At 39.8% G+C, this 72,089-nt stretch overlaps 1 protein-coding gene across 1 annotated transcript; it reads left to right on the top strand.

The window, feature by feature from the left end:
* The first annotated feature begins 36,630 nt into the window (after positions 1-36,630).
* Positions 36,631-71,246, top strand: LOC145685796 (uncharacterized). Its single transcript, XM_081758340.1, has 2 exons — positions 36,631-37,414; positions 63,386-71,246. The coding sequence occupies exons 1-2, from the start codon at positions 37,234-37,236 to the stop codon at positions 67,099-67,101; spliced, it is 3,897 nt and encodes a 1,298-aa protein (XP_081614466.1). The 5' UTR covers positions 36,631-37,233; the 3' UTR covers positions 67,102-71,246.
* The last annotated feature ends 843 nt before the right edge of the window (positions 71,247-72,089 follow it).

Genomic DNA, 72,089 nt, shown 5'->3' with positions numbered 1-72,089 from the left:
CTTGATAAATAGACACCAAAGCATGTCCATATTAGATAGATCCTATGAGCCTTATCCATTTCGAAATAATCAAATTTAAACAATACAGTTTAATTTTTACATAAGTCATCACAATACAAACTATTACTGTAGAAATGTACGAATATTTCTGCAAACCAAAATATGATTTGTGAAAAACTACCCGAAATCTATGTCACATGTTCACTTTTATATACTTACATATATATATATATATATATATATATATATATATATATATATATATATAACAGAATCCAAGATGGCCACTATGATGAACTATACAGTAATAGATGCGATTTTATCTTCATTACCCCTAACCAAGATAAGACGTCACTCCTTATAATCCTTCCAAACATATCAGGTACATTTGCCTCATGTTGTATATTGTGAATGCATTCAAAATTTGAGGTCGCTTGGGGCACCATTTAATATACAATTGAGATAATATTTCTCATGGATTACTTTGGCCTGACATGGAACCATTTTAGAAGGGGTGAGACTAAAAGAAAACAGAAATATAAATATAAGGACCAGTGGCGGCTCTAGCGGCTAAGCCGGGGAGGCACGGGCCTACCCCAAAAACTGAAAAATGTATAAAAGATAAAAAAATACAAGAAAGAGTAAATACATTTTTCACTATTTATACTAATGGTAGATAATTATTTAACAAATAGCATCAACCACTAAAGTATAGACCCTAAGTAATTTTCTATCAGCTTTTTTTTTTTTAAATCACATTTTGTGTAGCAAATTGCGATACGATTTGTACTGCAATTTGTAAAATTTGTATCGCATTTTCTGTATTATAACGAGCAATTATAGATTCATAAAAGGAGCCCAATAAATACAAAAGTACTTCACAAGTCCATTCATTATGAATGGAATTTTGAATTACTTTCGTATTTTTTGGATTTCTTTTGTGAATCTATTATTATTATTATTATTATTATTATTATTATTATTATTATTATTATTATTATTATTATTATTATTATAATTATTATTATTATTATTATTATTATTATTATTATTATTATTATTATTATTATCTATAGGTAGACAGCCATGAAAATAATGAATTTTCGTAAATCCAAAACAGTTGATCGGTTCATTACAAGCTTAATAAACATGGTAAGTAAAGCATCAAAAACTTCACAATGAATTGGAAAAAACGAATTTGAAACCTTGATATTTTAAACAGTCCTTGCAAATTACAGCAAAATACATGCATTAATATTTGCTGACAAATAAATTCCTTGACAAAAATACAGCAGGAAAACAATATTGACTACGAAAAAAATGTATCATCCTCGTCACTTTATAAAAAAGCTGAACTAGTAGGCCTACTCGCTCGTGGACCATATGGAGCTGTTTCTAGCCTACGTGGTTTCTTGTTTTAAATAAATATCAAATGAACAATGAAAAGGAAACAGAGAGAGACGACTGCTTTTTTCTATATTTTCAGTGTCGAAGAATCTCGTCACTGTTCCAGTGATCTGCTGTACGCACTTAGGTGTTTAACTAACCATATCCAAGCCTATTCATGCTACACAATATATCGGCTAGGTCCAATATAGTTTGAACTTGTTTTATCTGCTACGAATGCGCCTTTTCTTCAAACTGACACACAATCATAGTCATACGTCTTGCAAATAATATCACAAAAATAAACAAACTGCTGAACAAGACTGCACTTATTTAATATAAAAAACACATTTATACGTGACGTTTCGATCTTCTAGCCAAGATCCTCATCAGACGTACACTCTAGAAAATCGAAACGTCACGTGTAAATGTGTTTTTATATTAAATAAGTGCAGTCTTGTTCAGCAGTGTGTTTATTTTTCTTTTCTTCAAGGGACGTTTTGTTTATTAAACACTCAGAAACACGGATAGGATGACCCAAAACCTGAAAGGATCTGGAATATGACTCAATGGAGCCTTTCTATCTCAGCTATGCCCCTACTGGCTCTGCTGCCGATATGTGATTTCCCGTACCTCCCTCGAAAAAGGAGTGACAAGTTGCAGCAGCCGAGATCTATCAATAGTTGGATGCGGTAGCGTTGCCACAATGAATTATTTCACGGACTTCGTTGTGCTCCGTCTTGTTAGCTATACTAAATAGCCTACGATCTTCACTCGTCAAGACCAAACGACTGAATGACAAATTGACAACACAGCTGAGGTCATTTACTTCTTTTCCGTAAGCAAAGGGAGGGTTTCCTCCGTTAGAGGGCGGCTTCGCTGTGGTCTGTCTTATTAGCCACTCTAAGTAGCCTAGCCTATGATCTTCACTCGTTAAGATCAAACGACTGAATGACAAATTGGCAACACAGCTGAGGTCATTCACTTCTTTTCCCTAAGCAAAGGGAGGGTTTCCTCCATTAGAGGGCGGCTTCGCTGTGGTCTGTCTTATTAGCCACTCTAAGTAGCCTATGATCTTCACTCGTCGAGATCAAACGACTGAATGACAAATTGGCAACACAACGGAGGTCATTCACTTCTTTTCCGTAAGCAAAGGGAGGGTTTCCTCCGTTAGAGGGCGGCTTCGCTGTGGTCTGTCTTATTAGCCATTCTAAGTAGCCTATGATCTTCACTCGTCGAGATCAAACGACTGAATGACAAATTGGCAACACAACGGAGGTCATTCACTTCTTTTCCGTAAGCAAAGGGAGGGTTTCCTCCGTTAGAGGGCGGCTTCGCTGTGGTCTGTCTTATTAGCCATTCTAAGTAGCCTATGATCTTCACTCGTTAAGATCAAGCGACTGAATGACAAATTGGCAACACAGCTGAGGTCATTCACTTCTTTTCCCTAAGCAAAGGGAGGGTTTCCTCCATTAGAGGGCGGCTTCGCTGTGGTCTGTCTTATTAGCCACTCTAAGTAGCCTATGATCTTCACTCGTTAAGATCAAGCGACTGAATGACAAATTGGCAACACAGCTGAGGTCATTCACTTCTTTTCCCTAAGCAAAGGGAGGGTTTCCTCCGTTAGAGGGCGGCTTCGCTGTGGTCTGTCTTATTAGCCACTCTAAGTAGCCTATGATCTTCACTCGTCGAGATCAAACGACTGAATGACAAGTTGGCAACACAACGGAGGTCATTCACTTCTTTTCCCTAAGCAAAGGGAGGGTTTCCTCCATTAGAGGGCGGCTTCGCTGTGGTCTGTCTTATTAGCCACTCTAAGTAGCCTATGATCTTCACTCGTTAAGATCAAGCGACTGAATGACAAATTGGCAAAACAGCTGAGGTCATTCACTTCTTTTCCCTAAGCAAAGGGAGGGTTTCCTCCATTAGAGGGCGGCTTCGCTGTGGTCTGTCTTATTAGCCACTCTAAGTAGCCTATGATCTTCACTCGTTAAGATCAAGCGACTGAATGACAAATTGGCAACACAGCTGAGGTCATTCACTTCTTTTCCCTAAGCAAAGGGAGGGTTTCCTCCGTTAGAGGGCGGCTTCGCTGTGGTCTGTCTTATTAGCCACTCTAAGTAGCCTATGATCTTCACTCGTCGAGATCAAACGACTGAATGACAAATTGGCAACACAACGGAGGTCATTCACTTCTTTTCCGTAAGCAAAGGGAGGGTTTCCTCCGTTAGAGGGCGGATTCGCTGTGGTCTGTCTTATTAGCCACTCTAAGTAGCCTATGATCTTCACTCGTTAAGATCAAACGACTGAATGACAAATTGGCAACACAGCTGAGGTCATTCACTTCTTTTCCGTAAGCAAAGGGAGGATTTCCTCCGTTAGAGGGCGGCTTCGCTGTGGTCTGTCTTATTAGCCATTCTAAGTAGCCTATGATCTTCACTCGTCGAGATCAAACGACTGAATGACAAATTGGCAACACAACGGAGGTCATTCACTTCTTTTCCCTAAGCAAAGGGAGGGTTTCCTCCATTAGAGGGCGGCTTCGCTGTGGTCTGTCTTATTAGCCACTCTAAGTAGCCTATGATCTTCACTCGTCGAGATCAAACGACTGAATGACAAATTGGCAACACAACGGAGGTCATTCACTTCTTTTCCCTAAGCAAAGGGAGGGTTTCCTCCATTAGAGGGCGGCTTCGCTGTGGTCTGTCTTATTAGCCACTCTAAGTAGCCTATGATCTTCACTCGTCGAGATCAAACGACTGAATGACAAATTGGCAACACAACGGAGGTCATTCACTTCTTTTCCGTAAGCAAAGGGAGGGTTTCTTCCGTTAGAGGGCGGCTTCGCTGTGGTCTGTCTTATTAGCCATTCTAAGTAGCCTATGATCTTCACTCGTCGAGATCAAACGACTGAATGACAAATTGGCAACACAACGGAGGTCATTCACTTCTTTTCCGTAAGCAAAGGGAGGGTTTCCTCCGTTAGAGGGCGGCTTCGCTGTGGTCTGTCTTATTAGCCATTCTAAGTAGCCTATGATCTTCACTCGTCGAGATCAAACGACTGAATGACAAATTGGCAACACAACGGAGGTCATTCACTTCTTTTCCCTAAGCAAAGGGAGGGTTTCCTCCATTAGAGGGCGGCTTCGCTGTGGTCTGTCTTATTAGCCATTCTAAGTAGCCTATGATCTTCACTCGTCGAGATCAAACGACTGAATGACAAATTGGCAACACAACGGAGGTCATTCACTTCTTTTCCCTAAGCAAAGGGAGGGTTTCCTCCATTAGAGGGCGGCTTCGCTGTGGTCTGTCTTATTAGCCACTCTAAGTAGCCTATGATCTTCACTCGTCGAGATCAAACGACTGAATGACAAATTGGCAACACAACGGAGGTCATTCACTTCTTTTCCGTAAGCAAAGGGAGGGTTTCCTCCGTTAGAGGGCGGCTTCGCTGTGGTCTGTCTTATTAGCCATTCTAAGTAGCCTATGATCTTCACTCGTCGAGATCAAACGACTGAATGACAAATTGGCAACACAACGGAGGTCATTCACTTCTTTTCCGTAAGCAAAGGGAGGGTTTCCTCCGTTAGAGGGCGGCTTCGCTGTGGTCTGTCTTATTAGCAATTCTAAGTAGCCTATGATCTTCACTCGTCGAGATCAAACGACTGAATGACAAATTGGCAACACAACGGAGGTCATTCACTTCTTTTCCGTAAGCAAAGGGAGGGTTTCCTCCGTTAGAGGGCGGCTTCGCTGTGGTCTGTCTTATTAGCCACTCTAAGTAGCCTACGATCTTCACTCGTCAAGACCAAACGACTGAATGACAAATTGACAACACAGCTGAGGTCATTCACTTCTTTTCCTTAAGCAAAGGGAGGGTTTCCTCCATTAGAGGGCGGCTTCGCTGTGGTCTGTCTTATTAGCCACTCTAAGTAGCCTATGATCTTCACTCGTCGAGATCAAACGACTGAATGACAAATTGGCAACACAACGGAGGTCATTCACTTCTTTTCCGTAAGCAAAGGGAGGGCTTCCTCCGTTAGAGGGCGGCTTCGCTGTGGTCTGTCTTATTAGCCATTCTAAGTAGCCTATGATCTTCACTCGTCGAGACCAAACGACTGAATGACAAATTGGCAACACAACGGAGGTCATTCACTTCTTTTCCCTAAGCAAAGGGAGGGTTTCCTCCATTAGAGGGCGGCTTCGCTGTGGTCTGTCTTATTAGCCACTCTAAGTAGCCTACGATCTTCACTCGTCAAGATCAAACGACTGAATGACAAATTGGCAACACAGCTGAGGTCATTCACTTCTTTTCCCTAAGCAAAGGGAGGGTTTCCTCCATTAGAGGGCGGCTTCGCTGTGGTCTGTCTTATTAGCCACTCTAAGTAGCCTATGATCTTCACTCGTTAAGATCAAGCGACTGAATGACAAATTGGCAACACAGCTGAGGTCATTCACTTCTTTTCCCTAAGCAAAGGGAGGGTTTCCTCCGTTAGAGGGCGGCTTCGCTGTGGTCTGTCTTATTAGCCACTCTAAGTAGCCTATGATCTTCACTCGTCGAGATCAAACGACTGAATGACAAGTTGGCAACACAACGGAGGTCATTCACTTCTTTTCCCTAAGCAAAGGGAGGGTTTCCTCCATTAGAGGGCGGCTTCGCTGTGGTCTGTCTTATTAGCCACTCTAAGTAGCCTATGATCTTCACTCGTTAAGATCAAGCGACTGAATGACAAATTGGCAACACAGCTGAGGTCATTCACTTCTTTTCCCTAAGCAAAGGGAGGGTTTCCTCCATTAGAGGGCGGCTTCGCTGTGGTCTGTCTTATTAGCCACTCTAAGTAGCCTATGATCTTCACTCGTTAAGATCAAACGACTGAATGACAAATTGGCAACACAGCTGAGGTCATTCACTTCTTTTCCGTAAGCAAAGGGAGGGTTTCCTCCGTTAGAGGGCGGCTTCGCTGTGGTCTGTCTTATTAGCCACTCTAAGTAGCCTATGATCTTCACTCGTTAAGATCAAACGACTAAATGACAAATTGGCAACACAGCTGAGGTCATTCACTTCTTTTCCGTAAGCAAAGGGAGGGTTTCTTCCGTTAGAGGGCGGCTTCGCTGTGGTCTGTCTTATTAGCCATTCTAAGTAGCCTATGATCTTCACTCGTCGAGATCAAACGACTGAATGACAAATTGGCTACACAACGGAGGTGATTCACTTCTTTTCCCTAAGCAAAGGGAGGGTTTCCTCCATTAGAGGGCGGCTTCGCTGTGGTCTGTCTTATTAGCCATTCTAAGTAGCCTATGATCTTCACTCGTCGAGATCAAACGACTGAATGACAAATTGGCAACACAACGGAGGTCATTCACTTCTTTTCCCTAAGCAAAGGGAGGGTTTCCTCCATTAGAGGGCGGCTTCGCTGTGGTCTGTCTTATTAGCCACTCTAAGTAGCCTATGATCTTCACTCGTCGAGATCAAACGACTGAATGACAAATTGGCAACACAACGGAGGTCATTCACTTCTTTTCCGTAAGCAAAGGGAGGGTTTCCTCCGTTAGAGGGCGGCTTCGCTGTGGTCTGTCTTATTAGCCATTCTAAGTAGCCTATGATCTTCACTCGTCGAGATCAAACGACTGAATGACAAATTGGCAACACAACGGAGGTCATTCACTTCTTTTCCGTAAGCAAAGGGAGGGTTTCCTCCGTTAGAGGGCGGCTTCGCTGTGGTCTGTCTTTTTAGCCATTCTAAGTAGCCTATGATCTTCACTTGTCGAGATCAAACGACTGAATGACAAATTGGCAACACAACGGAGGTCATTCACTTCTTTTCCCTAAGCAAAGGGAGGGTTTCCTCCATTAGAGGGCGGCTTCGCTGTGGTCTGTCTTATTAGCCATTCTAAGTAGCCTATGATCTTCACTCGTCGAGATCAAACGACTGAATGACAAATTGGCAACACAACGGAGGTCATTCACTTCTTTTCCCTAAGCAAAGGGAGGGTTTCCTCCATTAGAGGGCGGCTTCGCTGTGGTCTGTCTTATTAGCCACTCTAAGTAGCCTATGATCTTCACTCGTCGAGATCAAACGACTGAATGACAAATCGGCAACACAACGGAGGTCATTCACTTCTTTTCCGTAAGCAAAGGGAGGGTTTCCTCCGTTAGAGGGCGGCTTCGCTGTGGTCTGTCTTATTAGCCATTCTAAGTAGCCTATGATCTTCACTCGTCGAGATCAAACGACTGAATGAAAAATTGGCAACACAACGGAGGTCATTCACTTCTTTTCCGTAAGCAAAGGGAGGGTTTCCTCCGTTAGAGGGCTGCTTCGCTGTGGTCTGTCTTATTAGCCATTCTAAGTAGCCTATGATCTTCACTCGTCGAGATCAAACGACTGAATGACAAATTGGCAACACAACGGAGGTCATTCACTTCTTTTCCGTAAGCAAAGGGAGGGTTTCCTCCGTTAGAGGGCGGCTTCGCTGTGGTCTGTCTTATTAGCCACTCTAAGTAGCCTACGATCTTCACTCGTCAAGACCAAACGACTGAATGACAAATTGACAACACAGCTGAGGTCATTCACTTCTTTTCCCTAAGCAAAGGGAGGGTTTCCTCCATTAGAGGGCGGCTTCGCTGTGGTCTGTCTTATTAGCCACTCTAAGTAGCCTATGATCTTCACTCGTCGAGATCAAACGACTGAATGACAAATTGGCAACACAACGGAGGTCATTCACTTCTTTTCCGTAAGCAAAGGGAGGGTTTCCTCCGTTAGAGGGCGGCTTCGCTGTGGTCTGTCTTATTAGCCATTCTAAGTAGCCTATGATCTTCACTCGTCGAGATCAAACGACTGAATGACAAATTGGCAACACAACGGAGGTCATTCACTTCTTTTCCCTAAGCAAAGGGAGGGTTTCCTCCATTAGAGGGCGGCTTCGCTGTGGTCTGTCTTATTAGCCACTCTAAGTAGCCTACGATCTTCACTCGTCGAGATCAAACGACTGAATGACAAATTGGCAACACAACGGAGGTCATTCACTTCTTTTCCCTAAGCAAAGGGAGGGTTTCCTCCGTTAGAGGGCGGCTTCGCTGTGGTCTGTCTTATTAGCCACTCTAAGTAGCCTACGATCTTCACTCGTCAAGATCAAACGACTGAATGACAAATTGGCAACACAGCTGAGGTCATTCACTTCTTTTCCGTAAGCAAAGGGAGGGTTTCCTCCGTTAGAGGGCGGCTTCGCTGTGGTCTGTCTTATTAGCCACTCTAAGTAGCCTACGATCTTCACTCGTCAAGACCAAACGACTGAATGACAAATTGACAACACAGCTGAGGTCATTCACTTCTTTTCCCTAAGCAAAGGGAGGGTTTCCTCCGTTAGAGGGCGGATTCGCTGTGCTCTGTCTTATTAGCCACTCTAAGTAGCCTATGATCTTCACTCGTTAAGATCAAACGACTGAATGACAAATTGGCAACACAGCTGAGGTCATTCACTTCTTTTCCCTAAGCAAAGGGAGGGTTTCCTCCGTTAGAGGGCGGATTCGCTGTGCTCTGTCTTATTAGCCACTCTAAGTAGCCTATGATCTTCACTCGTCGAGATCAAACGACTGAATGACAAATTGGCAACACAGCTGAGGTCATTCACTTCTTTTCCGTAAGCAAAGGGAGGGTTTCCTCCGTTAGAGGGCGGATTCGCTGTGCTCTGTCTTATTAGCCACTCTAAGAAGCCTATGATCTTCACTCGTCAAGACCAAACGACTGAATGACAAATTGACAACACAGCTGAGGTCATTCACTTCTTTTCCCTAAGCAAAGGGAGGGTTTCCTCCGTTAGAGGGCGGATTCGCTGTGCTCTGTCTTATTAGCCACTCTAAGTAGCCTATGATCTTCACTCGTCGAGATCAAACGACTGAATGACAAATTGGCAACACAGCTGAGGTCATTCACTTCTTTTCCGTAAGCAAAGGGAGGGTTTCCTCCGTTAGAGGGCGGCTTCGCTGTGCTCTGTCTTATTAGCCACTCTAAGTAGCCTATGATCTTCACTCGTTAAGATCAAACGACTGAATGACAAATTGGCAACACAACGGAGGTCATTCACTTCTTTTCCGTAAGCAAAGGGAGGGTTTCCTCCGTTAGAGGGCGGCTTCGCTGTGGTCTGTCTTATTAGCCACTCTAAGTAGCCTATGATCTTCACTCGTCGAGATCAAACGACTGAATGACAAATTGGCAACACAACGGAGGTCATTCACTTCTTTTCCGTAAGCAAAGGGAGGGCTTCCTCCGTTAGAGGGCGGCTTCGCTGTGGTCTGTCTTATTAGCCATTCTAAGTAGCCTATGATCTTCACTCGTCGAGATCAAACGACTGAATGACAAATTGGCAACACAACGGAGGTCATTCACTTCTTTTCCCTAAGCAAAGGGAGGGTTTCCTCCGTTAGAGGGCGGCTTCGCTGTGGTCTGTCTTATTAGCCACTCTAAGTAGCCTACGATCTTCACTCGTCAAGATCAAACGACTGAATGACAAATTGGCAACACAGCTGAGGTCATTCACTTCTTTTCCCTAAGCAAAGGGAGGGTTTCCTCCATTAGAGGGCGGCTTCGCTGTGGTCTGTCTTATTAGCCACTCTAAGTAGCCTATGATCTTCACTCGTTAAGATCAAGCGACTGAATGACAAATTGGCAACACAGCTGAGGTCATTCACTTCTTTTCCCTAAGCAAAGGGAGGGTTTCCTCCGTTAGAGGGCGGCTTCGCTGTGGTCTGTCTTATTAGCCACTCTAAGTAGCCTATGATCTTCACTCGTCGAGATCAAACGACTGAATGACAAGTTGGCAACACAACGGAGGTCATTCACTTCTTTTCCCTAAGCAAAGGGAGGGTTTCCTCCATTAGAGGGCGGCTTCGCTGTGGTCTGTCTTATTAGCCACTCTAAGTAGCCTATGATCTTCACTCGTTAAGATCAAGCGACTGAATGACAAATTGGCAACACAGCTGAGGTCATTCACTTCTTTTCCCTAAGCAAAGGGAGGGTTTCCTCCATTAGAGGGCGGCTTCGCTGTGGTCTGTCTTATTAGCCACTCTAAGTAGCCTATGATCTTCACTCGTTAAGATCAAGCGACTGAATGACAAATTGGCAACACAGCTGAGGTCATTCACTTCTTTTCCCTAAGCAAAGGGAGGGTTTCCTCCGTTAGAGGGCGGCTTCGCTGTGGTGTGTCTTATTAGCCACTCTAAGTAGCCTATGATCTTCACTCGTCGAGATCAAACGACTGAATGACAAATTGGCAACACAACGGAGGTCATTCACTTCTTTTCCGTAAGCAAAGGGAGGGTTTCCTCCGTTAGAGGGCGGCTTCGCTGTGGTCTGTCTTATTAGCCACTCTAAGTAGCCTATGATCTTCACTCGTTAAGATCAAACGACTGAATGACAAATTGGCAACACAGCTGAGGTCATTCACTTCTTTTCCGTAAGCAAAGGGAGGGTTTCCTCCGTTAGAGGGCGGCTTCGCTGTGGTCTGTCTTATTAGCCATTCTAAGTAGCCTATGATCTTCACTCGTCGAGATCAAGCGACTGAATGACAAATTGGCTACACAACGGAGGTCATTCACTTCTTTTCCCTAAGCAAAGGGAGGGTTTCCTCCATTAGAGGGCGGCTTCGCTGTGGTCTGTCTTATTAGCCACTCTAAGTAGCCTATGATCTTCACTCGTCGAGATCAAACGACTGAATGACAAATTGGCAACACAACGGAGGTCATTCACTTCTTTTCCCTAAGCAAAGGGAGGGTTTCCTCCATTAGAGGGCGGCTTCGCTGTGGTCTGTCTTATTAGCCACTCTAAGTAGCCTATGATCTTCACTCGTCGAGATCAAACGACTGAATGACAAATTGGCAACACAACGGAGGTCATTCACTTCTTTTCCGTAAGCAAAGGGAGGGTTTCCTCCGTTAGAGGGCGGCTTCGCTGTGGTCTGTCTTATTAGCCATTCTAAGTAGCCTATGATCTTCACTCGTCGAGATCAAACGACTGAATGACAAATTGGCAACACAACGGAGGTCATTCACTTCTTTTCCGTAAGCAAAGGGAGGGTTTCCTCCGTTAGAGGGCGGCTTCGCTGTGGTGTGTCTTATTAGCCACTCTAAGTAGCCTATGATCTTCACTCGTCGAGATCAAACGACTGAATGACAAATTGGCAACACAACGGAGGTCATTCACTTCTTTTCCGTAAGCAAAGGGAGGGTTTCCTCCGTTAGAGGGCGGCTTCGCTGTGGTCTGTCTTATTAGCCATTCTAAGTAGCCTATGATCTTCACTCGTCGAGATCAAACGACTGAATGACAAATTGGCAACACAACGGAGGTCATTCACTTCTTTTCCCTAAGCAAAGGGAGGGTTTCCTCCATTAGAGGGCGGCTTCGCTGTGGTCTGTCTTATTAGCCATTCTAAGTAGCCTATGATCTTCACTCGTCGAGATCAAACGACTGAATGACAAATTGGCAACACAACGGAGGTCATTCACTTCTTTTCCCTAAGCAAAGGGAGGGTTTCCTCCATTAGAGGGCGGCTTCGCTGTGGTCTGTCTTATTAGCCACTCTAAGTAGCCTATGATCTTCACTCGTCGAGATCAAACGACTGAATGACAAATTGGCAACACAACGGAGGTCATTCACTTCTTTTCCGTAAGCAAAGGGAGGGTTTCCTCCGTTAGAGGGCGGCTTCGCTGTGGTCTGTCTTATTAGCCATTCTAAGTAGCCTATGATCTTCACTCGTCGAGATCAAACGACTGAATGACAAATTGGCAACACAACGGAGGTCATTCACTTCTTTTCCGTAAGCAAAGGGAGGGTTTCCTCCGTTAGAGGGCGGCTTCGCTGTGGTCTGTCTTATTAGCCATTCTAAGTAGCCTATGATCTTCACTCGTCGAGATCAAACGACTGAATGACAAATTGGCAACACAACGGAGGTCATTCACTTCTTTTCCGTAAGCAAAGGGAGGGTTTCCTCCGTTAGAGGGCGGCTTCGCTGTGGTCTGTCTTATTAGCCACTCTAAGTAGCCTACGATCTTCACTCGTCAAGACCAAACGACTGAATGACAAATTGACAACACAGCTGAGGTCATTCACTTCTTTTCCTTAAGCAAAGGGAGGGTTTCCTCCATTAGAGGGCGGCTTCGCTGTGGTCTGTCTTATTAGCCACTCTAAGTAGCCTATGATCTTCACTCGTCGAGATCAAACGACTGAATGACAAATTGGCAACACAACGGAGGTCATTCACTTCTTTTCCGTAAGCAAAGGGAGGGCTTCCTCCGTTAGAGGGTGGCTTCGCTGTGGTCTGTCTTATTAGCCATTCTAAGTAGCCTATGATCTTCACTCGTCGAGATCAAACGACTGAATGACAAATTGGCAACACAACGGAGGTCATTCACTTCTTTTCCCTAAGCAAAGGGAGGGTTTCCTCCATTAGAGGGCGGCTTCGCTGTGGTCTGTCTTATTAGCCACTCTAAGTAGCCTACGATCTTCACTCGTCAAGATCAAACGACTGAATGACAAATTGGCAACACAACGGAGGTCATTCACTTCTTTTCCCTAAGCAAAGGGAGGGTTTCCTCCATTAGAGGGCGGCTTCGCTGTGGTCTGTCTTATTAGCCACTCTAAGTAGCCTATGATCTTCACTCGTTAAGATCAAGCGACTGAATGACAAATTGGCAACACAGCTGAGGTCATTCACTTCTTTTCCCTAAGCAAAGGGAGGGTTTCCTCCGTTAGAGGGCGGCTTCGCTGTGGTCTGTCTTATTAGCCACTCTAAGTAGCCTATGATCTTCACTCGTCGAGATCAAACGACTGAATGACAAGTTGGCAACACAACGGAGGTCATTCACTTCTTTTCCCTAAGCAAAGGGAGGGTTTCCTCCATTAGAGGGCGGCTTCGCTGTGGTCTGTCTTATTAGCCACTCTAAGTAGCCTATGATCTTCACTCGTTAAGATCAAGCGACTGAATGACAAATTGGCAACACAGCTGAGGTCATTCACTTCTTTTCCCTAAGCAAAGGGAGGGTTTCCTCCATTAGAGGGCGGCTTCGCTGTGGTCTGTCTTATTAGCCACTCTAAGTAGCCTATGATCTTCACTCGTTAAGATCAAACGACTGAATGACAAATTGGCAACACAGCTGAGGTCATTCACTTCTTTTCCCTAAGCAAAGGGAGGGTTTCCTCCGTTAGAGGGCGGCTTCGCTGTGGTCTGTCTTATTAGCCACTCTAAGTAGCCTATGATCTTCACTCGTCGAGATCAAACGACTGAATGACAAATTGGCAACACAACGGAGGTCATTCACTTCTTTTCCGTAAGCAAAGGGAGGGTTTCCTCCGTTAGAGGGCGGCTTCGCTGTGGTCTGTCTTATTAGCCACTCTAAGTAGCCTACGATCTTCACTCGTCAAGACCAAACGACTGAATGACAAATTGACAACACAGCTGAGGTCATTCACTTCTTTTCCCTAAGCAAAGGGAGGGTTTCCTCCGTTAGAGGGCGGATTCGCTGTGCTCTGTCTTATTAGCCACTCTAAGTAGCCTATGATCTTCACTCGTTAAGATCAAACGACTGAATGACAAATTGGCAACACAGCTGAGGTCATTCACTTCTTTTCCCTAAGCAAAGGGAGGGTTTCCTCCGTTAGAGGGCGGATTCGCTGTGCTCTGTCTTATTAGCCACTCTAAGTAGCCTATGATCTTCACTCGTCGAGATCAAACGACTGAATGACAAATTGGCAACACAGCTGAGGTCATTCACTTCTTTTCCGTAAGCAAAGGGAGGGTTTCCTCCGTTAGAGGGCGGATTCGCTGTGCTCTGTCTTATTAGCCACTCTAAGTAGCCTATGATCTTCACTCGTCAAGACCAAACGACTGAATGACAAATTGACAACACAGCTGAGGTCATTCACTTCTTTTCCCTAAGCAAAGGGAGGGTTTCCTCCGTTAGAGGGCGGATTCGCTGTGCTCTGTCTTATTAGCCACTCTAAGTAGCCTATGATCTTCACTCGTCGAGATCAAACGACTGAATGACAAATTGGCAACACAGCTGAGGTCATTCACTTCTTTTCCGTAAGCAAAGGGAGGGTTTCCTCCGTTAGAGGGCGGCTTCGCTGTGCTCTGTCTTATTAGCCACTCTAAGTAGCCTATGATCTTCACTCGTTAAGATCAAACGACTGAATGACAAATTGGCAACACAACGGAGGTCATTCACTTCGTTTCCCTAAGCAAAGGGAGGGTTTCCTCCATTAGAGGGCGGCTTCGCTGTGGTCTGTCTTATTAGCCACTCTAAGTAGCCTATGATCTTCACTCGTCGAGATCAAACGACTGAATGACAAATTGGCAACACAACGGAGGTCATTCACTTCTTTTCCGTAAGCAAAGGGAGGGCTTCCTCCGTTAGAGGGCGGCTTCGCTGTGGTCTGTCTTATTAGCCATTCTAAGTAGCCTATGATCTTCACTCGTCGAGATCAAACGACTGAATGACAAATTGGCAACACAACGGAGGTCATTCACTTCTTTTCCCTAAGCAAAGGGAGGGTTTCCTCCGTTAGAGGGCGGCTTCGCTGTGGTCTGTCTTATTAGCCACTCTAAGTAGCCTACGATCTTCACTCGTCAAGATCAAACGACTGAATGACAAATTGGCAACACAGCTGAGGTCATTCACTTCTTTTCCCTAAGCAAAGGGAGGGTTTCCTCCATTAGAGGGCGGCTTCGCTGTGGTCTGTCTTATTAGCCACTCTAAGTAGCCTATGATCTTCACTCGTTAAGATCAAGCGACTGAATGACAAATTGGCAACACAGCTGAGGTCATTCACTTCTTTTCCCTAAGCAAAGGGAGGGTTTCCTCCGTTAGAGGGCGGCTTCGCTGTGGTCTGTCTTATTAGCCACTCTAAGTAGCCTATGATCTTCACTCGTCGAGATCAAACGACTGAATGACAAGTTGGCAACACAACGGAGGTCATTCACTTCTTTTCCCTAAGCAAAGGGAGGGTTTCCTCCATTAGAGGGCGGCTTCGCTGTGGTCTGTCTTATTAGCCACTCTAAGTAGCCTATGATCTTCACTCGTTAAGATCAAGCGACTGAATGACAAATTGCAACACAGCTGAGGTCATTCACTTCTTTTCCCTAAGCAAAGGGAGGGTTTCCTCCATTAGAGGGCGGCTTCGCTGTGGTCTGTCTTATTAGCCACTCTAAGTAGCCTATGATCTTCACTCGTTAAGATCAAGCGACTGAATGACAAATTGGCAACACAGCTGAGGTCATTCACTTCTTTTCCCTAGGCAAAGGGAGGGTTTCCTCCGTTAGAGGGCGGCTTCGCTGTGGTCTGTCTTATTAGCCACTCTAAGTAGCCTATGATCTTCACTCGTCGAGATCAAACGACTGAATGACAAATTGGCAACACAACGGAGGTCATTCACTTCTTTTCCGTAAGCAAAGGGAGGGTTTCCTCCGTTAGAGGGCGGCTTCGCTGTGGTCTGTCTTATTAGCCACTCTAAGTAGCCTATGATCTTCACTCGTTAAGATCAAACGACTGAATGACAAATTGGCAACACAGCTGAGGTCATTCACTTCTTTTCCGTAAGCAAAGGGAGGGTTTCCTCCGTTAGAGGGCGGCTTCGCTGTGGTCTGTCTTATTAGCCATTCTAAGTAGCCTATGATCTTCACTCGTCGAGATCAAGCGACTGAATGACAAATTGGCTACACAACGGAGGTCATTCACTTCTTTTCCCTAAGCAAAGGGAGGGTTTCCTCCATTAGAGGGCGGCTTCGCTGTGGTCTGTCTTATTAGCCACTCTAAGTAGCCTATGATCTTCACTCGTCGAGATCAAACGACTGAATGACAAATTGGCAACACAACGGAGGTCATTCACTTCTTTTCCCTAAGCAAAGGGAGGGTTTCCTCCATTAGAGGGCGGCTTCGCTGTGGTCTGTCTTATTAGCCACTCTAAGTAGCCTATGATCTTCACTCGTCGAGATCAAACGACTGAATGACAAATTGGCAACACAACGGAGGTCATTCACTTCTTTTCCGTAAGCAAAGGGAGGGTTTCCTCCGTTAGAGGGCGGCTTCGCTGTGGTCTGTCTTATTAGCCATTCTAAGTAGCCTATGATCTTCACTCGTCGAGATCAAACGACTGAATGACAAATTGGCAACACAACGGAGGTCATTCACTTCTTTTCCGTAAGCAAAGGGAGGGTTTCCTCCGTTAGAGGGCGGCTTCGCTGTGGTCTGTCTTATTAGCCATTCTAAGTAGCCTATGATCTTCACTCGTCGAGATCAAACGACTGAATGACAAATTGGCAACACAACGGAGGTCATTCACTTCTTTTCCCTAAGCAAAGGGAGGGTTTCCTCCATTAGAGGGCGGCTTCGCTGTGGTCTGTCTTATTAGCCATTCTAAGTAGCCTATGATCTTCACTCGTCGAGATCAAACGACTGAATGACAAATTGGCAACACAACGGAGGTCATTCACTTCTTTTCCCTAAGCAAAGGGAGGGTTTCTTCCATTAGAGGGCGGCTTCGCTGTGGTCTGTCTTATTAGCCACTCTAACTAGCCTATGATCTTCACTCGTCGAGATCAAACGACTGAATGACAAATCGGCAACACAACGGAGGTCATTCACTTCTTTTCCGTAAGCAAAGGGAGGGTTTCCTCCGTTAGAGGGCGGCTTCGCTGTGGTCTGTCTTATTAGCCATTCTAAGTAGCCTATGATCTTCACTCGTCGAGATCAAACGACTGAATGACAAATTGGCAACACAACGGAGGTCATTCACTTCTTTTCCGTAAGCAAAGGGAGGGTTTCCTCCGTTAGAGGGCGGCTTCGCTGTGGTCTGTCTTATTAGCCATTCTAAGTAGCCTATGATCTTCACTCGTCGAGATCAAACGACTGAATGACAAATTGGCAACACAACGGAGGTCATTCACTTCTTTTCCCTAAGCAAAGGGAGGGTTTCCTCCATTAGAGGGCGGCTTCGCTGTGGTCTGTCTTATTAGCCATTCTAAGTAGCCTATGATCTTCACTCGTCGAGATCAAACGACTGAATGACAAATTGGCAACACAACGGAGGTCATTCACTTCTTTTCCCTAAGCAAAGGGAGGGTTTCCTCCATTAGAGGGCGGCTTCGCTGTGGTCTGTCTTATTAGCCACTCTAAGTAGCCTATGATCTTCACTCGTCGAGATCAAACGACTGAATGACAAATTGGCAACACAACGGAGGTCATTCACTTCTTTTCCGTAAGCAAAGGGAGGGTTTCCTCCGTTAGAGGGCGGCTTCGCTGTGGTCTGTCTTATTAGCCATTCTAAGTAGCCTATGATCTTCACTCGTCGAGATCAAACGACTGAATGACAAATTGGCAACACAACGGAGGTCATTCACTTCTTTTCCGTAAGCAAAGGGAGGGTTTCCTCCGTTAGAGGGCGGCTTCGCTGTGGTCTGTCTTATTAGCCATTCTAAGTAGCCTATGATCTTCACTGGTCGAGATCAAACGACTGAATGACAAATTGGCAACACAACGGAGGTCATTCACTTCTTTTCCGTAAGCAAAGGGAGGGTTTCCTCCGTTAGAGGGCGGCTTCGCTGTGGTCTGTCTTATTAGCCACTCTAAGTAGCCTACGATCTTCACTCGTCAAGACCAAACGACTGAATGACAAATTGACAACACAGCTGAGGTCATTCACTTCTTTTCCTTAAGCAAAGGGAGGGTTTCCTCCATTAGAGGGCGGCTTCGCTGTGCTCTGTCTTATTAGCCACTCTAAGTAGCCTATGATCTTCACTCGTCGAGATCAAACGACTGAATGACAAATTGGCAACACAACGGAGGTCATTCACTTCTTTTCCGTAAGCAAAGGGAGGGCTTCCTCCGTTAGAGGGCGGCTTCGCTGTGGTCTGTCTTATTAGCCATTCTAAGTAGCCTATGATCTTCACTCGTCGAGACCAAACGACTGAATGACAAATTGGCAACACAACGGAGGTCATTCACTTCTTTTCCGTAAGCAAAGGGAGGGTTTCCTCCATTAGAGGGCGGCTTCGCTGTGGTCTGTCTTATTAGCCACTCTAAGTAGCCTACGATCTTCACTCGTCAAGATCAAACGACTGAATGACAAATTGGCAACACAGCTGAGGTCATTCACTTCTTTTCCCTAAGCAAAGGGAGGGTTTCCTCCATTAGAGGGCGGCTTCGCTGTGGTCTGTCTTATTAGCCACTCTAAGTAGCCTATGATCTTCACTCGTTAAGATCAAGCGACTGAATGACAAATTGGCAACACAGCTGAGGTCATTCACTTCTTTTCCCTAAGCAAAGGGAGGGTTTCCTCCGTTAGAGGGCGGCTTCGCTGTGGTCTGTCTTATTAGCCACTCTAAGTAGCCTATGATCTTCACTCGTCGAGATCAAACGACTGAATGACAAGTTGGCAACACAACGGAGGTCATTCACTTCTTTTCCCTAAGCAAAGGGAGGGTTTCCTCCATTAGAGGGCGGCTTCGCTGTGGTCTGTCTTATTAGCCACTCTAAGTAGCCTACGATCTTCACTCGTCAAGATCAAACGACTGAATGACAAATTGGCAACACAGCTGAGGTCATTCACTTCTTTTCCCTAAGCAAAGGGAGGGTTTCCTCCATTAGAGGGCGGCTTCGCTGTGGTCTGTCTTATTAGCCACTCTAAGTAGCCTATGATCTTCACTCGTTAAGATCAAGCGACTGAATGACCAATTGGCAACACAGCTGAGGTCATTCACTTCTTTTCCCTAAGCAAAGGAAGGGTTTCCTCCGTTAGAGGGCGGCTTCGCTGTGGTCTGTCTCATTAGCCACTCTAAGTAGCCTATGATCTTCACTCGTCGAGATCAAACGACTGAATGACAAGTTGGCAACACAACGGAGGTCATTCACTTCTTTTCCCTAAGCAAAGGGAGGGTTTCCTCCATTAGAGGGCGGCTTCGCTGTGGTCTGTCTTATTAGCCACTCTAAGTAGCCTATGATCTTCACTCGTTAAGATCAAGCGACTGAATGACAAATTGGCAACAGAGCTGAGGTCATTCACTTCTTTTCCCTGAGCAAAGGGAGGGTTTCCTCCATTAGAGGGCGGCTTCGCTGTGGTCTGTCTTATTAGCCACTCTAAGTAGCCTATGATCTTCACTCGTTAAGATCAAACGACTGAATGACAAATTGGCAACACAGCTGAGGTCATTCACTTCTTTTCCCTAAGCAAAGGGAGGGTTTCCTCCGTTAGAGGGCGGCTTCGCTGTGGTCTGTCTTATTAGCCACTCTAAGTAGCCTATGATCTTCACTCGTCGAGATCAAACGACTGAATGACAAATTGGCAACACAACGGAGGTCATTCACTTCTTTTCCGTAAGCAAAGGGAGGGTTTCCTCCGTTAGAGGGCGGCTTCGCTGTGGTCTGTCTTATTAGCCACTCTAAGTAGCCTATGATCTTCACTCGTTAAGATCAAACGACTGAATGACAAATTGGCAACACAGCTGAGGTCATTCACTTCTTTTCCGTAAGCAAAGGGAGGGTTTCCTCCGTTAGAGGGCGGCTTCGCTGTGGTCTGTCTTATTAGCCATTCTAAGTAGCCTATGATCTTCACTCGTCGAGATCAAACGACTGAATGACAAATTGGCTACACAACGGAGGTGATTCACTTCTTTTCCCTAAGCAAAGGGAGGGTTTCCTCCATTAGAGGGCGGCTTCGCTGTGGTCTGTCTTATTAGCCACTCTAAGTAGCCTATGATCTTCACTCGTCGAGATCAAACGACTGAATGACAAATTGGCAACACAACGGAGGTCATTCACTTCTTTTCCCTAAGCAAAGGGAGGGTTTCCTCCATTAGAGGCCGGCTTCGCTGTGGTCTGTCTTATTAGCCACTCTAAGTAGCCTATGATCTTCACTCGTCGAGATCAAACGACTGAATGACAAATTGGCAACACAACGGAGGTCATTCACTTCTTTTCCGTAAGCAAAGGGAGGGTTTCCTCCGTTAGAGGGCGGCTTCGCTGTGGTCTGTCTTATTAGCCATTCTAAGTAGCCTATGATCTTCACTCGTCGAGATCAAACGACTGAATGACAAATTGGCAACACAACGGAGGTCATTCACTTCTTTTCCGTAAGCAAAGGGAGGGTTTCCTCCGTTAGAGGGCGGCTTCGCTGTGGTCTGTCTTTTTAGCCATTCTAAGTAGCCTATGATCTTCACTTGTCGACATCAAACGACTGAATGACAAATTGGCAACACAACGGAGGTCATTCACTTCTTTTCCCTAAGCAAAGGGAGGGTTTCCTCCATTAGAGGGCGGCTTCGCTGTGGTCTGTCTTATTAGCCATTCTAAGTAGCCTATGATCTTCACTCGTCGAGATCAAACGACTGAATGACAAATTGGCAACACAACGGAGGTCATTCACTTCTTTTCCCTAAGCAAAGGGAGGGTTTCCTCCATTAGAGGGCGGCTTCGCTGTGGTCTGTCTTATTAGCCACTCTAAGTAGCCTATGATCTTCACTCGTCGAGATCAAACGACTGAATGACAAATCGGCAACACAACGGAGGTCATTCACTTCTTTTCCGTAAGCAAAGGGAGGGTTTCCTCCGTTAGAGGGCGGCTTCGCTGTGGTCTGTCTTATTAGCCACTCTAAGTAGCCTATGATCTTCACTCGTCGAGATCAAACGACTGAATGAAAAATTGGCAACACAACGGAGGTCATTCACTTCTTTTCCGTAAGCAAAGGGAGGGTTTCCTCCGTTAGAGGGCTGCTTCGCTGTGGTCTGTCTTATTAGCCATTCTAAGTAGCCTATGATCTTCACTCGTCGAGATCAAACGACTGAATGACAAATTGGCAACACAACGGAGGTCATTCACTTCTTTTCCGTAAGCAAAGGGAGGGTTTCCTCCGTTAGAGGGCGGCTTCGCTGTGGTCTGTCTTATTAGCCACTCTAAGTAGCCTACGATCTTCACTCGTCAAGACCAAACGACTGAATGACAAATTGACAACACAGCTGAGGTCATTCACTTCTTTTCCCTAAGCAAAGGGAGGGTTTCCTCCATTAGAGGGCGGCTTCGCTGTGGTCTGTCTTATTAGCCACTCTAAGTAGCCTATGATCTTCACTCGTCGAGATCAAGCGACTGAATGACAAATTGGCAACACAACGGAGGTCATTCACTTCTTTTCCGTAAGCAAAGGGAGGGTTTCCTCCGTTAGAGGGCGGCTTCGCTGTGGTCTGTCTTATTAGCCATTCTAAGTAGCCTATGATCTTCACTCGTCGAGATCAAACGACTGAATGACAAATTGGCAACACAACGGAGGTCATTCACTTCTTTTCCCTAAGCAAAAGGAGGGTTTCCTCCATTAGAGGGCGGCTTCGCTGTGGTCTGTCTTATTAGCCACTCTAAGTAGCCTACGATCTTCACTCGTCGAGATCAAACGACTGAATGACAAATTGGCAACACAACGGAGGTCATTCACTTCTTTTCCCTAAGCAAAGGGAGGGTTTCCTCCATTAGAGGGCGGCTTCGCTGTGGTCTGTCTTATTAGCCACTCTAAGTAGCCTACGATCTTCACTCGTCAAGATCAAACGACTGAATGACAAATTGGCAACACAGCTGAGGTCATTCACTTCTTTTCCGTAAGCAAATGGAGGGTTTCCTCCGTTAGAGGGCGGCTTCGCTGTGGTCTGTCTTATTAGCCACTCTAAGTAGCCTACGATCTTCACTCGTCAAGACCAAACGACTGAATGACAAATTGACAACACAGCTGAGGTCATTCACTTCTTTTCCCTAAGCAAAGGGAGGGTTTCCTCCGTTAGAGGGCGGATTCGCTGTGCTCTGTCTTATTAGCCACTCTAAGTAGCCTATGATCTTCACTCGTTAAGATCAAACGACTGAATGACAAATTGGCAACACAACGGAGGTCATTCACTTCTTTTCCCTAAGCAAAGGGAGGGTTTCCTCCGTTAGAGGGCGGATTCGCTGTGCTCTGTCTTATTAGCCACTCTAAGTAGCCTATGATCTTCACTCGTCGAGATCAAACGACTGAATGACAAATTGGCAACACAGCTGAGGTCATTCACTTCTTTTCCGTAAGCAAAGGGAGGGTTTCCTCCGTTAGAGGGCGGATTCTCTGTGCTCTGTCTTATTAGCCACTCTAAGTAGCCTATGATCTTCACTCGTCAAGACCAAACGACTGAATGACAAATTGACAACACAGCTGAGGTCATTCACTTCTTTTCCCTAAGCAAAGGGAGGGTTTCCTCCCTTAGAATGCGGATTCGCTGTGCTCTGTCTTATTAGCCACTCTAAGTAGCCTATGATCTTCACTCGTCGAGATCAAACGACTGAATGACAAATTGGCAACACAGCTGAGGTCATTCACTTCTTTTCCGTAAGCAAAGGGAGGGTTTCCTCCGTTAGAGGGCGGCTTCGCTGTGCTCTGTCTTATTAGCCACTCTAAGTAGCCTATGATCTTCACTCGTTAAGATCAAACGACTGAATGACAAATTGGCAACACAACGGAGGTCATTCACTTCTTTTCCCTAAGCAAAGGGAGGGTTTCCTCCATTAGAGGGCGGCTTCGCTGTGGTCTGTCTTATTAGCCACTCTAAGTAGCCTATGATCTTCACTCGTCGAGATCAAACGACTGAATGACAAATTGGCAACACAACGGAGGTCATTCACTTCTTTTCCGTAAGCAAAGGGAGGGCTTCCTCCGTTAGAGGGCGGCTTCGCTGTGGTCTGTCTTATTAGCCATTCTAAGTAGCCTATGATCTTCACTCGTCGAGATCAAACGACTGAATGACAAATTGGCAACACAACGGAGGTCATTCACTTCTTTTCCCTAAGCAAAGGGAGGGTTTCCTCCGTTAGAGGGCGGCTTCGCTGTGGTCTGTCTTATTAGCCACTCTAAGTAGCCTACGATCTTCACTCGTCAAGATCAAACGACTGAATGACAAATTGGCAACACAGCTGAGGTCATTCACTTCTTTTCCCTAAGCAAAGGGAGGGTTTCCTCCATTAGAGGGCGGCTTCGCTGTGGTCTGTCTTATTAGCCACTCTAAGTAGCCTATGATCTTCACTCGTTAAGATCAAGCGACTGAATGACAAATTGGCAACACAGCTGAGGTCATTCACTTCTTTTCCCTAAGCAAAGGGAGGGTTTCCTCCGTTAGAGGGCGGCTTCGCTGTGGTCTGTCTTATTAGCCACTCTAAGTAGCCTACGATCTTCACTCGTCGAGATCAAACGACTGAATGACAAGTTGGCAACACAACGGAGGTCATTCACTTCTTTTCCCTAAGCAAAGGGAGGGTTTCCTCCATTAGAGGGCGGCTTCGCTGTGGTCTGTCTTATTAGCCACTCTAAGTAGCCTATGATCTTCACTCGTTAAGATCAAGCGACTGAATGACAAATTGGCAACACAGCTGAGGTCATTCACTTCTTTTCCCTAAGCAAAGGGAGGGTTTCCTCCATTAGAGGGCGGCTTCGCTGTGGTCTGTCTTATTAGCCACTCTAAGTAGCCTATGATCTTCACTCGTTAAGATCAAGCGACTGAATGACAAATTGGCAACACAGCTGAGGTCATTCACTTCTTTTCCCTAAGCAAAGGGAGGGTTTCCTCCGTTAGAGGGCGGCTTCGCTGTGGTCTGTCTTATTAGCCACTCTAAGTAGCCTATGATCTTCACTCGTCGAGATCAAACGACTGAATGACAAATTGGCAACACAACGGAGGTCATTCACTTCTTTTCCGTAAGCAAAGGGAGGGTTTCCTCCGTTAGAGGGCGGCTTCGCTGTGGTCTGTCTTATTAGCCACTCTAAGTAGCCTATGATCTTCACTCGTCAAGACCAAACGACTGAATGACAAATTGGCAACACAGCTGAGGTCATTCACTTCTTTTCCGTAAGCAAAGGGAGGGTTTCCTCCGTTAGAGGGCGGCTTCGCTGTGGTCTGTCTTATTAGCCATTCTAAGTAGCCTATGATCTTCACTCGTCGAGATCAAACGACTGAATGACAAATTGGCTACACAACGGAGGTCATTCACTTCTTTTCCCTAAGCAAAGGGAGGGTTTCCTCCATTAGAGGGCGGCTTCGCTGTGGTCTGTCTTATTAGCCACTCTAAGTAGCCTATGATCTTCACTCGTCGAGATCAAACGACTGAATGACAAATTGGCAACACAACGGAGGTCATTCACTTCTTTTCCCTAAGCAAAGGGAGGGTTTCCTCCATTAGAGGGCGGCTTCGCTGTGGTCTGTCTTATTAGCCACTCTAAGTAGCCTATGATCTTCACTCGTCGAGATCAAACGACTGAATGACAAATTGGCAACACAACGGAGGTCATTCACTTCTTTTCCGTAAGCAAAGGGAGGGTTTCCTCCGTTAGAGGGCGGCTTCGCTGTGGTCTGTCTTATTAGCCATTCTAAGTAGCCTATGATCTTCACTCGTCGAGATCAAACGACTGAATGACAAATTGGCAACACAACGGAGGTCATTCACTTCTTTTCCGTAAGCAAAGGGAGGGTTTCCTCCGTTAGAGGGCGGCTTCGCTGTGGTCTGTCTTATTAGCCATTCTAAGTAGCCTATGATCTTCACTCGTCGAGATCAAACGACTGAATGACAAATTGGCAACACAACGGAGGTCATTCACTTCTTTTCCCTAAGCAAAGGGAGGGTTTCCTCCATTAGAGGGCGGCTTCGCTGTGGTCTGTCTTATTAGCCATTCTAAGTAGCCTATGATCTTCACTCGTCGAGATCAAACGACTGAATGACAAATTGGCAACACAACGGAGGTCATTCACTTCTTTTCCCTAAGCAAAGGGAGGGTTTCTTCCATTAGAGGGCGGCTTCGCTGTGGTCTGTCTTATTAGCCACTCTAAGTAGCCTATGATCTTCACTCGTCGAGATCAAACGACTGAATGACAAATCGGCAACACAACGGAGGTCATTCACTTCTTTTCCGTAAGCAAAGGGAGGGTTTCCTCCGTTAGAGGGCGGCTTCGCTGTGGTCTGTCTTATTAGCCATTCTAAGTAGCCTATGATCTTCACTCGTCGAGATCAAACGACTGAATGACAAATTGGCAACACAACGGAGGTCATTCACTTCTTTTCCGTAAGCAAAGGGAGGGTTTCCTCCGTTAGAGGGCGGCTTCGCTGTGGTCTGTCTTATTAGCCATTCTAAGTAGCCTATGATCTTCACTCGTCGAGATCAAACGACTGAATGACAAATTGGCAACACAACGGAGGTCATTCACTTCTTTTCCGTAAGCAAAGGGAGGGTTTCCTCCGTTAGAGGGCGGCTTCGCTGTGGTCTGTCTTATTAGCCACTCTAAGTAGCCTACGATCTTCACTCGTCAAGACCAAACGACTGAATGACAAATTGACAACACAGCTGAGGTCATTCACTTCTTTTCCCTAAGCAAAGGGAGGGTTTCCTCCATTAGAGGGCGGCTTCGCTGTGGTCTGTCTTATTAGCCACTCTAAGTAGCCTATGATCTTCACTCGTCGAGATCAAACGACTGAATGACAAATTGGCAACACAACGGAGGTCATTCACTTCCTTTCCGTAAGCAAAGGGAGGGTTTCCTCCGTTAGAGGGCGGCTTCGCTGTGGTCTGTCTTATTAGCCACTCTAAGTAGCCTATGATCTTCACTCGTCGAGATCAAACGACTGAATGACAAATTGGCAACACAACGGAGGTCATTCACTTCTTTTCCCTAAGCAAAGGGAGGGTTCCCTCCATTAGAGGGCGGCTTCGCTGTGGTCTGTCTTATTAGCCACTCTAAGTAGCCTACGATCTTCACTCGTCAAGATCAAACGACTGAATGACAAATTGGCAACACAGCTGAGGTCATTCACTTCTTTTCCGTAAGCAAAGGGAGGGTTTCCTCCGTTAGAGGGCGGCTTCGCTGTGCTCTGTCTTATTAGCCACTCTAAGTAGCCTACGATCTTCACTCGTCAAGACCAAACGACTGAATGACAAATTGACAACACAGCTGAGGTCATTCACTTCTTTTCCCTAAGCAAAGGGAGGGTTTCCTCCGTTAGAGGGCGGATTCGCTGTGCTCTGTCTTATTAGCCACTCTAAGTAGCCTATGATCTTCACTCGTTAAGATCAAACGACTGAATGACAAATTGGCAACACAGCTGAGGTCATTCACTTCTTTTCCCTAAGCAAAGGGAGGGTTTCCTCCGTTAGAGGGCGGATTCGCTGTGTTCTGTCTTATTAGCCACTCTAAGTAGCCTATGATCTTCACTCGTCGAGATCAAACGACTGAATGACAAATTGGCAACACAGCTGAGGTCATTCACTTCTTTTCCGTAAGCAAAGGGAGGGTTTCCTCCGTTAGAGGGCGGATTCGCTGTGCTCTGTCTTATTAGCCACTCTAAGTAGCCTATGATCTTCACTCGTCAAGACCAAACGACTGAATGACAAATTGACAACACAGCTGAGGTCATTCACTTCTTTTCCCTAAGCAAAGGGAGGGTTTCCTCCGTTAGAGGGCGGATTCGCTGTGCTCTGTCTTATTAGCCACTCTAAGTAGCCTATGATCTTCACTCGTCGAGATCAAACGACTGAATGACAAATTGGCAACACAGCTGAGGTCATTCACTTCTTTTCCGTAAGCAAAGGGAGGGTTTCCTCCGTTAGAGGGCGGCTTCGCTGTGCTCTGTCTTATTAGCCACTCTAAGTAGCCTATGATCTTCACTCGTTAAGATCAAACGACTGAATGACAAATTGGCAACACAACGGAGGTCATTCACTTCTTTTCCCTAAGCAAAGGGAGGGTTTCCTCCATTAGAGGGCGGCTTCGCTGTGGTCTGTCTTATTAGCCACTCTAAGTAGCCTATGATCTTCACTCGTCGAGATCAAACGACTGAATGACAAATTGACAACACAGCTGAGGTCATTCACTTCTTTTTCCCTAAACAAAGGGAGGGTTTCATTGACGAGAGGTTGACGGGGGTGGAGCCGAAGTATAGTTCGCATAGTTTCCGAGGACACAAGTGGAATAGACAGGCTCTAACAATAAACCAACAAAGGAAAGGAAAGACAGAGTGAGAAACTGTTTTGTAACCCAAAGTACAACAACCGACTCTTCAATGAAAAGTTTCTTGAAATGATATTTTAGTAAAAATTTTTCAGCTTGTTTCTTATTTTAGCTTCCGTCATAATAATGAAAGCTGCAAAGATGCATCGTAATTTACGATACATTTTTCAATTTGTATTGCATTTCCATGATTTTGCATCGCAAACTGCGATGCGATAACCCTGATTCCTACTGTCATTAATCAATCAAACATATAAATGCAGTGTCGGACTGGAGCTGTCAGAGCTAGATGGAGATGGAAATTTGAGGGGCACCTCATGGAGAAAATAATGTAAATATTTTTGATTTTAAAATGCCTTTTAAATATGTTCACAGCATTACGCATACACAGTTATACATAAAACAACTACGACGAAATACCGTAAATGTTGGATTGCAAAGAATAATATAATTACAACCATCAAAAATATGAATGTGCCATAGAGAAATTAGCTGTAGGCTACCTATTTCAGCACAAACAGAATAGAAAATTACTATTAGGTACAATTGTATGGCTATATTAAATAGCACAACGTGAGTAGCAAACCTTTAAGTTCTCTTGAGCCTTCTGCTATCTTCTTATAATAACATTGTAATCTACAGGAAAATTCTGTACGTATTCAGTATTAAGGAGCATTCAGTTCTCCAGTATTCTTTGCACCAAAAAGACCCAGTTTTGATTAATTATCTTTAATTTTGAAAATAAGCGTTCACACGTTACCTGGATAGTTGAAAGAGTCATAACATATTTGCGCACATAATATGAATTGCTATAAGTGCTTTAATTTAAAGTCAGCTCATACAGGAGTCTAAACGCACAGTGTATACAATCCTGTGAGGATTCAGCTGATCCAGATCTGTTTTGTTTTCGTCCCATTTATCTTTATTTCCAGAATCAGCTGGGCACTGAACCACATCAAAGTCACTAGTAGAAGCATCCTTCAAAATTCTTGAAGTAATCTTTGTAATGAGTTCCAAATTGTTTGAGTTGGCGTGACAAAGTTTCTTTACACACGACTGTGTTTTCTGCAAACATTCACGGCTCCATCGGGTAATGCACTTTTCTTTATTTCCTCTCATCTCTCTGGATCTAAACAGGCACAATCATTCATTAAATTTTCATTTGCGGCAAAGATCAAGGTGGTCAACTAGATATTATCTACACCGATTTTGCGAAAGCATTTGATAAAGTAAATCACAAGGTACTAATAGAGAAACTTCGTCAATTTAAATTCTCCGCAGAGTTAATTGGGCTGTTCGAGTCGTATTTGAAAGACCGAAGGCAGTTCGTTGTATATAAGGGATATAAGTCAACCGAATACTTACAACTATCTGGTGTTCCACAAGGGTTAAATTTGGGTCCACTACTATTTGTAATATTTATGAATGATCTTCCTAGATGTATAACGTATTCCCACAAATTATTGTATGCCGATGATCTCAAACTTTTTAGATGTATAAATTCCATAAATGACTGTAATCAACTTCAACAAGATATAAATTCAGTGGTGCAATGGTGTCAAAGTAATTTACTAAATGTAAATATTAGTAAATGTAAAATCATGAGTATTACAAAACGTAAAAAAAAAAAAAAAAAAAAAAAAAAAAACAGTGCAATTCAAATATTCAATTAATGAGACTCAACTACCCGTTCTAAGTACTGTCAATGATTTAGGAGTAATGTGTGATACGAAATTTACATTTGAACCTCATATTGATAACATAATTAATGAAGCGAACAGAAATCTTGGGTTTATTCTAAGAATTAGTAGAGAGTTTCGTAAACCTGCCACGCTTCAAAAAATGTATCAAACTTACGTTCGGTCCAAACTCGAATACGAACTGGGTTTTTGTATGGAACCCAGATACAAAAATTAACTCACTAAAAATAGAAAAATCCAGTCCAAATTTCTTAGGTATCTTGTATATAAGGAAACAAACATTTTTCCAAGAACTGAAAACACTATTTCATTAAATAAGAATTTTGAAACTCTAACCCTCAAACAAAGAAGAACGTTATCTGACATGATATTTTTGTACAAGGTACTTAATAATAAGCTAGACTGCAACGAATTGCTTTCGAGCTTTCAAATAAACGTTCCAGGTGGAAAACCACGTCCAGAAAACTATAACTTTTTTATTGTGCAAAAGCAAGGACTAATATCCTAAATAAGTCGCCAACGTGGAGGATTAGTGCAACCTACAACAGACTCTTAAAAATGGCAAATAATATAGATATTTACGCTGATTGCCTCACAAGGTTTAAAAGGGAATTTGTAAAATATATTATTAATGAAAGATGAACACTGTAATTGGGTATAATACATGTTGTGTTCTGTTTCAATAAAATAAAACATCTCCTCAACACTTGTAAAAGCGGTGTCCAAATTCTTTAGAAGGTTCCACTGGCCGCCTTCTTGCAAAGACGAGTCTTCATCAGAGCAGTTTTCATTTTTATATATATACAAAAAAAGCGATTTTTACTCCGAATTATTTTCGTTGCAAAATCAGCATCCACCCTGAGATAAAGTTCGAGTTACATTTCAACTACAGTTTTACCTTCTTCAGTTTCAATGTGAACACTGCGGACGTTCATGAGAACTAATCAGTTCTCCAAAGTCAATTTCGATAGGAGAAAAATACAGTCGTATCAAGTCACAGAGGTTCACTCAGTTGATTTCTTAGCGTATATTTTATTACTTTATAGAGGAAAATGTACAATCACATATGCACATATGTAAGTACTTGCAAAATGGAAGCAATCATTCTTGCAGAGTCGCTCAACTTTGGAAATTTATAATTTTTCACCACTTTCCAGAACTGTAGACCCATCTCTTGGTTTAATTGCAGAAATGGATCACTTTGTAGATCACACAACTCTACCTGAATATTTTTATCTTGTTCTGAAATGTCACACCTGATGGGATTTGTTAAACAAAATCAACTGAGACCTCATATTACCGAAATCCATAAATCGGTTTATAAACTCTAACGAAAATTTGTCAAGGAGTTCACTACATGATAATATGTTAACATCTCTAAACTATCTATCACTTCTTTGCACGATGGGAAATGTATGAAGTTTCTTCTTTCAAACATTGATCTAGCTTCAAACGACTAGTGAACTCGTCTAGGTATGCAACTAAGTTTGAAATACTTTGATTTTTCCCTTGTAACTTTAAATTGTTGTGTGTTTCTTAATATCTGTTAGGAATGAATGCAAGACTGAAATTAAATATCGGATTCTGCAGCTCGACTAATACAGCCTTAAAACCTTTGTTATTGATTTCACCCAGGAATTCAGAGGAAAAATCATCTGAGGCAATTTCCCTTACTCAACCAATGAACTTCAGTGTAAAATCACCATACTCTGATTCAAGTCCTTCTAGGAAAAAAAAAAAACTTGCGATGAGTTAAAGATTGGTTTTCTTCTCTTATGAAATTAACACACTTTGTCACTATTTTCATAACATTTTTCATCTCCAAATGTTTGGCACACTGAGCTTCTTGGTAAATAATACAATGCAGAGCTGAACAGATAATACCATCTTGACACAGTAAATCAATTAAACCAGAATGAGATTCCTACGTTGAATTAGTGTCATCAGTAACTATTGCAGAAAGCTTCTTTGCGCCATCAATTACGTCTAACACATCCTTTACTGCTCCATATATCCTTGCCTTTGTAGTGCCAAGAAGTGGAGTAACAGGAATAAGGCTTCATATATGCAAGAAATGGAAAAAGATTTTAAATCGTAAGTAAAAGCATATACCTGCCCTCAGTAGTTCTGACGTTTAAAAATATTCACAACCATTCATTTTTCACGCTGAAGCTTGAACAGAAATGGTCCGCTTAAATTTTTAAGTACCTAATGTGGCCAAATAAAGGGAATAAAACAACAATGTAATTATCCTTAACCTTAAATTTACTTTTAGTTTCCGCGCCTAAAATATACATCCATTTTGTATATTAGTCCAAGTCATTGCATTTTACTATTTTAAAAATTTTTATGTTTCTAATAAAATCTATTAAAAAAATGTCAATAATTGTTTTCTCGAGCCGCACGAAAAGATCTCGTGGGCCGCATGCGGCCCGCGGGCCCATAGTTGACCAAACCTGCAGTAAATCTGTGATGTAACATTTATTATAAAGACAATAACCGAAATATTAACTAAAATTTTCTTGAGTTCAATACAACTAAGCCTATTTTATTGTGACAAAAGGGTGCCATAAGAGGGTGGGCGCAGGCGGAGATCTCCGGCTCACCATCCTGTCCAGTCCGACACTGTATATATGTATCCATAAACGAGGGAGCAGGCCTACCCAAAATTAAACTCCTAAAACTGCCCCTGATAAGGACGACCTAAATGCATTTACTGTATATTAGTGCTGTTGAATATTTGTGACATTTGCGGTTTTCGGTTTTTGAGAAAACCGGTTTTCTGAAAACCGAAAACCGCAAAAGCGGTTTTCAAAACCGAAACCGCAAAAGCGGTTTTCAAAACCGAAACCGCAAATGCGGTTTTCAAAACCGAAACCGCAAATGCGGTTTTCAAAAACCGAAACCACAAAAGCGGTTTTCAAAACCGAAACCGCAAATGCGGTTTTCGAAACTGAAACCGCAAAAGCTCTTTTCGAAAGCGAAAGCCGCCCGAAACCGTGTTTGCGGTTTTATAAGGGATTGTCCTTTTCAAAGCAGAAACAATGTTTGCTGTTTTTAATTACACCTTTTAACAATTGTGAAAGCATCTATCGATCGAGACAAATGTATTGATTTATATGTGTGTTTTAACTTTTTTTATTTGCTCCAAGGCTATTAGTGTAATATGTGCAGCACAGTGCGAAAGGGATAGTTCGATGGTTGTACAAGTGACAGCTAAATTAGGGTTGCCATATTTTAAAATCAGAAAAGTGAGGGGTTCTAAACCGTAAGTATTGATGTGAACTTCTGTGTTACAAATACTGACCTGCGATCCTTAGTACTTTTATTTAGTTATTTCTTTGATGACACTTCCAATGTACTTTTCGGCTGCAGGGAAGCAAACTGGACCCCACCTGATTTTCATATATGTTGTAAATTAGACCACAAGGAACACAAATCTGAAGGAATTTTGACATTTCGAATGTCGGAACTCGAGATATTCGAACATAACTTGACCATGGAAGCAAACTGGACGCCACCTGATTTTTATATATTTTGTAAAGTAGGCCACGAGGAACGCGAATCTAAAGAAATTTTGACATTTCGACTTCCCGAACTCGAGATACTAGAACTTATACAGTAGTTTTATGTAATATGTATAAAAGTAACGAAGAAAGTTCTGTCGCTTTTTGACCTATCACTTAGAGCATCGATATGTCACCTAAGACGTACCTGGAAGATCAAAAATAGTACCCATCAGTATCAATGACCTTCTGCCAACGTTCGGGTTGGGCATGGATTCCTTCGCGGTAGAACTTGGTTTGCCGTGAAGCGAAGAAGGTATCAAGTGCATTTAGCACCTCTACTACGGAGTTGAACTGGAGTCCTTTAAAATAAGTGTCCAAGGAAAGGAACAGGTGATAACAGGACGGTACAATGTCCGGACAGTATGGCGGATGCAATAGTGTTTCCCATCCAAAGCGTAGGATAGTGTCCCGGCTCATTCTAGCTATGTGGGGCATAGCGTTGTTCCGTAATGAGGGAACCCCTTATCGATTGAGAAGTGCTGGCTCCAGGGTTTTGAGTTTTTCTTGAACACGGCTCAACTGCTGACAGTACGCAGTTGCATTGATGTTCTGCTCTGACCACCCGGTAGCAGTTCCCGATGCACGATGTCGTGAGCAGTCCACCAAACACACAGGAGGACTTTCTGCTGCATTGCTGATTTCAGCTGTTTTGGAACCGGTTCGTGGGATTTTAACCAATGATGACGACGCCGTAAAGCTTCGTACAGGACCCACTTCTCAACACCCTGTCCAGAAATGGCTCCTTCCTCAGACGAGACAGCAAAGAATCACAGGTGTCTGCACGCGTAGCCTTCTGGCCCGGAGACAAATCATCTGGGACACATAGACCCAACTTGTAGTGCTTCCCAAATTGATGCAGGTGCTGGAGAATGGTTTCTCCATTAACATTGAATAGTAAGACTATTCATGGCTTTGGATTAATTGTTTTAACAAAAGAGACACTGACCAAAGCTTAAAACTTTATTTTAAATTATAATTTGTAACTGTTTCAATTACAATTTCAATTAAATTATAATTTGTTATAACAACATTTATATATATGTCTGTATTTTCATTAATTTCGATCGTGTCTGAAGAAGGATATGCTAGATATCCGAAACAGTTACAAATTATAATTTAAAATAAAGTAAAGTTTTAAGCTTTGGTCAGTGTCTCTTTTGTTATAACATTGAATGTTAGCCCCAGTTCCTCACATGTCTGTCCACTGTTCGGCACCCTCACGAAAGGCCTGAGGTATCTTCCGCCCCGCTGCAGTGGCGTTTGATCCAAGTTTGAACTCGTACAGCATACACGCCCTTATGATGCTCTGTGGAGGTTCCATATTCACTCCGTCCTTACACAAGTTCACGTTGTAACTGAACTGCCACAACCAGGTAGAATGTTGGATATACCTACACCAACAACTGACCTTCGCCTTATCTCCATTCGCACTCAACTCACGGTATGAGGGTCAATTGAACATAGACCTCCACAAAAAGCGACAGAACTTTCTTGGTTATCTTTATATATCTCACAGGACATAATATGTTTCGTATAGAGAATATTGTGTTTTTTCATATAGATAGATAGCGTCTATATTAAACTTTAAGTTTTAATATCTCGAGTTCCGGAGGTCGGAATGTCAAAACTACTTCAGCTTCGTGTTCCTCGTGATCTAGTTTACAAAATATATAAAAATCAGGTGGAGTCCGGTTTACTTCCGTGGTCACTTTATGTTCGAATATCTCGAGTTCCGAAACTCGGAATGTCAAATTTCCTTCATATTCTTGTTCCTCGTGGTCTAATTTACAAAATATATAAAAATCAGGGGAGGTCCAATTTGCTTCCCTGCATCCTACGTTTCAAACGAAACCGTTTTCCAGAGTGTACATTTTGCTTCAAACTGAGTTCTGCCCTGGCTAAGAAACGTAAATTCGCTTCTATAAGAGTCTTGGAATTGTCGTTCGGCATTCTTTGTACCTTGTGAAGGCATGAATAATTCAAGTATGTTTGTTACAACATCTACAAACGAATATTCATTCGTATAGAACCTCCAATACATTACATTAAAAACACATGAAATACACAAAGAAAACCATTGTGCATTAGAGCAGATCTCTTATTAGCAAATGATTCTGCACACGTGCACTGCTCAGATAGCCCAGAGCCTGAGCCTGAGCGCGAGTCCAAATTTAACTCAATCGCGATTGAGATTGTCAGAGATGGAGCGGTTTACGTTGAATATACCATACCAACACTTTATCAACTAAGTCCTCTTAGATATTTCTCCAATCCCAAAAAACTGGTGGTTTTTTCGTGATTAAGATATGTTTAAGAGGGAGACGAATATAGAACCTGAAAATCGGGTGGTACCCGCTAAAATAGGGTAATAAGCCAACACTAAGCTCAATAGAAATAAGGTATATCCCTATTTAAGATCACTACACATGCAACTCATGAAATTCAATTTGAAATATCATCCACTTAGACTGACATCTTTTATATTATTATTGCTCTTTCCCCTTGTTTTTAAAAATAGTACTGCCACTCTTTCTTTTGTTAACAAAAAGGCACCACCTCCCTTTCTTAATAAAAAAGAAAGAGAAAAGAAAGAAAAAATCTCTATCTCAATACACAATTTTATTGTTGATTTGTTGCCACTCCGATAAATGTGAATGTTGTGGTTTTGCATGTGTTGACTGGTTTCTTATCGAAAGTCCCAGACACCTGCAGTAGTTTATACGTGAAGGAAACACCGATCATATTTTATTCTGTATCTTTTTACTTCCCAATAACGATAGCCGTGCCTCTTTGAGAAATTGCAACTTATTTTTTTATTCTGCCAATTGTAAAAGTATATTCACCAAGAATTTTCCTTCACTTTAAGACATTTTAAGAAAAAATAACTTCTTTTCCTTCTGCAAATTTTGATAATTTTTTCCCTACGCCGAGGGAAATTTCACTCCATCTGGCAACTGTAAGCCGGAGTGGGGAAAGATTCTTAGCTGTTTTCTCGTCGTTACTTGATATTAGTGTGACATTTGCGGTTTTCGGTTTTTCAGAAAACCGATTTTCTGAAAACCGAAAACCGCAAAAGCGGTTTTCAAAACCGAAACCGCAAAAGCGGTTTTCAAAACCGAAACCGCAAAAGCGGTTTTGAAAACTGAAACCGAAAAAGCGGTTTTCAAAACCGAAACCGCAAAAGCGGTTTTCAAAACCGAAACCGCAAAAGCGGTTTTCAAAACCGACATTTCGGTTTTATGAAATTTCACTTTTTTCAAAAACCTGTTTTCGTTTTTTTCAAAAACCGATTTCGACAGCACTACTGTATATAGCTAACTCTATGGCCTATGCAACCCGGAGGTTGGATGCCGCGTTTGCAAAAGCTCTCCACTGACTTCTATTCTTAATCAACTTAATTACTCAGTTTATATAGCTTTGTATACGCCTATATTAGAAATTGCACTCACGCGGCAAGACTTTAGGTAACCGATAGCATAAATATTGTGGGAAATAAACTATGAAGCTAAAATGAATGATGAACATATTCTGACCAATAAGTTCACCTACCCATTCGCAAATCCAGACTTAATCCTCAGACTGAGTTTTATTATTTTTGTAAATAAATAAGTTTTACGTCCCACGACTATACAGAATAAACTAAACAAGACAGTGATGATGAGAATGAAAGAAATGATAAAATGAATAAAGTGGGAGAAACAGAAGAAATCCCATATGTCCAACCCAAATTCCCACCTCTGGCGCGAGCTTGGATCGAACCAGGAAACCCACGCACCAAGGATGGACTCTCAACCAATACTCATTTGTCTCGCATTTGATAACACTAGTCGGCGGACAAAAGAATAGCCATTATCAATGAAGAGGGAAAAAGATAAAACAGAAATAATGAATGAAGAGCGTAGAGAGTTTTATAGCATGTGACCAGCGAATGGAGCTTGATCTGTCTTGACCTTGGACGCTGGCGAACGTGATTTCTATTCCTAACCCAAATAACGCCAGCTTGGCAACAGGGCACTGACTCAGAGAGCTCCTTACACTTCAGCTATGCAAACATGTTCTTTCCTAGTTTTCGCACTACAGAATGTGTCTGCTGTGGCGTGATTTCTTGCACATGTTGACAGAAGAACAGTGTTTTGTTATGTATTAACTGTGGCTCTCTATTATCTATTTAAGAGTGTTCAGTTCATTACTTCCGGGCTCTTGTTGTGTAGTTCTGCTGCGAACTTATTCTAATAATAAAATATGTGAAGTTTTGCAGTGTCTGTGATCCAGTGAATAAGAGTGACATAACGCTGTCATCTGTTTATGATAATTGAAAACAGTGAAACAAAAATATCAGTTCATTTACCGTGTGTTATGTTGTACAGTATCGGTTGTTACTTCAGTATCAATAGCGTACAATTTATGTATGTTGGCCAAAATAGTGGAAGGTCCGGGAGAAATGTGGAATTAGCTAATACGCGCAACTTATACAGTGAAACTATTCTTCAGTACGTAACGTCTTTTAGTTAAAATATATTCATTGAAAACAATACATTTGAACATGTCTGAACACGGAACGAAAAGCTCTGTCACTTTAAAGTCCAAATGTGGTTATTGTGCGAAAGATGTGTCACAGGAGGAATTCGAATCACACGTACAAAATTGTAGTTTCCAACACTATCCGAGGCAGGGAGACGTCAAAAGTGAAGGTACCAACAACGCTGAAGAAAGTATAAATTCAGGTAAACAAATTAAGGATTAGGTCTTATCATGTCTCTTCTAAGGGGACAGTTTTTTATTAGAATGTTCTATGAACTACAGTGGCAGATCTAGTCCGGATCCAGGGGACCTAGCCCCCAGTTTTTTGAGTGACAAAAATAAGTTAAGCTAGGGGGCGCGGTGGCTCAGTGGTAGAGCGTTCACCTCCGGTGCTTGGGGTCCCTGGTTCGATCCCAACTCGCGGTGTGAACTTTGTGGTGGACAAACACCGTGCTCGTGGGTTTTCTCGGGGTTCTCCCGTTTCCTCCCATTCCACCATTTCTCTTATCATCACCGTCTCCTTTAGTCTAACTGGCATAACCGTGGGACGTAAAACTTAAAGATTTGATTTAATTTAATTTAAGCTAATATTTATATATTTTTGAAAGCTTATAGTAAATTCCTGATATAGCCTACTGTACTTATTATAGCCTGGGTTTTGGCTGGCCCCACAAGTTTTTACCTTCTAGATCTACCAGTGACGAACCACTCACCCTACTTGTTTTCTCCTAGGGGATGTTCACATAGACCGTTACCACAGACATTTTAACGCCAGCAAAATCTTAAAATCTTTGAGTTCTACGTCCCACGATTATGTCGGGTAGTCCAAAGAAGATGGTGATGATGAGAAATAAATGAAATGGTGGAAGAAAGTGGGAGGAAACAGGAGAACCCCGAGGAAACCCCCCCACACGGTGTTTGTTCACCACAAGGTTCACTTGGCGCGAGCTGGGATCGAACTATGAACTCCATGCAACAGAGGTGAACGCTCCACCACTGAGCCACCACATTCCCGAACATGATAGCTCCTTTCCTTATAGATGAAAAATTCGTGTCCTATGAATCACATACATAAAATTTACATTTTGTATTTTGATATACCGTATAAGCATTTTTTTAAAAAAAAATCTTATTAATAATTATAATAATGTTAACTACCTAACAATCCTAATTCTTGTTCTATCTTGTTGCCAAATTTTATTTTTTAGGGGCTTATTACAGTAATGTCTGTGCGACGTATTATACAGGCATTCTTTAGTCTGCACCAAGTTTATCTGCGCGGTTGCTCAGTAGTAGAGCGTTTACCTCTGACGCATGGGGTTCTTGGTTCGATCCCAGCTCGCACCATGTGAGCGTTGTGGTGGACAAACACCGTGTGTGAGTTTTTCTTGGGGTTCTCCCGTTTTCTCCTACTTTCTTCATTCCATCAGTTCATTCATTTCTTATTATCACCGTCTCCTTTAGCCTATCTGGCATAATCGTAGGACGTAAAACTTAAAGATTTTATTTCATTTCGTCTAAATTATGTCAGTTTCTCATCATCCATTTCAGTCACTGAACAAAATGTTATAAACTGAAGGGACTATTAGTGTCTCGTGTTCACATTCTTTATTGAAGTGACACCTACGCATGAAACATGATTGAATATTTATTTTTAAAAAAATCCAACTTTATGTTTTTGTGTATGATAATTGTGAAGTCCGGAAACATTGATTTCCTTTCTTCTGTGACACTCTGGCTGTGCCATAAAAATCAATGTACAAAAAAAATAACATTTTAAACGACCCCCGTGTGATTGCATATAATCAAAAGTTACTAATGATATAATTAGATCATTTTTTAAATAACTTCTTTCTTTTCCACTCTCGTCAACACAGTGTGGATAAAACTTAGGGATTTTCTCGATGGGTTCAAAATAAACAGTGCCTCAAAATAAGTTTTCAAGTGCGTTAATGATTGCAAAAGTATATTACTAATAAAAGTATAGAAGGTTACATTTAATCGTATCTAATATTATCAATACACATAAACAGTGGAAAGTGAATAAATGTAATTTTTCTTTGTTAACAACATAATACCTCACTCTTCCTCTTCCAAGTTGTATGCTGTGCAGTTGGCGGCAGCAGTGTTGTAAGTTGTTACAAAAAGTCGCTAAATAGGAGATGAAATGACTCCAATTTCGGGTGAAAAGTCCCTAAAATATTTTTCGTGGAATTTTGACTCTTTCACACACACGCACACTCTCACACACACAAACACAGTATGCAAGTGACACTTTTGGATCACTTGCTGGTTTTTATGTTTAAATAATGCTTTAAATTTAAATATTGTTTTATATAAATATATTGGTATTGATTTATATATTTTAAGTTATTATTATTATTAGGTTAAGAAATCCAGATCTGGTCATTGGGTGATTAATTATTGTTATTATTAATTGTATGTAAATGTAATTGTTGTATTTACTATGTATATTTATATTATTTCTATTTTCAGCTATTACAAAAAATACCTCTAGTAAAAAGAATAGTTACATAGCAATTCTGTTGCAGGGAATAACAGTCAGTTTCAAAGCATTCAGAGAAAGCTTCTTTTTGGTAGGAGAACACCCTCCTCCCCACCATTCGTTTTTTCTACATAGCTTTGATACGATAGCTTTCCTATATAAACGGAAGATTTTTACAGGAAAGGGGTCAGTTGACCGTCAGTCTTGGGGGAGACTTCGGACAGTCTCCTAAAATGTAGTCTACAGGACGGACTCGGCTCGGTGAGCCGAGTGGGAACTTTTTTTCCCCGTAAGAGAATATTAGGTCTTTTAAGTAAATGAAGGGGGAGTATTACGGAGGTCTTGCTTAGATTCGTTAGGTTTCTCCGAGTCTTAAATAGGGCAGAAGGCATGAGGTTCTACCTTCTAGTAGGTTTTCATTTTTAAGGGACTTCTTTCTTGGACTAAAATGAGGTCCTGTGAGAAGAAGGGATATAGAAAAATAATTCTTATACTAATTCAAGAAAGATATTTTTGCTAGGGAATTAGGCCCTGTAGAATAGGGACAGGATTTGATCCTCGAAATGCTACATTCTATATTTAGGTGGATATAGCATTTAGATTAACAATTCCCTGGTATTAGAAATTTTGAGTACGTGTTCAAAACTGAAGCGTTGGTCGGTTATAAAGTAATTTGTTCCTCTTGCAGGACACATTAGGTTTTTAAGAATACTCTGAACTGAACGCAGATTCCTGGGATCGTTCCCTCGAAGTAGACTCGTGAGAGGCTACTGATAGAGTTTTTAGATTTTTTTAAATCTCATCTCCTAATTCGGGGAGTATGGTTCTTATCTAACCTTTACCTGCCAGATCTATTTAAGGATCTTTCGCTACTATAAGGCGAACTCACTTCTCCTTACCTACCTATCCCTATAATAAGTATTTAGATAGATATCCTTCTAGTGCATCTCCTATTTAAGGGAGTATACGAAATAGGGTCGTAGGCCAGGGCTTTTGATGTAGTGAGTCAATGCCCTTTATAAGTTAAGGTTGACAGAGGACGCTTTTAGTGAGGGCTAACCCTTCTGTCTGCCACAGACACATAATTAGAGAAATCTTAGCTTTATGAAGTTTAGTAAAACTAGATAAAAATTAAGGAATTAGAGAAGAGAATACCCAACAGGTATATCTCATACACTTTTAAAGAAAGATATTTCATAGAATTATCAACTTTTTCTAAATAAACTTTTAATAGAGGTAACTCATGTGTTATGATTTCATATGTAGATAAGATCCTGAGTTATAAACCTGTTTATTAAGTTAATTACCCTAGACGTTAAATAATATATTCCTAAATAATTTCAATCGTATGTATCTACATTATTTTGTTTTAATATACGAGTCTAATTTATTATATTCCTTTTTTTTTTTTAAGTTTGTCGAAAATTTTGTGATAGAGACACGAATAGCTATAGCTCACAGTCTGACGGATTTCAGTTTTACATACAAAAAAGATAATTTAATATTTTTTTTTTTCTCTCGACAAACAAGTACTATCTACAAGAACGTATATCAAAGACTCATATATAACTAACAATAATTTCACTTTTAAATATTTTTAACTTTATGATCAATTTTGCTTCAACGAAATCAAAAATTAGTTTTGAAAAACGAACAAAATTCAAGGTCTAGGAAAAAAAACTTACTTCACTTCTACTCACGCTTCTACAGATAATCTGTTTGCTATCGGTAATGTATTATTTGTGCCTCTAAACGGAAGCTCTGTAAACTAAAGGTTATTAAAAGCTGGAGTTTGTCAGAAGGTAAGAGATAACAGCAATCAAAGTGGTAATATAGAGATAAATGTGTACTTTCCCAGCTCGTCAGCACCTGCACTGATTCAAATAAGCAAAAGGAAAAGAAATATATATCTGAACTGATTCCAGCTAATACTACTTATTTTAGGACAAGTTGTTTGCAGCACAAAAGTCGCTAGATTTGTAAGTAAGTCGCCAAATCGTCATTCCAAAATCACCAAAAAAGTCGCTAATCTTAAAAATTATTTTTTGTCGCTGTCATGGATGGCGAATCCTTTAGATTTAGCGACTTTTCCCCCAAATTGGCAACACTGTGCGGCAGTGATGCCAACTCGTGGGAAAAATCCCGTTTTGTGGGATTTTCTGACATTAATTTTCCGAATAGACATACAAGGAATTATCAAAATTTGCATCATATAGTCTATGGGATTTTTCACGTTTATTTTATCGAAGCCAACAAAATTCCACCAATAAGTTGGAAGTAGACTAAGCACACTTAAATAAACTTGAAATCTGTGCTTTTTTTTTGTCAAATTTTGTTTTTAGAAAGTGCAGGTTAGTGCGAAAGTGATTTATATAGGAACATGTGAATATTAGGAAACAAGCACCAAGGAACGTAAATTGTACTCTGTAATTTTAAAAGAAAATCATGAACGAAGGAAAGTAAATTACTGAGCGACAAAAAGCCAATTTCCAAAATGACCCACACAGTGGAGAATCTAGGTAAGGGCCGGGGAGTCTAGGCGCCCCCAGTTTTTTGAGTGACAAAAATAATTTAAGCTATTATTTATATATTTTTGAAAGTTTATAATACTCTCATGATAGGGGCCTATACCACCATAGTCTGGATTCTGGCTGCCCCCCCCCCCTTAGTTTTTACCTTCTAGATCCGCCACTGGTCCCATAAGAAATAATTGGACAATGAAGTCTATCTAGTTTCACAACATCCAGTAAAAGATTATGGAAATACTAAATTCTGATAACAAAATGGAAGACTATCCATGGCTTTGTATTGAATATTGTAACAAAAGAAACCCTGACCACAGCTTCAACACACTTTACTGTATTTTAAACTATAATATGTAACAGTTTCGGATATCTAACACATCCTTCCTCAGACACTATAGAACATAAATGAAAATACAGACATATATAGGGCCTATATATAGTCATTGTTATGGAAAAAAAAATCTTTTTAACAGACATATAGGCCTATATAGTCATTATGAAAAAGTTTAAATTCTACTGGCTGAAGCCTTCAGCAAATCCCGTAGGTTCCCGTGTTCACTTTCCAACCAATCTCGTTCCGCCATTTTTGGTCCTTATAAAGGCCTTTTTTTTTTAAATATATATATATATATATATATATATATATATATATATATATATATATGTCTTATCTACGCTATCCAAACTTCTTTGTTATAATCATTAATAGGTAAGCCCCCTGCCCAGTTCATCAGTTTATCTCTTCCTACCTTCTTTATCCAATCTGCTTCTTTCCATTTCCTTATTATTGTTCTTTTCTCCATCTCCAATACTTTCGTCTTATCCCAATCGCATTGGTATCTTTCTTTCTCCTCACATTATCTTTATGTTGTTTTATCTTTTCTTTCATTTTCTTTTCTGTGTAGCGTACGCCCGAGCCCTCAGGGGCCGGGTCCGAAGCGAAGCCACCGGTAGGAATTTTTAATGTTTGATATTAAGATAGGGTGACCAACCGTCCCGTAAAAACGAGATTGTCCCGTTTTTCACTACCATTCCTGGTGTCCCGAAAAAATTCCCGGGACGCCACAATGTCCCGTATTTACATTGGGTACAGAAACATTTTCCAATCGCTAAAATTTCCTAATTTATATTATTTTCTAAGCTAACGACGTTTGTGATGGTGGATGTTGTGGCTGCACTGTTTCCCCACCCAGGTCTCCTCACTCCAAGACTTCCACTCCGCAGTTGACAGTGCAAGGGACTGAAAGCCTTATGAAGAACAAATGTAACCTGTTTTTGCTCTCGAGCTTCTTCGTGGTTAAACTGTTAGCGTACGCTCCTTTGGCGTGGGAGACTCGGATTCGATTCCCGGCGGGAGTTCATGCGGTTCGGATTCCACGTTAGACAGTAAGTACCGTCTCATATAGCCTCGTTGCTGAAAGGGACGTTAAACTCAAAATTAACTCAACTGATTTTGTTCTCGGTTTTGAGTGTGGAAGATTGAGGCGCTGTCATCAATACAGTACAGTGTTTCCGTGATTTGACTAGACAATAATTGACAATAATCCTTTAAGTGAAGCATACCTATAGTTTATTCATAACCAGCTTAGTATCTTACACCACGGAATTAAGAAAATTGAAAGAAAAGAAAAGAGGAACAGTTTTTATCATTTAATGTAATTAAAATCCATTCTTAAAACGAATGAAAATACGCAACAAGACAAAGTCAACTTCAAAAATGAAGTTAATGAGTTTTATGAAATTTGCATTGAATATCTACGGAAATGGAGTGTATCGTTCCCTACTTTTTCAATATTCAAATGGATGCTGTTGAACATCCTCAGTTGGGGGCAGGTTGAAAATAGTCTTGCTTACTTCAGAGAAAAGTATTGAAATGATTCTTTTTCGATCACGTGGCTTGGTTGAAGGATTTTGTTAATAATAATATAAAGGAGGGGAGAAAGGAAAATAAAAACAAAAAATCCCTCCTGTGCCACGAGAAGTGGGTTTGTTTTTTGAACACCCATACCAGGTCCGAACAGCCCTCTGAATCTTTAAAGATATACCAATATGTGTTTGCGATCCCTGCTCATAATGGCAATACTGAAAGAATATTTTCGCTCATGAACATTCAATGGACAGACGAAAGAAACAGGATGGTTATGGAAACCCTTTCTGCAATTCTTCAAGTACTATACAATTTCAAAATGGATTGTGACTTTTTATAACTTCGTAAACTTATAAGAAAAGAAGAAAGTTTTAAAGATGACTAGAACAAGAGCTAAGCATTCTCATGAATCTAGCTCATGTTTTCAATTTGAATAATTGATAAAATGTTTAATATATTTTTAGTAATGTTTTCAAATATTCCATTAGTTTATATTTTCATTTCTTGGTAGGTGCTGATAGTTGTTATTTAACTAATTCCACAACCTTTTCAATACGTTTTAAAACGGAAAAGTGTAAATTTGCTCCTTTTTTGTGAAAGACACAAAAAGAGAGAGAACGAAAGGCTAAAAACTATATTTAGGAAAGCAACCTATCCAAAAAAAAAAAAAAAAAAAAGTGTCCCGTTTTTTCTAGTTAACGATTTGGTCACCCTATATTAAGAGCATTATCTCTATCTCTTGCGTTGAAAGTAAAGTTCGTCGAATAGTTGCTTCCTCAATCTCACAGTTGGCTACGAGATTCATAAAGCAATACAAACAAGGTCAACACAATAAAAATGATTTAGATGAATTCTCTGGGAGTCACACCGATAACATTGGAGCGGTGTGATTTATGATTCTGAGGGTAGAAACTATAGCAATAGGTCAGTCGATCAATCTGACAGTGGCGCAATAAAGCATCGAATCCGGATCGGAAGTCATAACATAACATGACGAAAAGTATACTTGGAAATTACTTGCCCGTCATATCGACGAAAAGTATACTTTGAAATTACTTGCCCGTCATATCATCACGTTATATCCATTTATAGTAAATTAACACATAATAAATTCAATTTATTTTTATAATAGGGATAAAGGGAATTTTCATCAAAATATGCAGTTTATTTATGGAATTTATCATATGTTTTTCATCAACGCCAATAACATTCTCTATAAGCGAGAAGTAGGGTAATGCCCCCCCCCCTCAATAGCCTCTTTTAATTAAAGACAATACTTATTAGGAATTTAGAAGATCGGAATTTACTTTAAACCGAAAAAGTAACTAACGTAGTTTAAATTTTCATATTTTATAAACTTTGAAAATTTTGTAGTTACTATAGCGCGTGGAAATTTAAGCGCAAAATGAGAATTTTTTGGCTTTGAAAATGGGATTTTATAAGATTCCAATTTGGCATCACTGAGTGGAAGAATATCAGAAGAATAAATATGTGATTGTTTATGTATGTGCCTTTAATTGCTTAGCTTCATATGATCTAGTTGGCTTTGTTGGTGTAAAATAATTACAGTGGAAATATTGTTTTAAATAATCAACGTACAATTTGTTACCTGTCAAATATTGATAATAAACTGAAATAAGTCAGTGACAGAGCTGAGCCAGCACTTTAAACCTGCGTAGCTCGATTCCGAATTAACCTAGAGAGATGATTTAGGTGTCTGTCTCTTCAGGAGGGATAAAAGTTTCTAACGGTATGCAATTCATTCACATCGGGAGTCCCACAACGGAAGGGCAAGGGGAAAAGTTGGATGTTTGTAATTCCCTATCTGCCCTCAGCATTTGGGGGAAACTCTCCTCCCAAAGGAGCTACAAGCATAAAAAGTGATATTAATAAGCGAATCCTGTGTATATGTGAGAACTTTTTTCTTGCGTACAAAAAATATCAGTGTTGCCAGTGTCCCACAAATTTTGAAAAAAAAAATTTCAATTGTTTTTATTTTTTCTTCTTCTTCTATGGGTTGGACCGGGGAGGACAAATGTTGCCTCGTTGGAATCTGCGTTCCATAATCTTTTCAACGAGGTATGGCTTATATCTCTGTGACTATTAAAGGTGTCGCTAGGGTAGACCAAAATATTTCGAAAAATATGTACAGATGATTCTCGTAGGAAACGCGTTCGGATTTTTTTTTTTTGTATTTAACTTTCGCCCTTCAATTTTTTTATATAATTGTAGCCAATGTCACTCGTACACGTAAAAATATTTTTTCTGCGTACGACAAATAACAGTGTTGCCAGCTTCTCAGAAATTTCCAAGAACAAAAAATTCTCATTTTTTAAAAGAAATTCTTCTTCTTCTTCTTCTACAGCTTTGGCACGGGTGGCACAAGATTTAGCTCGTTAGAATCTGTGTTCCATAAGCTTTACAACGAGGTATAGTTCATATCTGTGACAATTAGAAGGGATACTGTGGCCGACAGAATTACAGGCGGCTGTGTGTGCATGTAGTTATTTAAAATACATTGAAGAGAATTTTATTGGCGTTAAATTATCGACTGATGGCGGTCTGTGTGAATAGCCCCTTATGTTCGTGAGTGAGTGAATATGTGCTAAGAACGAAGAAAATCAATGTTGCCGGATCCGATAAATACATACATAATAACACAAAGTCAAATTCTTATAGATACTCGATCCTGGTAGGCAGTGGCGTATTTAGGGTGAGGCTGCCGGGCTTAAGTCCACGCGAAATTGTATTTACAATATTAAACTAAGTGAAACCAACAGAATTTTCACATCTCCAGGAACAAAGTTAGCAAAGCATTCCCGAAACAAAATCGTACATACGCCACTGCTGGTACTTAAAGATTGATAATGGAATTACACTGAAAAAAAGTCTTTAACAGAATTAACTCCTTGTGAAATAATAACCGTTCCATAGTTTGTCAGAAGATAAAAAAAGACCATTTTAATCATAAGATGTAACATAAATATTTTTATTAACCCGATCTTAAGTAGGAAAATAATAAGTCGGAAGGGAATGTTCGATTTACTAAAAAAATCTATTTTTCAAATTTGAAAGCGAGGTATAACTGTTGTTAGATTTAAAGAAAACATGTTTGTAATAATGGTTTATTTATTGAGTTTATAGCTATATAGTAGAAAAAACATTAACTTACTTTACAATAGATAACATGGCGTACCTTCGAAGCACACGGTTTCCATTTCGAATGTGAATGGGAACGCATTTATGGTTTCGATTCAGCATTATGAGACAGCTGGAGAACTACTTAAATTAAAAGGCTTTTAGCTTCAGTACTAAAAGTAGATGTATACAAGTATAACGTTAATTAATGATGATAGGGGGACGCGATTGCTCAGTGATAAAGCGTTTACCCTAGGTGTTTGGAGTCCCTGGTTCGATCTCAGCTCGCGCCGTATGGACTTTGTGGTAGACAAACACCGTGCTCGTGGGTTTTCTCTGGGTTCTCATGTTTCCTCCCTCTTTTTTCATTTCACTCATCTGTCATCATCACCGTCTCCTTTAGCCTAACCGGCATAACCGTGGGACGTAAAACTTAAAGATTTCATTTTTTTAAAAAAAATTAATGATATACCTAAATACAAGAGGGTGGCAATTACAATCTAAAATAACTCCGCTGCCAAAGTACTACTCTTAAAGGCACGGAAGAAATTAACTATCAATGTACTTGTACAGTATTATGAAAGTGCAGACGCCTGTTATGGTTCCGTGTGCACTGAAAATTCCCCTCTGTTTGACTTCAGATTCCTGTTCGGAGTGGTCCACTTTTTTTTTTTTTTTTTTTTTTTAAGTCACATGACTTGGGTGGGTTCGGTAAGGCCGCTATCTTGAATTATAATATGGTGACTGCACGATTAAATCTATTTATAGTTATATGGTAATATCTCATCACAAAATTGAGATAAAAAAAATCATTCTTATGCCAAATTAAAGATAATGCATGTTTCAAGTGATTTGAGTTAAAATTGTTCCATTACGTTACCTCTATTTTTAAATATGGTGGATATTATTGTAAAAAAAATAATAGCTTTCACAGTTTCATGATATCGTTTCTTAACGAATTACTACGAAAGTACAAGAGATACGGAAAAACACCTTGAAGTAAACGTTATTGAGTAGAACCTCACCTTCCAAATGGTACCTATATTATTCCTATATCTTAAAAACTGAGCGAGTTAAATCATTTTATGTAGCCCAAGGTGTTGGATTTTGAGGACTTAGATTGCCTCGCCGATCACACCCAAGTCATATGATCAACTTATAATATAACCGCTACCAGGTTATAGAAGGATTTTTTGTGGACACTCTGTATATTTCGTAAAGACAGTGATTATTATTTTCGATTTATACTTTATTCTACAACGCACATAAGTTCTTTATTTGGTGGGAATTGCTTCTTTCCCACACAATTGGACAAAGAAGTCTTTCATCATTTTTTTCATATATATATATTTAAAACATTGCTTTTGCTGAGAACATTTCAGTTAGTGACTAACCATTTCAGTGTTTCTCCCTGACTTATTATATGCACAGTATATATTCTATAGTTATTGGGAACTGAAGTAAGTGCTTTCTTTAATCGCTTATGGAAACATTATAATAGATTAGAGAAATACGGGCTGACCAGATGTTCCAGCAACCAAAGTGGCACCAACTGCGTTGTTCTGCAGTCCGTTATCTGTACTTTCTCACGCCAAAGTTATCGCCGTGTCTAGTGCATTATAGGCAGTTGACTAAAATTAACATAAATTCTTTTCCGTATTCTGTTTGTATGTGCGTACAGGTGAGTTAACTGAGTGATTTTTGAAATGAACTGCCAACACTTTTAGTTGATCATTGCAACCCGTACCTTGAGTTTTGATGCTCAGGGAGTTTTGACTCCAGGTCTGGAAGCCGTAACCATGCATGTCGTGTCGAGCTTCAGATACGAATTATTGTGAAGGGGCACAAGCTATTTAGCCGGTGAAGGACGATTTCTTACGGCTAGCCCCAACTAGTGAAGTCCCAGGTTCACAAACCTAGTGCGCTAAAAAGTTATATACGCGCCCTCCAATATCAGTATTCCACTGCGGAGACCTTCTTTTTGTTTATTTGCTGAAGATTCACCTTTACGCTGCAGGACTGTTCAGCGTAACAACTGGATTCATCGTGGGACGATCCAGACAACTTTTCCCCAGTGCGAATCCCCCAAGTGTGTTAATGGTGTGAGAGAAGCATTTGTAGTGATATCTGAATCATAATCATATATATATAAAGGGCTATATTGCCCGAAAAGGGCAAAGCGTGATTTCAGCGACTAAAATTGTTATACATCCTCAGTGTTCAGTGTTGTGTCCATTCCTCTTTGCTATTTTTTTTTTTATAAAATAGTGTTCTAATAAATAAGTATAGTGTTATTTAATCCAGTGTGTTTTCGTTGTTTGTGTGAGTGATGTTTGTGTGCGTTATGGTCTGGATTAGGGATGGCCAGAACCGGTTCCTAGTGGAACCGGTTTTCGGGTCTGAACGGATCCGGTTCTAGAAGATCCGGTTTTTCGGATCCAGGTCTGGAACCGGTTCTTCGGATCCAGGTCAGGAACCGGTTCCGCTGGAACCGAAACTTTCTGACCATCCCTACGCTAAACCCGAGCTGCTGGCAAGCTGTGAACAGTATGCTAGATGAAATGGTGGAAGCGACAGGCAGGCGCCCAGGCGGCGGCAGCTTGTCTCATTTGGCTAAATAAACTGGGTAACTGGCAAACTCATTGGTTAAACAGGCAAACTGGCCAACTCATTTGGCTAAACACCCACTGGTGGACCAAAATTTTTTTCTGGGGGCACAAGCGGGTCTGGGCGAGGAAGGCACAAGCGCATGGTCCTCTTTGCATTATTTTTGAAGGTGAACTTTATGCCTCCTTTACGGGTCTTTGGGGGCTTTCGGATCCATTTCTGGAACCGGTTCCTAAGATCCGGTTCTGGAACCGGGTTTTCAGATCCAGATCTGGAACCGGTTCCTAAGATCCGGTTCTGGAACCGGGTTTTCGGATCCAGGTCTGGAACCGGTTCCTAAGATCCGGTTCTGGAGCCGGGTTTTCGGATCCAGGTCCGGAACCGGTTCCAGAACCGGTTCTGAAAACCGGATCTCCAAGAACCGGTTCCTTGCGGGACCGGTTCCGCCGGAACCGGAACTTTGTGGCCATCCCTAGTCTGGATGACCGTCTGATCGTCCGTGAGGTTTTCGAGACGAGACACCCGAACCTCTCGGCGCCTAATGCTCATCTCATTATGGAGACCGACGAGCGATTTGGAAACAGTTTGTAACCTTTTCTTGAAGAGGTCCTTCATCGTCCTGTCCAGGTAAGTTAAAGTATCAGGAGTATACTTATTGGTAGTACCACGAGCCACGGACAGCGACCAGATTACACGAACTCAGGACGGTTACAAATAAATGTCTGCCCAAACAGAGACCAGAACTTCAGCCGGTTACAAATAAATGGAAGCCCGAACAGCGACACGAACTCAGGGCGATTACAATAATAATAATAATAATAATAATAATAATAATAATAATAATAATAATTATTATTATTATTATTATTATTATATATTAAGAATTGGACCACCTCAAACATGATTCTGAAGTCAAACAGAGGGGACTTTTTAGTGCAAAATCTATACGTTTGACCTACTTGATTGGAAGCCATGTGTGGTAAGACACAAAAGACGAAACATTCTTTTACCCGTATTTATTCGTGTAGGCCGCGCACCTTTTCTGCACAAAAACGAAGTCAAAAAACAGGGTGCGTGGCATACACGAGGAAATGTAGAATTGACTTAGCCACCAAGCATTTAAAATCACGGGGAGTTTTTATTAACCTAATACAGGAATATTGTGAGTAATTTTACAAGAGTAGAAAAGTTTTAGTGTAAAATGACAAGTTATAGCTCATCTTCCCTCCTTGCATGAACCGGCCTTTCAAGAACCACTTGCAGCGACCGTACACTGAATTAATGGCGACTGCAGTACACGAAATTACGCCAACTGGCCGAATTAAGAAACCTGCACTTCGCCTTTTGTGCGAATGGATTATTGAAGCATGGAATTCAATTCCAGAGAATCTTGTCGTCCGCAGCTTTAAAAAATGCTGCATTTCCAATGCCAGCGATGGTAGCGAAGACTTCATTCAGTCCGATGGTGATACGTGCTCCAGCTCCTCGGGAGACGACGGCGACGAAGAAAGCTATGCACGGGAGTGATTTCTGTTAATAATCACAGTATTGTTGGATTATCTCTATGTATAACGATTTTAATGATTAAAAGTAGGATGAAAAAGACATTGTGCCGTTGTTTCTTTTTTCAGAAAATTGTTGTGCGCTGCTTACACGAGTTTTTTTTCTTTTATTTTCAATTTTAACGTTCCAGAAATTGGGGGTGCGCGGCTTACACGGGGGTGCGGCATACACGCATATGTAATGACGTAGTATATCTTTGTATTTATTACCTTAGTATATTATTCATTATTTTCTTTTGTTTTTTTACTTGTAAACGCTGCACAGACAGATTACATTTATAAAGTAAAACATTGCGCAAAGTTAAATATAGAATGTACCAGTGTTTATAAGCAAATATTACCTGAGCTACTTGTTAATCTGTATATAAATATGTGTTCTGATAATAATTGTGTAAATACAATTATCTTTTATATACGTCTGCAAGTATAGATGATTGATTATGTTCGAGATTTTATACTATTATTATTATTATTATTATTGGATATTGCTATTATCTTGATATATATATATATATATATATATATATATATATATATATATATATATATATATATATATATATATATATAAGTATACAAGGTGGCCCAAAATTAGATATACACCCCTGCATTAGAGAATTACTGATTCGAAATAGGAAGTTAAATCGGCGCACTGTTCAAACTAAAACTTTCCCTATCCTTTCATCCTTGATTAATCCAAATAATAAAGTTATGAATTGCTAGCATTTGCAATAATCTAATTTCCCCCTTCGTCAATTATCAATTTTTCTAGTTTAATTATTTCCTTACCTCCTTCTTGTATGGTTGTTAAATGAAACTGTCCTATGGACAAATAATTTGCTTACTATAGGGCTATATGAGAAAGGATAAAGTTATTATCTATATTTAACTTACGCCTGAATATTTGGAATCTTCATCTTTTTAAAAAAGTGAAAAAGTTGAAAATATTGCTTATTATTTATGTGATCCTTTTTTGTAGCTACTAAAGAAATAACAAAAATTGTGAAACTCTTCTAATAATTTCTTTTCGGAACAACATGTGAAATGGGAATACTTCAGATTCTCCAGTCAACGTGTTTAATGTTTCTATTATTTAAATCAGTGATTTGTCTCATATATATATATATATATATATATATATATATATATATATATATATATATATATATATATATATTACTCAATTTCAATTTTACTGCACGTTTGGATAATTAAATGTTTATTACTGTTATCAAAACATTGTGTTAACTTGTCATTATGAAAATGATTCAGATTTTCCAACCTGTTCTAGGCCAATTAAAGAATTTTCGTATAATATTGTTTCTTAATAATAGAGAACATAGCTGAGCTGACCCTCACAGGTACAGTTACTGTTATTAATATTTCGTTTCCAGTTTTATATCCATTTAAATTCTATTGCTCTGGTAATCAAATTAATTTATGCAGCAATTTAATTTGCCTACTGGAGTGACGGCCAGCATAGCTTCCTATCAAAGATATAATATTGGCTTTATTTCATCTATGGAACATGTGAATATGTCTTGGAATACCTACGTATTTTGTATGAATACATTCTAATTAACTACTCATCTATTTTCTACGTCTTGGAATAATGTGTGGGGAAAATATAATTCTAGGAATCTGTCCTCTGATTACCATTTCTGTATTTATTTTTATTTTATTTTATTTTATTTATTTATTTATTTATTTATTTATTTATTTATTTATTTATTTATTGTATTAACAGCAGCTTACTAGGCTTGTAGACTTGAGATTTGAGTCTCGTGCGGTGTTCCTCAGTTTCTCAAGGGCTAACGCATATAAGTTCAGATCACAACTCATTAGGCTGGTTGAAATTTGCCATAGCGGAAAGCAAATATGCAAAATCAATTTGCATATTCATAAATAGTATTTGGCGAAACCAAACATGATTTTAAATTATTCAAATGACTTTCCAAAACAACGACTGGAAGTTAATTTTTTCTCGCCATAAATTTCATTTCTCCAACCGTTATAAACAAATCGTACAACTGAACACAGATATCACAATATGCGTATTAATTACACTGATCATGCGAGTTACAAGAGTACCTGGCAACCCTGATGCAACCCACAGGAATCATGTCTTAGTTTATAGAAGTATGATCAAATTTGATATTTCATGATCCACAGTTTTGTCGGTGTGTCCGCAGAGCCCCTTAGGAAGCAAATTTCTCTTTGTTTTGTTTTGTGTGTATACCAAGATAACGATTTTAAAAAAAAAACACACATTTATTAAAATTTCGTTAATTTTATGTTAGCATTAATAAAGCAAATACATTTTTTTAAATACTTGAAGGGTCCCAAGAATCTGTCTATTATATATAAATGAAATTCACTGTGTTTATGACTTCAGAACTCTTCAATCACCCGACCGATCTCGATCAAACTTTCAACGTAGATGAGGTTCGGGCCTTAGATGTTTTTTTGTCATTTCGCTTTTACGGTGCAACTTACAGGGAAAGGGAGAGACACATTTAAAAGTGATCGAAAATGACGGATATTAATGTCGAATCAGTTATTTTCGGGGTCGCTGAGATGAACAGTGACATTTCCATGATGTTTAAATCCAAATTCAACCCCGCAACTTGGGGAGGGGGAGATATATATAGAAGTGATAAAAAAATTACCGATATTAGTGTTGAATCTATAGTTTTCAGGGTCGCTGAGACGAACAGTGACACTTCCAATGCCGTTTAAAACCGAAATTCAAGTCTTTATGTCCAAAATGAAACGTATTCTCTCCGTGAGATGAACAGGTATTATGCTGTATTCTATGATAATGAATCTTTAGGAGCTCTCAGAATTTCTATAATCTTGATCTAATTAAATTGAATATCTATTGTATTTTGCCAGTTTGAGATTCTCAATATATTGTATACCAAATCACTTGATTTTTGTGGTAATGTTCAGTGTAAGAGGACCACAAGGCAGATCTCAAAGATATTGAGTTGCCACGTGTCTGTTTTTTTTTTTTTTTTTCTCAGGCATTTCCTACCTCCCCATTATTGTCCCGCATTGAATCATATTTATTATTGTATTCCATTTTGTCTTTGAAAGTTTACAACAAATTAGAACTTCTTAAACAGTTTGTGGCATGCGAGTAGTTGAACATGGAACAGATGCGAGCACCCAGACCATTTTTTGGGAGGGGTACAAAGTTTGTCACAGTTTTGTCCTTCGGCCATAATTTCTCCTTGTAATATATCCAGCCTACTGCCTCTTCAATGTCTTTTATTTTGTCATAATCAGTCACTTCCTGTTTTCTTTCTAATCAATATGATTTTATCTTTTCCTATCCGAAGATCTTTCCCTATTAGTGCAGGGGCATAAGAAAATATTTCCTAGTCCGTGGGATTTTGAATGAGTAATGTTGAGACTAATCGCAATATATTTGTAATGAAGCATATAATCATGTTCTATCATGTGTTTGGTCTGATTCCAGTGCAGACGGGCTGTATCGCGTCATAATTTCAAGATGGCCGCCAGAATAGATACTAATATCTATTTTCGTCTACAACTCGTTGATGGTTAGTTTTACGCAAATTTTGAACATAACATTTTTTGTTCAGAATAAAAAAAGGAAGAGAAAAGTTCATTATAAATTTTTTGATATCTGTTGGGAATGAGGCTATGGAGTATGGTTAACAAAGGTTATAGAAGTTAGCACATGCCTAGATATGGAATGTTAGTTGCTAGGGATGATACTGTGAAAACAAATCATCATATATCAAGATGGATTTCAATAAGAGTACAATGTATATGGGTATTTAGGAATCTTTGATGTTATTTCGATAAGAATAATCTATGAGTAGGAAATAGATACATGTAAAGTTAATGGTATCTGGATTTATATTGGATACTCTCATGTGAACATGGAATTTAGTGGAATAACTATATAAATAGTATGGTGTAAAAGCATTTTGGCATAACAAGTTAGATAAGATGTTCTATTGGATTTGAAACATTGGAAGATGGTTAGCACAGATCCAGTTTTGACGCTCCAGTATATTTAATAAACCATTTAATCATATCTTACATTTGGCGCAGTCGAATCAAAGAATTTACGCTTAAAGCTGTGAAGATGTCGGCAATCCCTAGTTTTCCACCTCTGGATATCCAAAATGATAGACTTCAATCGTATATCGAAAGATTCGAACACATGTGCATTGCTGCACAAATACCTGACGATAGGAAAATATCCACTTTGTTTACAGTCATGGGAACAGAAGCATACGAAGAGTTATGCAATATTTGTTGGCCTGAATCACCCTCCAGTAGATCTTATCAGGATATTGTAAAAGCTATGAAAGAACATTATGCTGCAAAAGTTAATGTTATTTCTGAAAGGTATAAATTTCATTCCATTAAACAGAAGCAATGCCAATCAATACCTTCCTTTGTTCTGGAACTGAAAAAACAATCAGCTTACTGTGATTATAAATGTTGCTTAGAAGATAATTTAAGGGACCAATTTGTTTTTGGTATTGGTGAGGAAGCAATTAGACGGAAATTATTGAATACTGAGAATCTCACTTTCCAAAAAGCAATAGAGATAGCACAAACAATGGACAGTACGGAGAAACAATTGCTAATATTTAAATCGTCATCAAATTCATATTGCAATGTTATACATCAGGAAGAGGACAAGGTATTTCACAGAAGGATGAACCAAAGACAAGTTACAGTCTCATCTACCGAAGCATTACCTATTATCATACGTCATTGTAAGTTTTGTGGAGGACAACATAGGAAAGGAAATTGTCCAGCTTGGGGAAAACAATGCATCAATTGCAATCGCAAAAACCATTTCGCTCGAGTTTGTCAATCTGGCACTGTTCCATATTCTAAAGATAATCAAAAGCCACCGATATCAATTATGGAGGCGATTAAAGAGAACGATAATACGGAAAAACAACAGCTGGACGAATTAAATACTTTGGCTAACATCATAAGATTGGATACGATATCTGTGGATGAGGCAAATGGTGAAAATACGTGCGAAGATGAACTTAAAAATAGTTCACCTAGCATAAGTTTTGGAGATTTGGCTCAATTGTATATTTCAAGCCCTAAGGCTACAGACTCCTTTCCAAGATCACCTTCTTCATCAGAAGAAGTAAACGGTACAAAACCAAAATTATCGGCAACTAAATCTTACCTGGATGATAAGAGATGGAAGACAAAATTTCTCAAACAATCAGAAGGCAAGAATATGGATTACAGAGGGCAGGAAGTGGAAGAGAGAAGAAGTGCAAATGAAAAGCAATTAGTGGAATGAAAATGGAGGATCAACTTGGGTTAATAATTGAGAATCAAGTGAAGATGCAGAATCGGATTAAATATTTATTGAATCAATTAATGATAGTCGGTAAGAAAAAGAAGAAAGGAACTAATGATGATCTGTAAACGATTTGAGTGAAACAGAATCTTAGATAAAAATGCAATGGTCTTAATTAATTGTGATTATGAATAGTGTATTCGAAAGAAACTAGTTTATGTGAGTTATACACATATTTGTTCTTATAATCTGAATTAGGTTAAGTTGTTCGGTATAATAGTAATATTTTTTTGTGGTAATCAAGTTTGTCTCAATTTATGGAAAGGGGGAGAGTGTTGGGAATGAGGCTATGGAGTATGGTTAACAAAGGTTATAGAAGTTAGCACATGCCTAGATATGGAATGTTAGTTGCTAGGGATGATACTGTGAAAACAAATCATCATATATCAAGATGGATTTCAATAAGAGTACAATGTATATGGTACTTAGGAATCTTTGATGTTATTTCGATAAGTATAATCTATGAGTAGGAAATAGATACATGTAAAGTTAATGGTATCTGGATTTATATTGGATACTCTCATGTGAACATGGAATTTAGTGGAATAACTATATAAATAGTAATCTGTGAATTTATGTTTGTTGGTGTAAAAGCATTTTGGCATAACAAGTTAGATAAGATGTTCTATTGGATTTGAAACATTGGAAGATGGTTAGCACAGATCCAGTTTTGACGCTCCAGTATATTTAATAAACCATTTAATCATATCTTACAATATCTCTTACCGTTCCCGAGTTATAGCCATAGTTTTAAGTTTTCTCAGTTGCTTTTTATTCAATAGAAATTGTATATATCAATATATTTCACTTGAGGGGATTTTGAATGACGAAGTATTATGACTACTCGCGATATATTTGTAATGAGTCAGAGAATCATTTACTACCAGGTGTTTTGCCTGATTCCATTCCAGACGGGCTGTATGACGTCATAATTTCAAGATGGCCGCCAGAATAGATACTAGTATCTTTTTTCGTCTGTAACTCGTTTATGGTTAAGTATATGGAAATTTTTGTACATAACAGTTTTTGTTCAGAATGAAAAAAGGAAGAGAAAAGTTCACAATAATTTGTTTGGTATCTCTTACCGTTTCAGAGATATAGTCATAGTTGTAAGGTATCACTTGTTTTTCATTCATATCAAAAAAAAAAAAAAAAAAAAAACTTTTCGACCAAGGCTACAGGCGGAGGTAAGATTCCGTAATTTGTACAAAAGGAAACATGTTATTGGTTTGAGTATTATTCATGTTATGCAACTCGTTTCATAACTAAGAAGAGCGAGGTTGCTGATTTGAAAGGATAATTTCTGACAATGGGGAAGTTTTAAAGAGCCCTTTTTTGTAGGCTTTTTCTTAGCTCTTATTCAACAGAGTAACACCGAATTTGGTGGATAGCCTTTCAAAGCTCTACAAAGTTTAAGGTTGTTTCCTCCTACAAATTTTGAAACCGATCGAGTGAAATATACAGGGTGATTTAATTTTCTTTTCTTTTCTTTTTTTTACTATTTCAACAGCTATTAATCTGTTGTCTGGGCTATTTCTCTGCCCCTATTTTAATCCATTCACACCAAATTTATAGAATGATTTTGTGTGAGTATCTAGTTGTGACTCCCAGAATTTTAGACAGATCGGAGTGGAACTCCGCTTATAATAGTTGCTACAATAAAACATCCGAATTTGCAAATAACACTTCCCCCCTCCCGCAACACGATATATACATATATAAACCAGCTGGTCTTCGCACGGCAAATGCACGAATTCTATAAGATTTCAAAATATATGATGTAAAAAATTACCAATTAAGTTTGGAGTTAACAGCGTCAGGAGTGCCATTATACACCTCAGCGACCACATCATCTATGGATTCAACAGGCCGCTTTCGATCATTTTGACATGTTACATCCCCCTTCCACCTTCGCTTGTAAAAACCGCTTGAATGATTGTTCTCGCTACTACAGTAACCTATATTTTGGAGGGTTAATATTCTAGTACCAATTCAAAGGGCATCTTCAGTGACTCCCTACTTTCTTGACCGGTGAGTACCAGGGTTGATATGGGTATGTAGAGAGCTGGTTGGCTCTGTAAGACACGAATACGTTGGTCTCGATGCCGCAAAGTGAGGCGTGTTGGAACAGGAGTCGAAAACCAATCGACGATCCCGACAATGTTGTAATCACTTTTCGGGCCACCCTGCGCCATTGAAGAGACTTCCGGTGGGGATTTGTGGGTCTATCCTCATCTCCTAACTCTGTTGTGTAATTCTATGCCACACTTCCCATGAAACCACAGAGATACATCAGGATCCTCACAAGAAGTGACGAGAACTGGCCCAAAAACACGGATTGTTTACTTTTGGGGGTGCGTATCTCCGGTGACCGATTGGCCCCTCAGGCATTGTGGGTATTCGGACAACAAGAAGACACGCTAGTTTCAGAATATGCAAACCCCAATGTCGCAATTGAAGTTGTTTCAGTGCCAGGGCTCTAAACAGTCAGACACTCCTGATCGCTCTCTGCTATTTCGACCTATTTTTCGCAGTGTTTGGCCGTTTCCAGCTCTGACACTGGAAATTTTTTAAATGCGACGCCGGATTTGCATATTTGGACACTAGCGTGTCTTCCCGTTGTCTCCATACCCACAATGCCCGAGGGGCATGTCGGTCACCGGAGATATGCGCCCTCACTACTAAACAATTTGTGATCCTGCTGGATCTCTGTGGTTTCATGAGTAGTGTGCGGGCATAGAATGACGCAACGGAGTCAAGAGATGATTATAAACCCAAAGATCTCCACCGGAGGTGTCTCCAGTGGCGCACGGTGACCCGAGAAATGATTACACCACTGTCGGGACCGTCGATCGGTTTTTCGACTCCTCATCGAACACACCTCACTTTGTGCGACATCGAGACTAACGTATTCGTGACCTACAGAGTCTACTGGTTCTCTACATACCCATATCGACCATGGTACTCACCGGTCGAGGAAGTAGGGAGTCAACAATCCATTGGAGGGAGATGCCTTTTACCAATGACAACACTGAAAATTAATTGTTTGGTCATTTGTTACTTACCGGTGGTTGTCTTTACATGTAATACTTGTATTCTAAGAAGATTGCAAATTTCACAGGTCATCCTCCTAGTCTAAGGGTTTTTCATCGTGTGCAAAATCATTGTTATCGCAGATCTCTTCATCACCACACTTACACATTTCTGTGCACAGTAAAGTTCGTGTTTTACACATGCAATTTAAACACAACGCCCTTTCCCACAACCACAACGTATTAGTTTCAGTAACCATTTTGGTGCAGATGGCATCGAACTAATCATAGGAGAACACTTGTTTCCAGATTTCTCCCATCTATACTGTGATGATTCTGGAAGGTTTGGGTGCTGGTTATCAGTATGCACCACTCTAACATTTGATAATGTACTCTTAAAATATGTGGTGTCAGGGAGCACTTTTGGAGGTACATTTTCACTTTGCACATCTTTTCTTGAAAACATCCGCCAGCGCAATTCATCTTATGTCTGATATTCTTTCCTGGCAAGTAAATTTGGCAAATGAATTGCTCGACTAGTTGCTAATATTCTAGCTTAAAGTTTTCTAGAGATCAAAGTAATGCCAAAACCTGAAGAATTGCTTTCTCTGCTCTTTGGAAAGCTTTCGAAAAAGACCTTTATTCTTGAAGGATTTGGTAATATCATTGCCCGAAAAGGCATGAAGAGCTAACAATGCCTGAACTTTTGTCGGTCCTATACTGGAATAAACGAGATTGATATCAATAAATCGTTTATTAGCTCCAAACCCGGTGACAAACATAGTCTTTCGGAAAATGTTCCGACCACCACAGTGAAAGGACAAAAACGTCTTATCTGGTGAATATATGTGCAAGGTAGTAGAATGAGTGAGATGTACAAAGACTGTAGAATAATTTTGGTATCAGCTTCCTCTTGAGTGTTTTGAAGTTCTCTAATATCATTTCCACCAGATAACTTTGCCTCATTCCTCCAACTAACTATTAGTTTTTGTTTAATCTTGTGCATGGAATATTGCTTTATTTGCGAGAAACGATGTTAGCGCATCCTTTGTTTTGAATGAGACAAGAGAAATCTTATTGGCAATCTTTAGATATTGTAGAGTCAGTAATTTTGTATTCAACAGGTATTTCTTTCCCAAAAAACAAAAACAAAAAAAGAGAGAAAATAATTTGAATAAAAACAACTGAGAAAACTTAAAACTATGACTAAATCTCGGAAACGATAAGAGATCTAAACAAAATTATAATGAACTTTTCTCTTCCCTTTTTTTATTCTGAACAAAAAAATGTTATGTACAAAATTTGCATAGAATAATCTTCAACGAGTCACAGACAAAACAAGATATTAGTTTCTATTCTGGCGGCCATCTTGAAATTATGACGTCATATAGCCCGCCTGCAATGGAATCAGGCCAAACATCTGATAGCATATGTTTATATGCCTCATTTCAAACACATCGCGGTAAGCCTCAATATGTTTTCATTCAAAATCCCACGGGATTATATCTTTCCAGATGTTTCCTAGTATGCATCTTTCCATGATCTGTGCAGTGGCGTAGCTAGGGGGGAGGTTGACCGGCTCGAGCTCGCCTTGGTGCAATGATAATTGAAAGTGGATTCTTCTTACATGGAATATGTTCCATTTGTGATCCCTTTCTTCTTTTTCTTCTCTTGCTACCGGCGTAAGCATATGTGAACTTTGGTTTCATTCCAGGTGTATATGTATATGTATGTGGCTTTATTTCTCGGTAACTAGTGACCAAATCTAAACGAAATTTGGTAGGCATGTATTCCGTCGTCACAGTAATAAAAGGAGCAAAATTTAGTGACCAAGCTCGGTCAGGAACAGGTTCGGTTCGGCTCGGCTTGCTTTGTGTGGTGTATTTTGTTTCTCGGTAACAACTAACCGGATCTAGACTTAATTTGCTGGGCAAGGTAAATAGTTCATTGCATAAGGAATATATATCGCTACTTTTGGTGGACGAGCTCGGCCAGGGTCAGGCTAGACTCATCTCGGCTCTTCTCCTATCTGGTACTTCATTTCTGAGTAACTACTGTCCGGATTTGAAAGAAGCTTGGTAGGCAGGTACGCAATCGTTGAAGAAATAAAGATAATTATATTTATGTGGGAGTTTTAGATGTACGTGTCTCCTTTCTTGGTGAAGTTTGCTTTGGAGAGTACCCACTGAAGGGTGTTTGGGAGGGAGTTGATGGTACTTGTTGTAACCCGTCTGTTTCTTTTCGGCGGCCATCTAGAAAGGGCTTGACGGGGACAGGGAGGGCTCTCTTCTGCAACTTCTTCGGTATCCCAGAACCCCCGCTTGCTCTAGTGGCTAGCACGCTTGACTTCTGTTCGCGTAGTCCCGGGTTCGATACTCGGTGGGGGTACAATTGAACTACCAAAGTGGTTCGGATTCCACTATAATCAGTAGTTCCACGTCCCCTTTATCCTAGCAGGCATAACCGCAGAAACTAAATCAAACCAAACCAAAATCCTCGGTATCTTCTTCATCCCATGTGTGTATGACATCTTTTCTTTGGATTTGAGGGTGGTAAGCTTTGTATGAGAATCAAAGTCGGTGGCTTGGAAATGTTTGATTGAGGCGTGTCTTGTGTGAGCATCATATGGATGGAGAAGAAGAAAGACTTCTTGTTGCGTGCTATACATTCTAAGATCCGTTTTACTTTTTCCCTACCCAGCATTTCCCTCAACTTACCTCCTGTGGTTATGAGATCAGTTATGAACTCTAATACTGCATTGACGACTGCCATTCGGAGCCCTGTGTACAGGATTGACAAAAACCATGTTTTTTATTGAAAAAACAAAAAATCCGGTTTTTTGGTTTAAATCAGGTTCTTTTTTTGGTTTAAATAATTTGCTCTATGTATTTATATCACATATGGACAGAAATAAGTTGTTTTGCCTTGGCGTTATTATGCAACAGCCGAATTACGCTGGAAGGGATCACATAAGGTTAAAGCGGAATCCAAACCGCTTCTCGGCTAAAATCCGAGAGAAATTTTCCTCCATTTGAACTCGAAACCGGACTAATTGGTTCCTTGGCTAATTGGTTAATTGGAGCTTCTTCGTGGCTATGCTGCTAGCGTACGCGCCTTTGGCGTGGGAGACCAGTGTTCGATTCTCGGCCGAAGCTCGTGTGGATTGGATTCCACGTTAAGCAGTAGGTCCCGTCTCAGATAGCCTCGCTGCTGAAAGGGACGTTAAGCTCAAAAAACAATTCAATTATCTGCGTAGGTGCTGACAGAACGCTAAATTCCAATTCCCCACAATCCCATTTAATTGTAACATCCCCTTTAAATGAACAAGGATTTATCCTATCCTAGACTTCGTAATTATAATATTAATTTCACTATGTTTCGCCATTCAGCACTTTCTGAAATATGTTTCTATATCCATTAGTTGTATTTATACGAAACTTCCAAGGCTATTAACGATAGTTTTCCGCTTTCTGCTTAAATGACTTCCTTTTACATTTGTTCATTACCTATTGTTAAAGCAAATGCCGTTTATAATTTTCTTTTTTCTTTTATTTCAGCACCATTGGACTTAGGAATACCAGAAAATTTTCAAATTGGACAAGCAACTGCTGATGGAGATTGTTTTTTTGATGCAGTGGCTCAAGGACTCAGACAGCTAAAGCCTCAGGAAGATTTTACTGTGAAATCTCTAAGGAAGGTTTGTAAGAAATTTGCAGAAAATGAATTAAATAGAGACCAATCATGGCTCAGAAAAGCATTAGAAAGCGAAGATGAGCCAATTGAGAAATATGTTTCACAGGTTGAATTTACGGGAAGAGAGATTGGGCAAACACATGAAGGAGCGTATCCAATATGGGGAAGGACCGAAATTGAAGGTAGGATAATTTGTGCAGAGTATAATGTTAAATTGCACGCTATTGAGAAACACCGTGTTGAGGAAGAAGACATATGTATTCATCAAATTATAAGTGCATCGGGTTCTGTTAGCGTGGATGCTAATAGAATAGAATATAATGATAAAGACATAATTCATATAATAAACAGCGGAGATAGACATTTTGAACCAGTTCTTAGACATTGTAGTCAAAGTAATACGCAACAAAGTACAGTTCAAACTAGTTACACTGAACAAGTACATGAAATGTTAAAGAAATTTGTCCAATACTTCGTTAAAGAATTTGAGTGTAAGTTACAATTGTATCTTATGATTTTCGAAAGAGAGGTTGAATTTTCAGATTCGACATCCGCAGGAAAAATAGGGCAAGTGGTTGGTGCTACTGTCGGGTATTTTTCAGGATTTCCCTTCGGTTTATCTACGGAAATAAAAAACATTGGAGCCAAGGTAGGACAAGAAGGTGGGAAGAAGTTAGGAAACATGATTAGTTGGCACAAGCAAGAAATTAAAGTTAAGAATCTGTCAGATTTAATAGATTCTTTCCAAAAAGACAAAGCTTCTTTTAGAAGAAAGTTGGTAGCAGCTGCTGTTGATGTTTTCCAAAGTTTCGAAATGCAGTTCATGAGAGTAACTGCTGATTACGGGCCAAACGATGCATTGCATCTATTAGCAATTGATGCAGTAAGAAGAGCCATAAACCATATGGAAAATAATAATGACTCACCAATAAGTAAAAGTGTCATTTTAGGTGAGTCAAAAGAAGCATCAATTCTTGGTATACCTATATCTAGTTCTGTCAAAACACCTGGTTCCGAAGTGCAGTATGAATGTAAATCAAATAAGGATAAATGGAAAACAGCAAGTTTATACAAAAAAGCTGGATTAGTAGTTGCAGAAGGGAAGAAATTAAGTTATTTTAAGAAAGAAGATAGTAGGACAGAGAAGTATGGTTATCGTCGTCTTCTTATGCACGAAAATTGGAATAAACTGAGAGAAGAATATGAAGAGGATAATATTGCAGGAAGCCATAGAGAGCAGTTTAGAGGTTATCAATACATTTTAAATTCAGACGACATAGAAAAAAGTTGCCAAGATATTCTTGATCAACTGAATAGTATAGATGAAAAACTAGGAGAAGAAAGATTACAAAAATCTCTCGAGGAAGTGAAAAGTGATATTTTAGAAAGTGTTGATGTGTTGAAAGAACACATTTACTTCAATTACGCAGAATATTGTAAAATGTTAGTAAGAATAGAAAATTACTTAAGAAATCTTAGGATAGATGAACGTTCGAACCAGTATGAGAAAGACTTTGAAGAAGCTAAGATAGAACGTCAAAACATAGCAGATGCAATGAATAAAGGCCATCAGGAAATAAATCAAAAACTAGATGAAATAAAACATGTGATTGAAGGAAGATCAAAATGGTTTAATGTCAGGAGCTCAGTAGAATCATTTAAGGGAAGAGGAGAAAAATTAGGGGAGATTGACAGTCACATGAAGAAGGGAATGGTTGTTATCTGTGGTTTACGCGGAGTAGGTAAAAGTGAACTGGCCATAAAATATGCTCATAACCACTACACAAAGGAGGATAATGTTATATGGATAAACGCAGAAACACACGAAACTGTAAAAGATTCATTTCGTAGGTTGCTGAAGGAATTAGAAATACCGACAATGGATAAAGACGGACATGAAAGAACTGTACTTTCCATGGCTAAAAAGGCGTATGCCACCCTTGCTGGCAATAAAAGTCTCTTCATTTTCGACAATGCTGAAACGTACTCGATAATCAAGAACTTACTACCCCCGAGTGCTAATAAACATCACGTTTTAATTACGACGCACAACCGCGAACTGTTCAACGAGCAAGAACATGGTAAAGTAGGAAAGGTCAACTTAGATGTTTTACCTGATAATCAGGCTATAGAATTTGTAAAAGAAGCATTACATATAAATGATACACAACAAGACGAAGTAATAAAAGAATTAGTGGAAACGGTTGGAAGTTTACCCTTAGCTTTACAGCATGTAGTTGCATATATTAAAGAATCTGGTTGTGTGGACAACATCGATAAATACGTAAAACTGTACAAAAAATCCGAGCAGGAAACACAGTCCTTTCTTAAAAGAAAAGGTTTAAGCAGCTATGACAAGACTATATTTCTAACTTTTAAAACTACAATTGATAAGGTGAAACAGGAAGTAGATGATCCAGAAAGGGAATTACGTGAAGAAATTTTGAATATAATGGCTTACTTTGCTCCTTACAGCATTCCTAAAGAGGCTTTTAAGGAGCTAGCTCTTGGAAAAGTTAAAGAGAATGATCCCATTATATCAGAAGATAGGGCAAATGTTATGCTAACGCGTGCTATTAACTTACTTAGCCAATACTGTATCATTAATTTGAATGAAGAGCAAAACCAAATAAGTATCCATAGATTAGTACAGCAAGTAATAAGGTCAGAGCTAAAGGAACAAAGTGAAAATGGAAGGAGTTTAGAAGAAGTAGTTCTGGAGAAATCTCTTAGATTATTGGAGAATCAACTGGAACAACGAGATAGTGCACTCACTTACATGATTCATGTTATATCGGTTTGGAGTAACGCATACAAATATGATGCACTAGTAGAGCGTTTTATTACAAATAGTATCTTTGGCAAGAAAACTGATAATTACACGACTTACTTTCATTCGCTTTGTGGGAGTGGTAATCGTGAAATCGTAGAGAGCATAATAAACAAAATAGATGCTCAGAAACTCGAAGATATTATTAACACCAAAGATAAAGACAAAGGAATACCATTACATAATGCCGCTTTAAGTGGAAATGAGCAAATGGTTGAGCTTTTAATACAAAATCGTGCCAATGTTAATGCTAAGAAGAATTATGACTGGACTCCCTTACACCTAGCTGCAATGAATGGCCACTCAAGAGTCGTTGATGTCTTATTGCAACATAAGGCTAATGTTGATGCTAAAACAGGATACAAGTTTACACCACTACACTTAGCTGCGCGAAGTGGCTGTTCGAAGATTGTAGACTCTTTGCTAGACAAAAGAGCTGATATTAGTGCTGAAACCAAATACAAGTTTACACCATTACATTTTGCTGCGAAAGGAGGTTTTCTGGATATCGTTCAAACTCTTTGGAACAAAGGTGCCGAAATTGATGCTGCGGATAATGGAGGTTTCACTCCGTTACACTTAGCAGTACACAATGGACGTGTGGAAGTTGTTAATTTTCTCCGAGATAAAGGAGCAAACATGAACGCCCAAACAGCAGATGGCAAAAACGTGTTGCAGTTGGCTGCTGAGAATAACCATTTGAATGTTATTAAAGCTTTAATTTTGAGAAATATGAATTTCGATATATAAAATGAAATAAAAGGTAAAACAACATTGAACCTCGCGTGTGAAAAAGAGTAAAACAGAATTCGAAAATTGACTGGTATTGGTGATCAGGTTTACGAAATGATTCTATTAATGTACACATTGCTCCTGAATTAAAACAGAGAAACAATTTCCATTTTGTGACCAATTTGGAAGAAGAAGAAGTCACAAGGGGTGTAATATTTTATATAGGAATCAAAAGAATGCAAGGAAATTGGGGTACATTGAGACTCCGTAAGTAAAATGTGAGGTTAGAACTCAGCTGTTGTCAGAATTCATAGTGCAGGGTCTTAGTGTGTTAGTGCAATGTTTTTTCTTTTAAGAAAAGTACCGGTACTTACTATGAATAGAGTATGTTGGTACAGCCACTTCGACGCTTAACATTTTGTCGCGATACACCATTTGTCGTCTACCTTCAACCTTATCGTATGTGCCATGAATCCACATGTTGGCTAGGGTCAGACTGCGAGACGCGATTCCCGTCCTAATGATAAACATTAGTACAGAATTCTTTCGAAGTAGCAGAGATGACCTACATGAAGATATTATATGGTTTATGCGAGAGAAGCTCCTTTTCACATTTACTGGAAGATATTGCAATTGTGGCCAAAATGTGACTTACAAAAAAATAGTATGTCCGGGTCTATTTTCCTGAAGATAGTCTCAAAAACCGTGAATTGCTCCCCTTTCACTGAAACGGAATTATTAGTGGCTGCGAATATGCGTCAAAATCTTAAACAGTGTAAGAAATTAACAGGTGCTGCAAATTAAAACATTATTCATGGTACTTCCTCTTAAATGCGATATACTGTGCTGTTGTTACAATCTTCAATTCGATTTAAATTGAAATAATTAAGAAATACAATTTTAAAAAGTGGTTAACATAGAAAAGGTTCCTATACTCTGTAACTTTGGATACCACCCAGTGGAGACGTCAGCTTTCTTGAGAAGAGGCAGGCGGAGGGGCAAGAAGCTATTTTCTGTTTAGACCCTTACCCGAAAATATTAGTTTAATATTACTTGTCCTAGTTTACTAAATAGCCTATCTGGGATCAAGCACTGCCACCGAGGGAGGGAAGTCTTGTCCTCCTTGCTCCACTACTGTCGTCACTGTACAGTCAGAAAAAAGGAATTTGTTAAAGAAATATTTTAAGTTGTCATGGAGAAGTTACAAGAATTTTAAAGAAAAAGAACGGATAAACAACAATAAAGTAAACTTTAAGATTTACATAGACTTGCGTAGATTTTATTATGTACATAAAATGTCATATGCTAATGTTTAAAGCAAAAAGAAATTAACATATGTACTACCAATAAGCAAAGAAAATGTCATCTATTTTAGAAGACTGTAAAAGTAAAATTTGTCATAAACATGGCAGAAGTATGCATTTTTACTGTCAGGTAATGAGAAATCTTGTTTTCTTACTGTTTCCCATTATCAAGAAATAAGAAGTCAGAGTTAATATTCCGTCGGCCGCCAGTATGTAGCAGATAACGCCAAAGAAAACTAAAATCTCACTTTGACCCCGTTGTTGGGCTCACATGAGTGCAAAACGAATTTAATGTTGTTCTAGTCTAATAAGAATTATTTCACTATCTCTTGGGGTTTATTATTACATTGCTTTTATTTAATAAACCTGAATTTAAAGTTATTCTAGTCTATTAAGAATTATTTCACGGTCTTTTGAGGTTTGTTATTACATTTATTTTATTTAATAAACCTGAATTCAATGTTATTCTAACCGATTAGAATTATTTCACTCTCTCTTGTGGTTTGCTATTACATTGATTTTATTTAATAAACCTGAATTCAATGCTATTCTAACCGATTAGAATCATTTCACTGTCTCTTGTGGTTTGCTATTACATTGATTTTATTTAATAAACCTGAATTCAATGCTAATCTAACCGATTAGAATTATTTCAGTATCTCTTGGGGTTTTCTATTACAATGATTTAATTTAATAAACCTGAATTCAATGCTAATCCATTAGAATTATTTCACTGTCTCTTGGGGTTTGCTATTACAATGATTTAATTTAATAAACCTGAATTCAATGCTATTCTAATGGATTAGAATTATTTCACTGTCTCTTGAGGTTTGCTATTACATTGATTTTATTTAATAAACCTAAATTGTTTATTATGGAACCTCTAGAAAGCATGTAAATGTAGGGTAAAAAGTTTCAATACTTTTGTTTTTTTAACTAAGTATGACTTTGTAAATCGAGAACATTCATAACGAGGAAACAGTTTATATTCAATATAGGCTATTAATAAAATATGTGATATTTAAGGAGCTGAAATGCACTGAGCGATGCTCTTATATTTTAATTAAGGACAGCAGAAAGTAAGTTCGCACTTGGTTCAAAGTATTGCAATATATGTACTGTACTTTATTGTAATTTACATTAATCTAAATACACTAAAGTGTTAAATAAAATAATTTAACATTCATCTTTTTCTGTTATGAATATTTTTAAGTATTGCATTATTTCAATAGATTATTGTAGTGTTTCCCAAACTATTGTCGTCAGTCCAAAAGTTGCAATAGAAGTCTGTTCTCGTGTCGCTATGATAGTAAACATTAGTTCAAAAAGATGGGAGAAAATAAACTAAAGGAATTTTCTATCAAATACTATAGTTCAGAATCTGAATTTGGACATTATGAAAGTGAAGAATCATTCACTTACTCTTGTAGAGAGGATTTTCTGGAATTTCTTATCCTACCTACTTTTTAAAATGCCTTTAATTATTGAAATAAATTAATAAGGCTTTTCTCTTAATATAAGTATTTTTTAATAATTTCACTTTATATTACTCTAAAGTACAAGTATACTGATATTCACATATGCTCAAAAGATAAAACAGATTGATGAATTTGCTTTAAGACAGGACAAGGATATTATGATCCATAGAATATTCTGACCAATAAAAAAAGGTTCTGACTTGGAATAAGTTTGAGAAACGCTTCAATATTTCCTAATTTCAGTAGAGACAGACAGTATACGGAGATATCACTTGGTACCAAGTGAATTTTTTGGTGAGCAAATGCTGTGTGCGTGGGTTTACTCGGACTTCTCCTATTTCCTCCCGCTTTCGTCATTCCACCAATTCATACATTATCACCACTTGCTCCTTTAGTCTCGGTGCATACGCGTGGGATCTTAAAACTAAAAATTACACTGACAGTGGTGATATTTATCTGATATTTATAATTGTCTGACAATCTGCAAGTTTAAGGGAAACGCTGATGATGAGATAGATAAATGATGAAATTAAGAAATTGGGAGAGAAGTGAAAAACCCGAGAAAACTCACACAAACGGTGTTTGTCCACCACAAATTCCGCTTGGTGCTAGGGATCCCATGCACCAAAGGTGAGCGCTCTACAACTGACCCATAATAGGATATTTGAATACTGCACACTGTTACATATGTTAAACTCTCAAATATGTTTTCTTTTCCTTTTTGTTTTGTTTAATGATGCGATATAGCAAACTATAAGAATAGAATTTCCTAAGACTAAAACTCTCAAAGAAAAATATGTAATATGACAGACAGTTTGCATTATATTTTACATGGGAAGAAGTTTTATTTTCTATCTGGTGCTGTTTTCCGGTATTGAAAGTGTGTGCTACGTAACCAGTGTTAAGCTAGACTTACAGTTTTCCGCTTTAACATCGTAGTGTTAAATAATTCATTTTAAGTCTTAAGAATTGTAACACGTTTATTAAAATAATACAAACACCTGGAGAAAAGTGTATGTTACCAGATTTGTGTTGGATCATCGTTCACGCTCAGAACAGTTCTGATGCATTGTAAAATAGAATCATACTGCTCGTAGATGGTAGCATACATAATTCCGTATGCAGTTTATTAGTCAGTTCCGTGAAGCATGAAGGAGGTGGAAATCTGCACCGGATTCGTGCCTCCAAAAAGGATAACATACTTTGTTGAGATCCAGTGACGGAGTAGGCGAGGAGAGATGTTCGATTCTCATTCCAATCATAATCATAATTTATTGCATCCGTTCATCGTCATACAATGAAATTGGACATGTCAGTTATATATATATATATATATATATATATATATATATATATATATATATATATATATATATGTATATCAGTATACATAAACATACATACTATTATTACATATGGATTCTTATATATTCACTAATTTACTTATTATATATTTAATTTTACGCATACGAATTATTTTGTACATATTCTTCAACCGAGTAAAAGCATTGTTCTATCAAGTACCTTTTAAGTTTGGATCTAAAGCAATCTTCTTTAAACTACGCTCGAATAGTCCCAGTTGTGTGGATGGCGCAGTATGATCCTCGATTAGAGCATAATTGCCCTTGAACAACATCCTGAGTATAGTACGCACATGGTCTCTTAGAATGACAATATCACAGTAAGTGATACGAGCGGTAAGCGTTAGCACAGGTCCCATTGAAAACCAGGATATTGAGAGCCGCCGTCATGTTTCACGGTTGGGAGGTGACACTACGGATCATTCGCTTCTTTGGCCGTCCGCCACACAATCGCACATCACAGTCTGTGGTTTAAAATATGATGAACGATGACTCATCTAACAATATCGCATGTTTCCAGTCATCAGTGAACTATGTTGCACGATCGCGACACCATTGACTTCGTGCTATAGCGTTATGTTCCCTTGTCAGCAGTTTTATCCCCTGACTGGTATGTCCATGTCATAGAACACCCGGCAGAATATGATTGTTGCCCCGTGGAACCTATTACTGAGAGTTTTACTCCACCCACTGTTTCTCTTCGCTCATATGTTTTTTCTGCGAGTTTTGTAGTCCGCCTTTACTTTGGACACTGCCCCTCGTGTCACATCCTATATATTTGCCACTTTCATCACGCTCGCAGCACATAATAGGCAATTCGCCATGTTTGAAAATCAAAGAAGTCAACTTTTTACGCTGTCAGC

The sequence above is a fragment of the Thermobia domestica genome, chromosome 5, assembly GCF_964235325.1.
Source record: "Thermobia domestica chromosome 5, izTheDome1.hap1.1, whole genome shotgun sequence".
In the NCBI taxonomy this organism is placed as follows: Eukaryota; Metazoa; Arthropoda; class Insecta; order Zygentoma; family Lepismatidae; genus Thermobia; species Thermobia domestica.
The sequence above is the reverse complement of the archived record's forward strand: the minus strand, read 5'-3'. Positions and strand labels throughout refer to the sequence as shown.

Bases quoted from the DNA above. Each gene is read 5' to 3' on its own strand.
- LOC145685796 (XM_081758340.1), top strand. From the start codon at position 37,234: ATGTCTGAACACGGAACGAAAAGCTCTGTCACTTTAAAGTCCAAATGT. The intron at 37,415-63,385 runs GTAAACAAATTA...CTTTTATTTCAG, and splicing joins TGAAGAAAGTATAAATTCAG to CACCATTGGACTTAGGAATA.